The 72,089-nt window shown below is 33.3% G+C and overlaps 2 protein-coding genes and 1 pseudogene across 3 annotated transcripts; 2 read left to right on the top strand and 1 right to left on the bottom strand.

Moving 5' to 3' along the window:
* Positions 1 to 36,168: 36,168 nt before the first annotated feature.
* LOC107959938 (putative clathrin assembly protein At2g01600) lies at positions 36,169 to 42,621 on the top strand. Of its 2 annotated transcripts, XM_016896109.2 has the most exons (15): positions 36,169 to 36,536; positions 36,634 to 36,703; positions 36,818 to 36,915; positions 37,518 to 37,656; positions 37,800 to 37,927; positions 38,022 to 38,114; positions 38,229 to 38,279; positions 39,684 to 39,749; positions 39,863 to 39,928; positions 40,108 to 40,188; positions 40,287 to 40,367; positions 41,050 to 41,217; positions 41,297 to 41,378; positions 41,501 to 41,622; positions 42,090 to 42,621. In XM_016896109.2, exons 1-15 carry the CDS (start codon positions 36,447 to 36,449, stop codon positions 42,441 to 42,443), a joined length of 1,689 nt encoding a protein of 562 aa, XP_016751598.2. In that variant the 5' UTR covers positions 36,169 to 36,446; the 3' UTR covers positions 42,444 to 42,621. The 2 variants fall into 2 exon arrangements, with proteins under 2 accessions (XP_016751598.2, XP_016751599.2); XM_016896110.2 differs by lacking the exon at positions 38,022 to 38,114.
* Positions 42,622 to 45,910: 3,289 nt separating this feature from the next.
* Positions 45,911 to 50,108, top strand: LOC107959939 (putative receptor-like protein kinase At4g00960; annotated as a pseudogene).
* Positions 50,109 to 52,660: 2,552 nt separating this feature from the next.
* LOC107959940 (protein TIFY 6B) lies at positions 52,661 to 55,300 on the bottom strand. The gene is made up of 7 exons (XM_016896111.2): positions 54,968 to 55,300; positions 54,637 to 54,815; positions 54,128 to 54,405; positions 53,930 to 54,029; positions 53,514 to 53,850; positions 53,369 to 53,423; positions 52,661 to 53,017 (listed from the first exon to the last, which is right to left on the bottom strand). The coding sequence occupies exons 1-7, from the start codon at positions 55,038 to 55,040 to the stop codon at positions 52,945 to 52,947; spliced, it is 1,095 nt and encodes a 364-aa protein (XP_016751600.1). The 5' UTR covers positions 55,041 to 55,300; the 3' UTR covers positions 52,661 to 52,944.
* Between the last annotated feature and the right edge of the window lie 16,789 nt (positions 55,301 to 72,089).

The following is a 72,089-nucleotide window of genomic DNA, read 5'->3' as shown; positions in this document are numbered from 1 at the left end:
TTAAATAACTCAAATTAATCCTGGAAAAATATAGGCAAGAACCAAGAAACAAAACAGCCCCTTTTCTTGCCTATAGGTGCACGCACCACCACTCGCAATGGCCAAAATTGGGGTTGAATTTTAAAACGGTTTGAGATCTCATTAAAATCTGGAAAAATACCTTTGAAATAATTTAAAATCCCCCAAATTCTAGATCTGGAAATTTAGGTTTTGAATGGACAAGATTAATTAAGAAATTGAAGAGAGAAGAGACCTTACCCAAGCTAATCGAGAGAAACGGCAATGGCACTTTCTTGGCAATGTTCGGGATCGATCTTGGAGTTCAAGATTTCATATTTTGGGTTGATTTTAATGAGGAAAAATTACATCAATATGGTGGAGAATATGTTAACAAATCTTGTGGAAAATAAAAAGAAAAAGAAGAAAAAGATGGTAAAACTAGGTGTAGGTAACAACAACAATGGGAGAAAGAAAGAAAGTTGAAGATAAAAGATGAGAGGAAGAGGGTGAAAGACTTGGGTAGGTAAAATTTCAATTAAAGGCTAAAAAATACAATAAAAATTTATATTTATACTTAGGGTTCAAGGGTATGGATGGCACACACATTAAAAAAAACAAGGGATTTTGCAAAATTTAATTATTTCACAAGGGTAGGGATTCGAACTTGGGACCTCATTTAATTTCCATGCTTTCTCATATCTCTTTTAACCATTAGGCTTTTTACTCATTCTTGAAATAGTTTTTCAATATTTATTTAAAAAAAACAATACATGCCACATATTAGGTTTAAGGCAAAATTTGCAAAATAATAAAAATGGTGAGAGAGAAGGGATTTGAACTTGGGTTTCAAGGAACATTTCACTAGCACTTAACCAACAAATCAATACCCCATTTATTTCCTAAAAATGCATAGATAATTTTAAAAAAATTAAGGCATTATCACTCTCTCTCGATTCACAAACCCGATTCTACTAACCCCCGATTTTTAGGATGTTACATGAACACTTAAGAATCATATTATAAACATGAATTAAATCTATTTAGAACACTTAAATAACCGTAATTTATTGTCAACTTTAGACTTCAATGACTACAAAATGGATAAGAGTTTGATGGATTTGTTAAGGGTAAGCAACGATTGTGGAAATGGAGTACAAATTTTTCTAAATTTTGCATTTCAAAATGCAAGCCAAGAGAATATGATCGTTTTCCCGTGTAAGAAGTGTGGTAACATCAATTGACATATTCGTGAAGTTGTCTATGAACATCTAGTTGTTGATGGCTATATTCGGGACTATAAAAAATAGATTTTCCATGGAGAGTGTACACCTCGTAGAACCTCTTTAATGATTAATCTGGCTTGTCCTCATAGAGAGGATGACATGGAAGGCATGTTGAGGGATGCATTTAATATGCACAGTCATGGTTTCTAATCATTTCCACCTAAAATTATTGCATCTGATGATTGTGATATTGGTGGAAATGTTTTTATAGAAACGGGAAGAAGTGCACCCGATGAAGAGCCAAATAGAGAAGCAACAAAGTTCTACAAGTTACTTAATGAAATGAAAGAAGAACTTTATGAGGGATCAAAATTTTTGCAATGTCAAAGAAAGAAAAAGAAGTGTTCTGCACGATGTTGAAGAATATAAAGGTCCCAGATGCATATGTATCAAATATATCTCGATGTGTGAGTCTTAAAGATCGAAGACTATATTCCCTAAAATCACATGATTATTACATCTTGATGCAAGATTTACTGCCAGTTGCTTTACGTTGTTGTATGTCAAAAAAGGTGATGTCTTGTATAATTGAACTATCCAATATAATGAAAGCTATTTGTGGCAAAATTTTGATTGTTGAAGAACTTGAGAAAGTACAAGATCGATCTGCCTTGACGTTATGAAACTTGGAAAAAAATCTTTCCACCTTCATTCTTCACTATTATGGTGCACTTGTTAATCCATCTCCCTCATAAAGCAAAACTTAGTGGACCGAGTTTCTATTGGTGGATGTATCCTATAGAGAGATGATAATTTATTTGAAAAGTTTTCATTCATTCATGAATATACCTTTAATTACAACTTTTGATAATGTTGTATATCGTGTTTTAGGTTCCTATGCAAATTGAAGTCTTATTGTCATAATAAGCGTTATCGAGAAAGATCAATTGCTGAAGGTTACTTAGTAGAGAAGTGTATGACTTTCTGCTCTAGATATTTAGAAGATGTTGAAACAAGACTGAATAGACCAAGTAGAAATGTTGGGCTCACTAATCATAACTTAGCTAAAACTTATCTATTTCAAAGTTATGGACAACCAATAAATAAAGTTGAAATTGCACACTTAGATGATAGATCCTAGGTACAAGCACATCGATATGTTCTTTTTCACCAAGATTCAATTGAACTATTCCGCAAGTAAGTTTTAGAATTTGATAAATATTCATCATTTTCATTTGTTTATTTTCTAACCAAGTAATCCACTTTTTAACATAGTGAGTTCAAACAAGTCTTGAGATCTCGTTCACGCTTCCGAAGATTACAACATCGAGAGATTCATAATTTATTCACAGAATCTTTTCATGAATGGTTAGGGCAGACGGTATGCAACTGAAGCTTTCAATGACAAATAATAATGTTTTCGTATAACATTATAATTAATTAATTTGCTTTCAATTCAATAGGTTTTTAGTGGAAAGGACGTCAATGAAGAAGTTAAATGGCTTTCCCAAGGTCCGAATAGAGTAGCAAAAAGATTTAATGCCTTCCTCATTAATAGGTTCAAGTTTCATACAAAATCTCCTGAAAGATTGAGGAGGACTCAAAATTGTGGAATAATTGTTAATTCTTCAATTACAAGTTATGTTAGTGCTAGGGACAGTAATCCTGTTGAGGGAAATGTGGAGTATTACGGGCTTCTTACGAGCATTATTGAGTTGGATTACTATGGCAAACAGAAGGTTGTCTTATTTGTAAATATTGCTCGCGGAATTAAAAAAGATCAATTTGGTTTTACAATGGTGAACTTCTCTCGATTAATTCACACAAACAACAACTGATAGACGAGCCATATGTATTTTCTTCTCAAGTAAAACAAGTTTTTTACTTGAAAGATCTAACTGATGAGGGCTGGTACGTTGTACTCTGTAACACCCCTAGAGATTTGTTTGACATGGGCAATGGAAGTAGAGATAACATCGACGAAAGATCAGAAATTTTGCATTTTCCAAAACAAAACTTAAATGAAACTATCCCTAGTACTAGTACACAATTTCAATGGGTTCGCCAGGATGTGGATGGAGATATTTACGAATCATGATGTAGTAAGATTTTACGTTTTTTTAATTATATGTAATATTATAATTTAAATCTTAATTTTTGTTAAATATTTCAACTATTTTATATGTACTATTATTGTTGTAATTAATTATTAATATTTCAACTATTTTATGTGTATTGCAGATAATATGCCTAGAAAAAGATTACGAGATCTAACTATTATTCAAAATCCTCCAAATTCGAAAGAAACAAATAGTGATCAACATAATGCTATTGGATCTTCGAATGTTCCGAATACAATTGACGAACCTATAGAAATTCAAAGTAATGTTAACTTTAATTTATATGTATGTTGCCTTTTATTATTGATTTTTCTTTTCAAATTCTTATACTATAATATACCATTTTTTTGCTGAAAATGGTTGGAAGCGCAAAACTTGAGGACATACGCTATTAAAGGATTTATACGATCTAAATTCTGTGGAGCATGTCAAAGTATCTAAAAACAGTCATGGTCGGCCTATTGGATTAGAAGCTCAACTTTTAGCAGGATACTTGGGCATTATAGCACAAAATGTCAATCTGTTGCCAATCAACTATGAGTCATGGCATCATATGCCTAATAGTAACAAAAATCAAGCGCTCAATAATATTAAAGGTAATAATGTGAATGTAATTTATAATACTTTGGTTTAATTTTCATTTGTATTTACTTTCTAAACTTGTGTTATTTGCAGGAAAGATTTACTTTAGAGGTCTCGGATAATTATGTGAAGAAAGCATTAGCAAAGAAATGGAGAGACCATAAAAGTACTTTAAAGAATGAATATTTTAAGAAAAATATAAGCCTCGAAGAGAAATTGCGAAATGTCCCGCCGGGAATGCTGAGGTACCAATGGGAAGATGCAGTTAGATTTTGGAATTCAAAGAAAAGAGAAATATCACGTACTTCCAAACTCTTATAATTATTTCGGCTTATAGTACTTACTATATACGTAATAATAATTTCATAATGTAGGATTGTGAGCAAGTTGGAACTACAAGTAGGCAAAAACAAAAATTCACGCACACAATTGGGTAAAAAAGTTTTGCTTGTGTAGCTTATGAAGAGGTATTTTGAATTTATTAATTGTGTGAAATATTAATTACTTTCTACTAAATAATATTTTTCCTACTATATTGTAGGAACTGTAGTATGGTCAAAAAGTTGGACGCCTTTAGCTTTTTGACATTACACAAAGAAAGAAAGAAAGATCTCCAATAACTACTGAAGCTACAGAAATTATGGTATATTTACTTAATAAAATTTGAATTATTTTAAATATTTATCATGTGTAATTATAATGGTTTAATTTGTCGTTTGTAATGCAAATAATGCCAAGTTATGTTGCATTTGTTTGATTATATATTTCGTTTCTAACTCCTTAATTGATTTATTAGGAGAACTAAAGGATAAAAGGGCGGAGTATGAAGCGATGGTATGAAGCGATGGCTTCAAGTGATAATTCTGTTAATCTGGACGACATTGATAACCAAATTATTATTGAAGTTTTGGGTCCTGAAAGGTATGGTCAGGTTCGATTTCAAAGATCTTTTGTTAGTCCAACCCAATATTTTGGATCCAGCTCGCAGTAATACATGCCTTCAGCGAATTAGGCTCAAGTTGAAGTTCAGAAGTTAAAAGACTAGATGGCTCAGATGCAAGCGAGCACAGTTGAGCAAATTACTCAATTTAAAGCGGAGGCAACATTGAGAGAAGCAGAGGCTCAAAGAAAATATGATGAACTCCAACTACAACTTAAAGCGGAGGCAGCAACGAGGGAATGTAACACCCTGAATAATTTATTTCTATTTCTGTAAATATCTAACACAAATATGTATCTGCTTCAATGGTTAAATGTTCTGGGTGTGTGTGAGAGGTCTGGGATTCAAGTACCACTTTTAGCAAATTTTGTTATTTTTGAATCCAAATCTTACCCTTGTGGAGTGGGCTTACATAAAATTATCTGTTAATTCATATCAGAATGAGTTTGCTAGTTCGAGTGGTAAGGAGGTTGGTGTGCTGGAGGTCTTGTGTTCGAATCCATGCGCGAGCGTGGGAATTATTTTTACTCAATTTTGTGATAGAGTTTCGATAGAGTTGGAATTCTTAGTAGTGGGTGTAACAACCCAATTTAGGGCCTAGTCGGAACAATGGTCTCAAGACCACAAATTTGAAGATAGAAAAAAAATTATTTTTATTATTTTTATTAGATTATGGTACACTTATATTAGTGCATGAAAAATTTGGTGAGTTAATTTTAATGTTTTCAAGCCCAATTGCGAAAAAGGACTAAATCGCATAAAAGGAAAAAGTAACATTTTAGTACCCAATGGTGCCAAGTAGCTAGAGAATTGAAATTAGGAGTATTTAAAGGGTAATTAGACCCTTGTGCATTGGCTTGGCCGGCCATGGGGAGACAAATTGGAGAGAAGGTCAAAATTAGGTGAGGGTGAGGTCATCAATTTTGACTAGTTTTATATTAAACCAAACAAACGCTATTTCTTCTTTATTTTCTTCTCTTTCACCAATTTTTACCAACATAGGGGCTGTTTTTGAAAGCTTCAAAAATTTCAGCAACATTAAGCCTCTCAAGTAAGTGATTTTGAAATTTTATATTAATGATTTTTACATTTTTGGACTCCTTAAAGCATAGGCTTTCTAATGAGAGGTCTATTTTGCAACATGGTGGAAAGTTTAGGATTTTGCCATGAAAATATTTGTAATGTTTTCTGAGTTTTTGTGGAGGAATATGAGTCTTAGTTGTGTTATAAACAACTTTTGTGAAAGGTGATAGCATGAAAACACCTAAAAGGATTATTTTGCATAAGTTGCAAAATAAGTGGTTAGTGTGTGAAATAGTGAGAATTTTGGATTGCTCTAGTAGTAAAAAGAGTTTAGCTAGGCTTGAAAAATGAAGAAATTCGATAAAAAATTAATTTTTGGGCATAGGGGTAAAATGGTTATTTTGCCAAGGCCTAGGGGCAAAATGGTCATTTTACCAAAGTTATGAATTTATGAATGCTTAATTGTGTTTAGTGACTAAATGGATGTCTATTGTTAAAATCGAGCCTAGACCGAGGCAAAGCCAAGCAATCCAATTAAGTCGTCTAGTCAAGCACTTTTGTAATCCGAGGTAAGTTGTATGTAAATAATACAACTACACTATTAATACTTGTATTCATATTGTCATTGAATTGATATTGTACGAATTGTTAAGTTATAATTGATAATGCCTTATAATATTTGAGATAGTAGAAATATCTAGTTGAAACCTTAGGATATGAACTGGATATTCGTGCCAAGACATTGGGTGATTTGTGCGCCAGTGTAAGACATGTCTGGGACATGGCATCGGCATCCAGACGAGGGCTAGTGTAAGACATGTCTGGGACATGCTTCAGCCATATTATGAGTGCCAGAGTAAGACATTTCTAGGACATGCATTATCCTCGACAGAGGTAGCCAGTGTAAGACGTGTCTGGGACACGCATCGGCTAAGAGTTGTGCTAGTGTAAGACATGTCTGGCACATGCATCAACACGCATATATGAGAGCCAGTGTAAGACCATGTCTGGGACATGGCATCGGTAATTTATCCCATGTTGAAGGTTCATATAATATCCAGTAGTATTCCAAGCGGTTTAATAGTGAAAGTTATAGTTCAATTCTGATAAAAAGAAAAGATGATCATATTGTGAGTGTTACAGGTACTTATATGATAAGCATAAGTAACGAGCTTAATTTAGAAAATGATATTCGAGTAGATGATAATGAGTAAGTTAAGTTATGTTTACTTTTGACCTATAAGCAGGATGGCAAATGTGAGATTGTTGTTGTATATTTATTTATATGAAACTTACTAAGCTTTATGCTTACTCTCTTTTCTTTCCCTCTTCTTTCAGTATCGCCAGGCTAGCTTAAGGGTCCCGTAAAGTCAGAGATATCGATCACACTATTAGTCGCAGCACTCGGTATAGTTTGATTTATATTTTTGAAGGTGGCATGAATAGGGCTAGACTAGGATGTTGTATTAAGAGAATTATTCATGTATTTTGGCTCAAGTCAAAAGCCCTTCACTTTGTATCAAGCCTGGAATAATAGCTATTATTCATTTGATGAATGCATATAATGTTCTTTCTATGGATGAATTGGTGTCCATTGTGATGAAATTTGTTTATTAACATGATCTTGTGTAGGTTGTGCAACATGGGTGACAAAATGGCTTGGGAAAGAGCCTAATTTGTCCACACGGGTAAGACACACAGGCGTGTGTCTAGGCCGTGTGTGACACACGGCTCACACCCATGGGTGTGTGTTATGACCATGCGTCCCTTGCACTTAAAACATTAAAGTCACTTTAGTACACGGGCAGGTCACACGGGCGTGTGCCCATGCCGTGTCATAAAGTCAGTAGGCATGCTAGTGGTACACAGGCAAGAGACACGGCCGTGTGTCTCGACCATGTGAAGGATACAGTTATAGGGCATGGGTGTGTGCTTGGGCCGTGTAGTTTTGGCAAAATGCCCAAGTTTTCAGACACGGGTTTAGGACATGGGCATGTCCCTAGCACACGGTCGTGTGTACTGTATCCACACGGGCGTGTGGAGTCTTGATGCCTGAAATTTTCTAAGTTTTTCATGAGTTCTCGGATGGGTTCCGAATACCCCGGATAAATGTTTTGGTCCTTATAAGCCTGTATATGAGACAAATTGCTTGTGAAAAGAGAAGTTTTTAAATTGTTTGAAATTTCATGGCTCAGTTTTATACAGTTGGTCGAGTTTAAACCAAGTAGCACCACGAACCCTATCCTAACGTCGAATACGGGTGAGGGGTGTTACAGTGGATGGTTATGATTGTGGGTGTAATGTGATTTGGGTAAAACTCATCTTTTTCCCAAAAATCTCTTCCTTTGGAATCTAACATCTCTCTATTCCTTTCTCTGTGTTTTTTTTCCTTTTCATTTTCTTCTTTTTTTTCCTTATTTTGGGAAAATTTTTTTCCTAATTTCGGTGTTTCGATTCAAGGTGTTCATACGTTGGTAAGTAAGGGTAGTATGTTTTGCTAGAATAGGGAGTTTTCTTTAAATCCATTTAATGTATCCTCGAATTTTTCTATTGGAATTAAAATTGTATTTTCACAGCAGCGAATCGTGTAGAATGAGACTTTCCTTTCGTGGAATCGTAGTTGGAGTCGTTCTGGTAATCGAGTAAGCATTGAATACTTGAATTTTTCCATTGTTTATTTCGAGGAAGTTCAGTTTAATATCAATTTAAGCGATTAGTTTAGGGTTCAAATGGTCAATTTTAGGTGTTGGTGGTCTCGAAAGTGTTTTTGCATCGAAACAGTACCAGGTCTGTTCCCAAATCGCGAAAAACAAAGCCGAAACTGCTTACTGTCGATGCCACACGGGCATGTGGCCGACCGCGTGGGTGGTCGTGTGTGAGACACTGTTGTGTGGTCTACGAAGGCATGGTCGTGCATGAGACACGACTATGTGATGGTGTGAGTGTGTAACACTCCTAACCTGTATTCGTCGTTGGAACAGGGTTTTGGAGCATTACTGGAACTTTCAAAACATTTTACAAATAATTTCTGTAAATTACTATTCACTAACCGAGATCATTCAAAACTTCCCTTAATTGGACCTTCGATGTCTAGTTCAAGCATTAGAATCAAGTCGGGACTTACTCGAAAACTCATAAAATTTTTTGTGACATTTCAAAAATTTTCCAAAGTTGCAAGGCTCAAACGCCCGTGTGGTCAGGCCGTGTACTACACACACCTGTGTCCCTAACTCGTGTAACTCTTTGACTTTTAAGGCATAAAGAAATTGAAGTTACACGGCCTAGTCACACGCTAGTGTGCTAGGCCGTATGATTAATTTAATTTTTGAAACTTAGGTGCAGTTTCACACAGTCGTGTAACACGCTCGTGCTCAAGGCTGTGTCAATCACACGCCTGTGTCTCTACCCGTGCGCCCAAATCTATGCATTCTATTTCTCATTTTTTATATGCAAAGGACACACGACCTAACCACATGCCCATGTTACTAGGCCGTGTGTCACACACAATCTAGAGATACGCCCGTGGGGACAAAATAAGGCCATTTCCTAGCATTTGTCACCCAAAACTCACCATTTTCCTACACCAAAACATACAAGCACATTCCAACCATTTCAAGCACTCAAATTAAGAGGTTTCTATCATTCAACATGACATATCATCACATGCATACATGTTTACAATCTTACCTTGGATTCACTAGTCATTAACATCATTTGATCACATGTACTTAAAATAACACATATGAATATATAACATAGTAACCTACTTAGTCATACCGGAAATAAGCCATTACTAGCCATTCCAATGGCTAGGTTACAAAACATCATTATTAATCTAGTAATGGTCAAGTTGTCCTATACATGCCATTATACCAAAATGATTTTACTAAGTATACCCAAAATAACTAGTTGATAGTGTGACGATGCTCCAATGGTCTCCAACCTTTACAAGCTTCCGAGCACTATAAAACAGGGGAAAAATAATATGGAGTAAGCATTACATGCTTACTAAGTTTGTATAATAGAAACTAAACTTACCAATCTCGTTTATTAAATCTAAGCATATAATAACAAATTTTCCATCCATTTGGCTAAATTGCCTAAACACATGCATCCAATCAAACATGTTAGTCACCAAAATTCTTCATATAAATCAGGTAACATAGATGAGCTCAAGATGTAATAGTCCTTTTAGGTCATTATCATTTCATCTTAAAATTCTCATGCCATGTTAAGAGTTTTATGTTCGTTGAATCATTGAAATCCCAATGGATGCTCAAGTAGTACACTCCAGGTGTACAATTTCATAATTTTTCAATTCTTATTCAAGGGTACCCATTAGGGCACTTAATCAAAATACACACTCTCGAGCCACATTTCGTATAATAGGATTACCAGTTCAGGCTAAATCCTTTATATAACGTATGCTCATAAAAGTTCAATTAGGATTACCAGTCCAGGCTAAACCCTAATCATAACATATGCTCGAGAGGTATTATATCAGGATTACTCATCGAGGCTAAATCCTTTCTATAACAAGGTCAATAAGATTACTCGTTTGAGCTAAATCCTGTCCACAACAAATGCAGGGCCTTATTCATTTTAGGAAAGCACATATATTCATTAGAATTTTAATATTCAATCGGGACTTAACCCTTTTTTCACCATATCAAACAAGTATAAATTCTCTCATTATAGCATTCAAGTAATGTACATCAATATAAATCACATTCCATACAATACAACATTCAATTAAACATATTACATGCCAGATTAAGTTACACGAACTTACCTCGACACTTGTTCGTGTTAGAAATCTACTAATCCGAAACCTTTTCTTTTCCTCGATCTAACCTCGAATTAGTGTTCTCCAGATCTATATAAATGAATTTAATCATCAATTTCACACATTTCATATTTAAATGGACTCAATTTACGTCCTAATTAAAATTACCATTTTGTCCCTAACTTTTTCATAAATTTCAATTTTGTCCTTAGGCCCAAAAATGAAACTTGTGCAATTTACTCCCTATTTCAAGCATAACCAAAATCTCATTATGAATTTTACATCACATGTATTCATAACATTTTAGAATTTTTCATCAAATTTTACAACTTTACATTTTAGTCCCTAAATCATGTTTTCATCAAAAATCACTTTGTAAAAATTGTCTATCTATCAACAACCTTTCATTTTCTGCCATAAATTTCTAATTTTTAGCATATACATCCTTGACCCATTTTTCATACTTTGATAACTTTTCAAATTAATCCCTCAAATAGAGAGATTAAGCTATCCCGATTTCAAAAATATCAAAAGTACTAATAACGGGACAAGAAAACTTACCCAATTAGGCCTTGAAAGTTTCTACTCTCTCTCCTAAGGTTTCCATAGAATTTTAGGTTGAAGATGATGAAAATAAGATGATATTCCTTTCTATCATCTTTTAATTAATTAATTATACTCCCAATGTAGTCCCTACTCTTTTCTAATTTTTCCATGGATGAGTCATCAAAAAAATCTGCATACTTCTTTAATGGTCTAATTACGATATAAGGACCTCTAGTTTTGAATTCCATAGCTATTTAATTCTTAATAGCTAATAGAATTCAATTTTTGCATTTTATGCAATTTAGTCCTTCTCATAATTAAACACTTAATCAATAAAATTTTCGTGTCAAAATTTTCACACGATATGTCTATTATAATACAGACCATCTAATAAAATAAAAATAAATTTTATTTTTGGGTCGGATTTGTGGTCCCGAAACCACTATTCCGATTTCACTGAAAAATAGATTGTTACAACTCTCCCCCCTTAAAGATTTTCGTCTTTGAAAATCTTACTAGTAAAAAGGTTCGGGTATTACTTCTTCATAGCATCCTTCGGCTCCCAGGTAGCCTCTTCTATACCTGTCATTGCCAAAGAACTTTTACTAAAGCTACCTTTTATTTATTAACTAATTCATTTCCCGAGCAAAGATTTTGATTGGTTCTTCACCATATGTCATATCAGGCTGAATCTCTACCTCTATCGGTGAAATAACATGTGAAGGATCGGATCGATAATGTCGTGGCATAAACACATGAAAAATATTATGAATTCGATCAAGTTCTGGTGGCAAAGCTAACCGATATGCAACCAGCCCGATTCTTTCTGTAATTTCATATGGTCCAATGAACCGTGGACTCAATTTTCCTTTGCGATCAAATCGGAGAACTTTTTTCCAAGACGACACTTTCAAGAATACTTTGTCACTGACTTGAAATTCTATTTCTTTTCGCTTCAAATCAGCGTAGGACTTTTGATAATCAGAGGCTGCTCTCAAATTGTCCCGAATTACTTTCACTTTTTCCTTGGTTTCTCAGACCAAGTCAACTCCATGTAACTTTTTTCTCACTGAGTTCAGTCTAATACAATGGAGTTCTACATTTACAGCCATACAAGGCTTCATACAGTGCCATTTTAATACTTGACCGATAACTGTTATTATAAGCAAATTCAACCAAAGGCAAATACCTTTCCCAGTTACCTTCAAACTCAAGTATACAACATCGTAGCATATCTTAAAGATCTGTATTACCCATTCAGATTCACCATCTGTCTGGGAATGAAATGCAGTGCTAAAGTGTAACTGAGTACCCAGGGCTTCCTGTAATTTGTTCTAAAATTATGACGTAAACCGAGGGTCTTTATCTGAAATTATGAAGACAGGCACTCCATGCAATTTGACAATCTCATAAACATATAATTCAGCCAATCTGTCCAAGGAAAAATCCATATGTACTGGAATAAATTGTGCAGACTTTTTCAACCGATCAATAATTACCCCAATGGCATATTTCTTTTTTGGAGATGGGGGTAACCCCGATACAAAGTCCATAGTAATTCTTTCCTATTTCCATTTTGGTATCGTAACTGACTGTAATAATCCAGAAGGCAACTGATGTTCAGCTTTTACTTGCTGACATATCAAACATTTGGATACAAACTCAGAAATATCTCATTTCATTCCCGACCACCAGTACATCTTTTTCAGATCATTATACATTTTATTACTACTAGGATGCATAGACATGTTACATTATGAGCTTCATTCAAAATCTTCTGTACTAGTTCAGAACTTTTTGGTACACATACTCTACCACTAAATAACAAACAACCATCAGTCCCGATCTGAAATTCTGAGTCAGGAGCCGATTCACTTTGTACCCGTTTTGCTTGCAACTTACTATCATTTTTTTTAGTTTCAGAGATCTGTTGCAAAAATATTGGACTAGCTTTTAACTCAGCTATGATCGAACCATCTTCAGACAACGAAAATCGGGTGTTCATTGCTTGCAAAGTATATAAGGATTTTCTTCTCAAAGTATATACCATTACATTGGCTTTTCCTGGATGGTAGTCAATAACAAGATCATAATCTTTCAATAACTCAAGCCATCTGCACTGTCTCAAATACAAATCTTTCTGTGACATCAAATATTTCAAACTTTTATGATCGGTAAATATGTGACATTTTTCACAAAATAAGTAACGCTATGGCTACCAATTCAAGATCGTGTGTCGAATAGTTCTTTTCATGTGGCTTTAGCTGTCTTGAAGCATAGGCTACTACTTTAACTTCTTGCATCAAAACACAGCCTGATCCATTCAATGATGCATCACTATAAACTATAAATTCCTTACCCAATTTTGGCTAAACTAACACTCGGGCTTCTGTTAATAAAGCTTTTAATCTATCAAAACTCTGCTAGCATTTATCAGTCCATTCAAATTTTACATCTTTCTATAGTAACTGAGTCATCAAAGAAGCAATCATTGAAAAACTTTTTACAAACCTCCGATAATAACTAGTTAGCCCCAGAAAACTTTGGACTTCAGACACATCTTCGGTGGCTTCCAATTAACAATGGCTGAAATTTTATTTAGGTCTATCCTGACACCTTCAACAGATACTATATGCCAGAGAAAATTAACTTCCTGTAGCTAAAATTCACATTTACTGAATTTGGCATACAATTGTTTCTCTCGTAAAGTTTGCAACACTATTCTCAAATGCTCAGCATGCTTATTTTCATTCCAAGAGTAAACCAAAATATCATCTATAAATACCACCACAAACTTGTCTAAATACGGGCTAAAAATTCTATTCATCAGATCCATAAACACTGCAGATGCATCTGTCAAGCCGAATGGCTTCACAAGAAACTCGTAGTGTCTATACTTGGTTCTAAAAGCTATCTTTCGCACATCCGATTCTTTTACCCATAGTTGATAGTAACCAGAACAGAGATTAATCTTTGAAAATATAGTGGCACACAATAATTGGTCAAACAAGTCATCAATTTGAGGCAATGGATACTTGTTCTTTATTGTAACTTTGTTAAGCTGTCTATAATCAATTCACAGCCTCAACGGTCCATCTTTCTTATTTACGAATAAAACTGGCGCACCCCAAGGTGAGAAACTAGGTCGAGCAAAACCTCTGTCAATCAATTCTTGCAACTGTTCTTTCAGCTCTTTCAATTTAGTAGGAGCCATTCTGTAAGGTGCTAAAGATATAGGTGTTGTTCCCAGAACAAGATCTATAGAGAATTCCACTTCTTTATCCGGTGGTAAACTAGATAATTCTTCTGGGAATACATCAGGAAATTCACATACAACCGGCACTAATTGAATCTTTAACTCAGACACTTTAGTATCCAACACATATGCAAGATAAGCGTAATAACCTTTTGACATATTTCTGTGCTGATATTACTGAAATCACATTAGGTAATCCATCTAGTTTTTTAGATTCAGCATGAAGTAATTCACCACTCTCACATTTCAGTACAATACATTTCTGTTTATAACTCACCACTGCATCATATCGGGTTAACCAATCCATTCCTAAGATCACATCAAATTCATCAAATGGAAATAACATCAAGTTAGTTGGAAAGCAATAACCTTTTACCATCAACGGACAGTTCTTATAGACTTTATCCACCATAACACACTGGCCTAGGGGGTTTGAAACTTTAACCATAAATTCAATGAATTCAACAGGTAAATTTTTAACAGTCACTCAATTCGTACATATGTATGAATGTGTGGAACCAGGATCAATCAATGCAGTAATATCAGTATCAAGTAGAGAAAATGTACTAGTAATGACGTCTGGTACAGATGCGTCTTCTCTTGCACAAATAGCATATGCCTTATAGGTGTTCGTGCCTCGGATCTAACTGTAGTATCCTTGGCAGTACCTCAACTACCACCAACATTTTCAGGATGACGGGGTGGTCTGCCCCTCGAGACAGGATTGCTAGGCTTTGGATCTGGTTCTATCTCTTTTTCAACTCTTTCTGAACAGTCTCTGAAAAAATGGTCAAGTGAACTATATCCAAAACAAGGTCCACTTCTAGACCGGCATTCCCTATGATAAATTTGTTACAATGTTTACATTTCGGTCTGAGATTACCAACACTACCCACACTGGTTACAGATGGAGATGAAGACCTCGGGTTAGAACGTTGAGAGCCATATTCTCTTCCAGAATATCCCGTAGAGGTGGCAACACGATCATAATACTTCTTTAATTTCTTAAAAGTAAATATTTGTGACTTACTCATGATTCTTTTGCCAGAAATTCGAGCCTCTCTTTCAGCTTGTCTCTTCTCCTTACTTAATTCCTCAGCTTTGTGTGCTCGACCAGCTAACACCATAAATTTCGTTATTTCGAGAATCCTGATCAATAGCTTAATATATTCATTTAGGCCCTCTTCAAAGCATTTACAAATTTCAGCCTTGGTTAGAACCCATTCCTTGGCAAAATTGCTCAACCGAACAAATTTTTGTTCATATTTGGATACAGTCACGTTTCCGTATTTGAGTTCTAAAAATTCTTTCTTTTTCTGGTCCATAAATCTCTGACTAACATATTTCTTTCTGAATTCAGCCTGAAAGAATTCCCATGTAACATTCTCTCTCGGTACCACTGAAGTTATGGTATTCCACCAATGATAAGTTGTATCCTTCAGTAGAGATATTTCACATTTTGAACATTCAGCAGGTGTACAAGATAATTCGTCAAAAACTCGAATAGTATTTTCTAGCCAAAACTCAGCCTTTTTCGGATCATCATTTGTGGTAACTCTAAATTCTTCTGCCCCATGCTTATGAATTTTAACTATCGGAGGCTTACCAATTCTAACAGGTTTAGTACCTTGTGGTACCTCAAGAACCAGTTGAGGAGTAGGTGGGGGAGGTCGTTGTACAGTAGGGTTTGTTCTCAGATACTGTGTAAACCATTCATTCATCATTTGACAGAAGGCTTGTTTTGCCTCCTCACTTCGGCCCTCAGACACGGGCCTTCACGGGCCTTTCACTACCAGACGTAGATGCAACTCTTCGAACTGAAGTTGAAGCATTGCTCTCAGCTTTCTCGATTTCAACTCTAGCTCAGTTGGATGACATTGCTATATGGAAAACACATTTAAAATGATCAGGAGTCATTACACTATCACAATTTATATAATGGCATGTATAGCTAAACTCGTGTTTGCTACATCAAATTCGAGAATCAACTAAATTGTAACTCTGATACCACTAAATGTAACACCCCTAATCCGTATTCGTCATTGGAACAGGGTTTCAGTGCATTACCAAAACTTTCAGAATATTTTACAAATAATTTATATAAATTACTATTTACTAACGGAGGTCATTTAAAACATCCTTTAATTAGACCCTCAAGGTCCAATTCGAGCATTAGAATCAAGTCGGGACTTAATCAAAAACTCATAAAAAATTTTGCGACAATTCAAAAAATTTTCAGAGTTGCAGGGCTTACACGCCCATGTGGTCAGGTCGTGTACTACACACACCCATGTCCCTAACCCATGTAACTCTCTGACTTTTAAGGCATAAAGGAATTGAAGTCACACAGTCAAGTCACACGCCCGTGTGTTAGGTCATGTGGCGAATTTAATTTTCAAAATTTAGATGCAGTTTTCACATGACCGTGTAATACACACGTGTCCAAGGCCGTGTCAACCACACGGTTGAGGCACACGCCTAACTCTCTGCCCTTGTGCCCAATTCTAAGGATTTTGTTTCTCATTTTTTTTATGTAGGGCACACACGGCCTAACCACACGCTCATGTTACCAGGCTGTATGTCATACACGGTCTAGACACAAGCCCGTGTGTCTGCCCATTTGGACAAAATAAGGTCATTTCCTAGCATCATTTGTCACCCAAAATTCACCATCTTCCTGCACCAAAACATACAAACACATTCCAATCATTTCAAGCACTCAAATTAAGAGATTTCCATCATTCAACATGACATATCATCACATGCATATATGTTTACAATCTTACCTTGGATTTACTAGGCATTAACATCATTTGATCACATGTACTTAACATAACACAAATGAATATATAACATAGTAACCTACTTAGTTATACCAAAATAAGCCTTTACTAGCCATTCCAATGGCTAGGTTAAAAAACTTCATTATCAAGCTACTAATGGTCAAGTTGTCCTATACATGCCATTATACCAAAATGATTTTACTAAGTATACCCAAAATAACTAGTTGATAGTGTGACGATGCTCTGATGATCTCCAACCTTCACGAGCTTCCGAGCACTATAAAACAGGGGAAAAATAAAATGAAATAAGCATTACATGCTTAGTAAGTTCGTATAACGGAAACTAAACGGAGTAAGCAGTTAGGGGATAAGCCTCTCGGTTTGCGGTTCTGTTAGATTGAGAGTGGCAGTACTTTAGATTTTGGACTGAATAGAGATGAAGTTCTGTGTTTTTGAGGTTAGATCTGTGTGTCGAATGATTCTGATATGAGGCAATCAATTTTGAGGGAGGCGCAGAGTAACCCTTATGCTATGCATCACGGTGGTAATAAAATGCATCAAGATCTTTGTGAGCTACATCGGTGGTCGGGTTTGAAATGAGAGGTTACAAATATCGTTACTCATTTTCTGACATGCCAGCAAGTTAAGGCTGGACATCAGTTGCTTTCGGGTTTACTCCAACCCGTTAAGATTCCCTTATGAAAATGAGAACAATTGACAATGGACCTCGTTAGTGGGTTGCCCTTGACACCCTCTAAAAAAGATTCTATTTAGGTTATCGTGGATTGTTTGCCAAAGTCTGTTCATTTTATTTTGGATCAGACGGACTACTCTCTGCAAAAGTTAGCAAAGCTCTATATCTCAGAGATTGTAGTACTATATAGGGTTCCTATTCTGATTATTTCTGATAGAGATCCTCGCTTCACTTCTCAGTTCTGGAAGAAATTAAATGAAGCTCTGGGTTTGAGATTGGACTTTAGTACTGTATTCCATCCTCAGACTGATGGTCAATCTGAGAGGTTGATTCAGATACTGGAGGATATGCTTCGGAGTTGTGTAATAGATTTCTGAGGTACAATCTGTCGCTAGCTGAGTTTGCCTACAATAACAGTTTTTAGTCTAGCATCCAGATGGCACCTAACGAGGATTTGTTTAGTCATAAGTGTCGTACTCCGCTATGTTGGATTGAGTTGGGTGAGCGTCGAGTTTTGGGTCCTGAGTTGATTTCTGATACCGAAGATAAGGTTAGACTGATTCAGAATCGTCTAAAGGCAACTTTTGATAGACAGTAGTCTTATGCGGATTTGAAGAGGAGAGATATTGAATGCTCTGTGGATGACTTTGTTTTTCTTAAGGTTTCTCCATAGAAGAAAGTTCTGAGGTTCGATTGTAAGGGCAAGTTAAACCCTAGATTTATTAGGTCGTATCGGATTCTAAAGCGTGTGGGACTGGTTGCTTATCAGTTAGAGTTACCTCCAAAATTGGACCGTATCCACGATGTCTTTCATGTCTCAATGTTGAGTTAGTATCGATCTGATCCATCTCACGTTGTTACTATTAAGTCGATTGAGATTAGATTGGATTTGACTTTTGAGAAGGAGTCGATTCAGATTTTGGATCGTGATGTTAAGGTTCTGAGAAGGAAGTCTATTCCATTAGTAAAGGTTCTGTGGTGGAATAGTGGCACTAAGGAAGCCATGTGGGAACTTGAGGACTCGATGCATCAATAGTATCCTCATCTGTTCTGATCAAGTAAATTTCGAGGTCAAAATTTCTTTTAAGGGGTAGAGTTGTAACACCCTGAATAATTTATTTCTTTTTCTGTAAATATCTGACACAAATATGTATCTGCTTCAATGGTTAAGTGTTCTAGGTGTGTGTGGGAGGTCTAAGGCTCAAGTCCCATTTTTAGAAAATTTTGTTATTTTTGAATCCAAATCTTACCCTTGTGGAGTAGGCTTTCATAAAATTGTCTGTTAATTCATATCAGAATGAGCCTGTTGGTTCCAGTGGTAAGGGGGTTGGTGTGCTGGAGGTCCTATGTTCGAATCCCTACGTGAGCGTGGGTATTATTTTTGCGCGGTTTTATAATAGAGTTTCGATGGAATTGGAATTCTGAGTAGTGGGTGGTTATGATTGTAGATGTAATGGGATTTGGGTTAAACTCGTATTTTTCTCAAAAATCTCTTCCTTTGGAATATGACGTCTCTCTTTTCCTTTCTCTGTATTTTATTTTTTCCTTTTTATTTTCCTCTTTCTTTTTCCTTATTTTGGTAAAATTCTTTCCTAATTTTGGTGTTTCGATTCAAGGTGTCAGTACGTTGGTAAGTAAGGGTAGTATGTTTTGCTCAAGTAGGGAGTTTTCTTTAAATCTATTTAATGTATTCTCGAATCTTTCCGTTTGAATTAAAATTGTGTTTTGACAGTAGTGAATCATGTGGAACAAGACTTTCCTCTCGTGGAATCGTAGTTGGAGTCATTAGGGGAATCAGGTAAGCATTGAATACTTGAATTTTTCCATTATTTATTTCGAAGAAGTTCAATTTAATATCGATTTAAGCGATTAATTCAGGGTTTAATTGTCAATTTTAGGTGTTGGTGGTCTTAGGTGTGTTTTTGCATTGAAACGGTACCAGGTTTGTTCTCAAATCATGAAAAATGAAGCCGAAATTACTTACTTTCGATGTCACACGGGCGTGTGGCTGGCCGTGTGGGTGGCCGTGTGCGAGAGACGACCGTGTGGTCCACAAAGGCATGGTCGTGCGTGAGACACGGCAACATGGGCAAGGCTAGAATGGGCATGTAGGCCCACAAAGGCGTGTGGATTTTGGGCCAGGCCGTGTGGGCCACACGTGCAAGGATAATCTGGGCGAGTAGGCCACATGGCATGTGGGCCCATAATTCTAAAATTTTTCCTAGGGTGGCACGAGTCATTCCAATAGACCGTGGGCCTACCGTAGGGTTGATAAGGGCTAAATAAACCCTAGATTATGTGACCTGTAATTCTGATAATATGCTCTGAGTCGGACACTGCTATGCATTTATGATTAGTCTGCTATATGTATATTTGATATCTATACACAAACATGATAAGCATGTTATATCTGTATCTATATTTGTATTCTATATCAATTTTTGGGTTGGGATTGTATACATGGAGGAAGTGTTCTGTATGGCGACCTTCGCCTATATTCTAGCAGCTTGTCTGCACTTTATCTGATATGTTTCGTAATGGCATGATAGGGTGTGTAGGGATGAGAGGGTGTTTTTAACCCTACATGGTGTGATGGGATGGCCAGAGTGGTGTGTAGAAGATGAGGGTAGGATTCTGTATATCTGATCTGCTTATATGTTTCTGTTATCTGTATCTAAAATAGACATGAGCCGAATCTATAACTGACTGTATATGAGATTTCAGTATGTTTGCATGTCTATTTCTGTTGGGTTACACACTAAGTTTACGAAAACTCACATCTATTTATCTGTTCTATTCAGGTAATCCACAGACTTAGGCAGATTGGAGCGGCGGAGTCTCACAGTGACCACTCGTCTATGGACCGACTTTACAATTATGGTTTTAGTTAAAATTAAAGATTGTTTTAGGAGTGTTGTAAAAATTGGACTCTTCAGACTTTTGGTTTAATTTTGGATTTGAGTTTTCAATTTAAACATTTCTATTTGAGAAGAATAGCATAAAACATGGTTTCATCAAAACAAGGTTTTCTAAGAACACAAACAAGATTTTCTAATTAAATGTTTTATGACTTCCGTTGTAACTTACGTTTTGGAAAATAAATAAGTTAAGCAAATGCTTTCAAATATAGATATAAACGAATATGAGTTTTGAAACTTGAATGGTTTGATGAAACGACTCCGTTTTTAAAATCCTATCTTGTGACATCTTCGGATTCGGCTATAACGTCTAGGCCGAATTTGGGGTGTTACAGGAAAGTAAAGGTAGCAGCAAGGGCATTAGAGGCAACAAGAAAATATGATAAACTCCAGCTACAGCTTCAAAATATGATGAAGATGTTTCAGCATAATCAATCGCTGAATCCACAATCTTAGACTTTTGTTTTCTTATTATAAGAATATCTTAACAATATAACTTTTGAATATATTTTGTTATTTCATTTATTAATTTAGATCATATACATATTTCTTTCATGATAGTATCATTTAGATTTGAAGTTATTGGTTGGATTTGAAACTGCAGGAAAATATGTTGAAAATTCAGGTTCTATATGAAATAAAAAAAAATTGGTAAAATCTGTTAATGTTAGCGGCGCTTTTCCCACAAACGCAGTTAAAGAACATGATCTTTAGCGGCACTTTTACCACAATCGCCACTAAAGAATATGATCTTTAGCGGCATTCTTACTACAAATACCACTAAAGAACATGATCTTTTGCAGCGATTCTTGTAACACCCCTCACCCGTATTCAATGCTAGAATAGGGTTACAGAAGTTAACGAACTATAAAATAATTAAAACATTACTTAGCATACATTTCCACAATTCATGCTATCATCATTTAATCTCAATCAATTTGTCCCTAATACGAGCCTATTAGGCCCTAAACATGCTTTGGGTGTGGTTCGGGACTAAACTAATAAGTTAAGAAACTTTCACAAAACTTTGAAATTTTTTCTCAAAACAGGGGATACACGCCCTTGTGGCCAGGCCGTGTGAGACACCAGACATGCCCGTGTCATAGGCTGTGTGGACATTTGAAATGGGAGTACATGGCCATGTCTCAGCCCGTGTCATACCTCGTGTTCTAACAAGTGAACTTACTAACTTAGGTCACACGGCCAGCCACACACCCGTGTGTCTAGCCTGTGTGCCTTTCGAAGTGGCCACACACACCCGTGTGCCATGCCGTGCCAAACTTGTAGGGCATACTGGCTTATACCACATGGCCAAGTCATACTCCCGTGTGTAATGCCATTTGGAGCATATTGGCTTAATTTCAAATTCAAATTAGGGGACACACAGCCGTGTACTTAGCCATGTGTCACACACGGCTGAGAGACACGCCCGTGTCTTTGCCTGTGTGGACAAAAATTGGCTATTTTCCAAGCTAATTTGCCATCCAAATTTGTCTGTACCAACACAACCCATGTAATAGCCAATTTTTAGGTCAAATCAAAATAGTGGTTTTTGGACCACAAATCTAAAGTCAAAATATTTATTTTATTATTTTATTAAGGTTTACAGCAAGATATAATTATTTGGTGAAATTTTCGTTAAGAAATTTTACCATTTAAATGCTTAATTCGGTAAAAAGGACTAAATCGCGTAACGCGTAAAAGTTAAGTACTATTGTTTAAAGGTATTAAATTGCTATGGTTTATTAATATGAGAGTCCCTGCATGTCAATTAGACCTTAAATGATATAGTGAAAGTTTTTGGCTTGGTATTTTTGAAATTATTAAAGTTCATGAAGGCTATTTTGGTAAAATGTTAATTAAGGTTAATAATAATAAAACAAAAACCAAAATTCTCATTTACATAATCTTCATTGTCGAAAATTGAGAAGAACAGAATAGGAAACTTAGGTTTTCATTTGGCCAAGCTTGAATCTTCAATTAAGGTACAGTTTTTGTCCCATTTTTAATGATTTCTACGTTTTTTTAGCTCGTTGCAGCTTAATCTAGCTGACCCGTACCTTTGCTTTTAAGACTGTTAAAGATTTTGATATATTCCATTGTTGAATACTAAGGTATTTTGAAGTTTCTTGTTAGATTATTGATGCTTGTTAATAGATATACAAGTTTTATAAAGTGATTTTTGACAAAAATGAGAATTAGGGATTAAATTGTAAAAGATAAAAATTTTGTGGTTGGAAATATGAATAAAATGAAAATATGCGCTGCTATGAGATTAAATGAAATTTGGCTATACATGGGTTAAGGGTAAATTGCATAAATTTGTCATTTTGTGTATAAAGGACTAAATTGCAAAGTAGTCGAAAGTATAGGGAAAATGTGTAATTTGCCAAATATGTGTGAATTGAATTAAATGGTTACTAAAAATGTTGAATTTGATCATATTTAGACCAAGATAAGCCAATTTCGGGTTTAGATCGGGGGAAGGAAAAGATTAACGAGTAGCCATCTCGAAATAAACCTGAGTAGGCTACACGGTCACACACACATGAGCGTGTGCTAGGCTATATGGTCAAGTCAGTTTCGAGCACAGGCTAGACACACGAGCGTGTGACTGGCAGTGTGGCCAAGTCAATAGCCTCCCTAATTTTCACACTGCCTAGCACACGAGCATGTCATGTGGCCATGTCAGTATGTATGCCCTGTTTTGCCACGACCTAGACACGGTCGTGTCTAATGCCGTGTGAAGCACACGGCCTGTTCACACAGGCTTGTGATAGTTAAAAATTTGAAAATTTTCTAAATTTTTGAAATTTGTATTATGTTACAATTTAGTCCCGAATGTATGATTAAAGTTTGATATGTTTGATTTAAGTTCATAATGGTTATGAATGAATGTTATTGATTAAATTATGATGTTTCTATATAAATAATTATTTTGATTTGAATTACAAGTCTGGTAATACCTCTTAACCTATTCCAGCGACAGTTACGGATTAGAGGTGTTACATTTTATTAGTATCAGAGCCAAGTTTAGTCGATTCTAGGACTACCGTAGTATATATGAGTCTAGCTATGCATGCCATATATATATATATAACCTGTGATAGTGTGATGACTCCTGACATTTTAAAAGTGTTTTCATATAGCAAATAGATCCAAATCGAGCGATAGTCGACGAAGTAGAGAGTAATGCGCCTGCTCCCGCTCAAGGGACAGCGCCTTCTAAACCTAGACCTGTAGCAAGTAGTCACAAAGGAGAGGCTAAAGAAGCCTTCTTCCAGATGATGAATGAATGGTTCTCTGAGTATGTCCGAACAAATCCGGCTACTCAACAACCTCCACCCCCACCCCCACCCCCACCCGTTCCCCAACGAATACTCATAGCTCCGCAAGGTTTGGAATTTTTGCGACCGAACAGACCATTAGTAGATAGAATCCAAAAGTACGGGGCTCAAGAGTTTAGAGATACAATTGATAATGATCCTAACAAGGCTGAATTATGGCTTGAGAATACCATTCGAGTGTTTGATGAATTATCGTGCACACTGGATGATTGCGTAAAAGGTGTTGTATCACTGCTAAGGGACACAGCATATTAGTGGTGAAACATTGGTGTTGGTACTACCCAAAGAACGAGTGACTTGGGAATTCTTTTAGACGGAATTTTGTAAGAAATACATAAGCCAATGATTCCTGGATCAAAAGCATAAAGAGTTTTTAGAGCTTAAATAGGGTCGTAGGACCGTAATTGAATATGAGAGAGAATTTGTTCGGTTAAGCAAATATGCCTGGGAGTGCGTGGCTACTGAAGACATGATGTGTAAATAGTTTGTAAATGGGTTAAATGAGGATATCAAACTCCTAGTCGGAATTCTAGACTTCAAAGAATTTTTTTCTTGATTGATAGAGCGTGCAAAGCCGAAGAGCTTAGTAAAGAGAAAAGAAAAGTTGATTCTGAGGCTAAAGACTTCAAAAAGAGATCTGTGGGAAATTCACACCAGATAATATCAAAGAAATCCAGAGATTTTCATCCTCGCTCTACTACTACTACAGGAATTTAGATTAGAGAGAGACGCAAGACAATTTAACTCAAAACCTCAAACGACAGCTGTTGCTAGCGTGTGTAGTGTTAAAAATGTTGGGCCTGAGTGCAAACATTGCAATAGGTGACATTATGGTGATTGTAGACTTAAGAGCGGAGCTTGCTTTAAATGCGGATCTTTTGATCACTTTCTCCGGGATTGTCCAGAAAGGTCTATGGCTAAAAAAGATCAACCAGCGAAAATTAGCAACACGACTGCTAGAGGGAGACCACCCCAAAATACTGGGAATGCTAGTGGTAACTGAGGTGCTACTAGAGATACTACAGTGAGATCTAAGGCACGAGCACCTGCCCGAGCTTATGCTAGCCGTACATGTGAGGAGGCATCATCACCAAAAGTTATCATCGATATTTTCTCTCTTTGACACTGAGATAGTTGCGTTGATTGATCCTGGATCAACTCATTCATATATCTGCATGAATTTAGTGTTTAAAAAGAGTATACATGTTGAGTCTACAGAGTTTGTAATTAAAGTATCGAACCCCCTAGGCAAATCTGTTCTAATTGATAAAATTTGTAAAAACTGTCCTTTGATAACTTAGCGTTACAGTTTTTGGGCTGACTTGATTCTTCTACCGTTCGATGAGTTTGATCTGATTTTGGGTAGGATTGGTTGACTATGCATGATGCAGTTGTGAATTGCAGATGAAAGATTATCGGTTGAAATGTCAGAACGGTGAAATTCTTTGGATTGAGTCTGATGATTTGAGTGAATTGCCTACTGTAATATCGTCTTTGATGGCTCAAAAATGTACGAAAAAGGGTTGTGATGCATGTCTTGTATATGTACTGGATACTAAGGTATCGGAGTCAAAATTTGAATATATACCAGTGATTTGCAAGTTTTCAGATGTATTTCCTGAAGAACTACCAGGATTACCGCCAATTAGAGAGGTTGAATTTGGTATTGAATTAATACCAGGAACAACACCTATATCGATAGCTCCATATAGAATGGCACCAATAGAGTTGCAAGAGTTAACAGATAGAGGTTTTGTTAGACCGAGTTTCTCGCCCGGAGGTGCTCTGGTATTATTCGTGAAAAATAAAGACGGGTCGATGAGAATGTGTATTGACTACAGACAGCTAAACAAAGTGACTATAAAGAACAAATATCCTTTACCACGGATCGATGATTTGTTTGATCAGTTGAAAGGGGCTACAGTATTTTCGAAAATTGATCTAAGATCGGGATATTATCAATTGCGAGTTAAAGAGTCTGATGAACTGAAAACAACTTTCAGAACGAGGTACGGACATTATGAATTTCTTTTTATGCCGTTTGGTTTAACTAATGCTCCTACTATTTTTATGGATTTGATGAATCGGATATTTAGACTGTATTTAGACAGATTCGTGGTTATATTCATTGATAACATTCTGATCTATTCACATGATAAGTCTGAACATACTGAGCACTTGAGAATTGTGTTACAAACTTTACGGGATAAATAATTATTTGCAAAGTTCAGCAAATGTGAATTTTGGTATCGAGAGGTTGGATTTTTGGGGCATATAGTTTTAGCTGAAGGTATCCGAGTAGATCCGAGTAAGATTTCTGCTATTGTTGACTGGAAACCTCCGAAAAATGCATCTGAGATCAAAATTTTTCTGGGATTAGCGGGATATTACCTGAAATTCATGAAACAATTTTCGATGATTGCAGTACTGTTAACTCGATTAATTCAAAAAGATGTGAAATTTGAATGGACTGAGAAATGTCAACAGAGTTTCGAACAGTTGAAAGCACTATTAATAGAAGCACCAGTTCGAGTTCAACCTAAATCGGGTAAAGAGTTTGTGATTTACAGTGACGCATCATTAAATGGACTAGGTTATGTATTGATGCAAGACAGAAAAGTTGTAGCTTATGCTTCCCGATAATTGAAACCACACGAGAGGAATTACCCGACACATTTGAATTAGCTGTAATAGTATTCACATTAAAGATTTGGTGACACTATCTATACGGTGAGGAATGCCAAATATTTACAGATCATAAAAGCTTGAAGTATTTAATGTTACAAAGAGATTTGAATTTGTGACAATGAAGATGGCTTGAACTATTGAAAGATTATGAATTTGTAATTGATTATCATCCGAGAAAGGCCAACGTTGTAGACGATGCTTTGAGTCGAAAGTCCTTATTTCCTTTATGGGCAATTAATAGTCAAATGATGATATATGATGATGGATGTATTTTAGCTAAAATGAGAGCTAGACAGGTATTTTTGCAACAAATCTGAGAAGCTCAGAAAGATGACAATGAGTTGCAAGCTAAACAAATTTTATGTGAGTTTAATTCTGATTCTGAATTTCATATTAGAAATGATGGTTACTTCATGTTTCGGAATAGAATTTGTGTACCTAAAAATACCGAACTCATTCAAAAAACTCTACATGAGGTACACAGTAGTCGTTTTTCTGTTCATCTGGGTAGCACCAAAATGTATAACGATCTGAAACAATTGTACTGGTGGTCGGGAATGAAACGAGATATATCGGAGTTTGTATCGAGATGTTTAATCTCTTAACAAGTAAAAGCCGAACATCAAGTACCGTCAGGTTTATTACAGCCAGTGATGATTCTGGAATGGAAATGGGATAGAGTTACAATAGATTTTCTATCGGGATTGCCCATTGGGTTATCATAGATAGACTGACGAAATCTACTCCTTTCATACCGGTACGTATGGATTACTCTTTGGATAGATTAGCTGAATTGTACTTGTCCAAAATTTTACAATTGCATGGTGTACCACTGTCTATTATCTCCGTTAGAGACCCGAGATTTACGTCAAGATTCTGGAAGAAATTACAAGAAGCTCTTGGAACGAAATTGAATTTTAGCACAGCTTTTCATCCCTAGACGGACGGTCAGCCCGAAAGAATTATACAGATACATGAGGATATGTTGCATTGTTGTATTCTCGAGTTTGAAGGTAGTTGGGAGAAATACTTACCTCTGATTGAATCTGCTTATAACAACAGTTTCCAAATGAGTATAAAGATGGCACCATACGAAGCTCTATACGGTCGTAAATGTTGAACACCGTTATACTGGACCGAATTAAGTGAGAAAAAGATTCACGGGGTTGAATTGATTAGAGAAACAGAATAAAAAGTGAAAATGATTCGTGACAGTTTAAAAGCAGATTCAAATCGACAAAAATCATACACGGATTTGAAATGTAAAGAAATAGAGTTTTAGATCGGAGATCGTATATTCTTGAAAGTGTCACCATGGAAGAAAATTCTCCGTTTTAGCCGTAAAGGGTCGTATGAAATTGTTGAAAAAATAGGGCCTGTAACATATCGACTATCATTACTGTCTGAACTTGAAAAGATACATAATGTTTTTCATGTTTTGATGCTACGTCGATATAGATCGGATTCGTCACATGTGATTTCTCCCGTGATGTAGAGATACAGTCTGATTGTCGTATAGCGAAGAACCGATCAGAATTCTGGCTCGAGAAATCAAAGAATTGAGAAATAAACGTATAGAACTTGTAAAGGTTCTTTGGCATAAACACGGGATAGAGGAAGCTATGTGGGAACCCAAGGAAGCTATGCGAAAACAGTACCCTAACCTTTTTATCGGTAAGATTTTTGGGGATGAAAATCCCTAAAGGGGGAGAATTGTAATAGCCCATTTTTAAGTTAAATCAAAACTGTGGTTTTGAGACCATAAACCCTAAGTCAAAATATTTATTTTATTATTTTATTAAGGTTTACAGCATGATAGAATTATTTGGTGAAAGTTCCGTTTAGAAATTTTACCGTTAAAATGCTTAATTTGGTAAAAAGGACTAAATTGCATAACGCGTAAAAGTTGAGTACTATTGTTTAAAGGTATTAAATTGCTATGGTTTATTAATATGAGAGTCCTTGCATGTCAATTAAACCTTAAATGATATGGTGGAAGTTGTTGGCTTGGTATTTTTGAAATTATTAAAGTTCATTAAGGCTATTTTGGTAAAATGTTAATTAAGGTTAATAATAAAAAAAACAAAAACCAAAATTCTCATTTCCATCATCTTCATTGCCGAAAATTGAGAAGAAAGAATAGGAAACTTAGGTTTTCATTCGGCCAGCTGTAATCTTCAATTAAGGTACAGTTTTTGTCCCGTTTTTAATGATTTCTACGTTTTTGAGCTCGTTGCAGCTTAATCTAGCTGACCCGTACCTTCGTTTTTTAAACTATTAAAGATTTTGAGATATGCCATTGTTGAATACTTAGGTATTTTGAAGTTTTTTGTTAGATTATTGATGCTTGTTAATAGATATACAAGTTTTATAAAGTGATTTTTGACAAAAATGAGAATTAGGGATTAAATTATAAAAGATAAAAATGTTGTGGTTGGAAATGTGAATAAAATGAAAATATGGGCTGCTATGAGATTAAATGAAATTCGAATATACATGGGATATGGGTAAATTGCATAAATTTTTCATTTTGTGTATAAAGGACTGCAAAGTAGTCAAAAGTATAGGGGCAAATGTGTAATTTTCCAAATATGTGTGAATTGAATTAAATGGTTACTAAAAATGTTGAATTTGATAATATATAGACCAAGATAAGCCGAGTTCACGTTTAGATCGGGGGAAGGAAAAGATTAACGAGTAGCCGATCGTTGATATCCGAGCAACTTAAGGTAAGTTTGTATAATTAGAATCGAACTTATATTTATAATTGAAATTTCTATCTTAAATATTGTATGAATGTATATATATGAATTATAGAATTGAAATTCCTATTGGTTAGATGCTCAAATTTATTTTCGAGTCCCGTTTGAACCGTAGAAAGTCGTAGGATACAAGACATGTCACTAAGGTTACCGTTTGGTCGAGCTCTGGCATTTGTTGCAGACTCACCACAACTCGTATGGGCTTACCGTTTCAGCTCTTATGAGCTTATCGTTCAACTCTTTGGAGCTTACCGTTTCAGTCTTTAGGGGCTTACCGTTTCAGCTTTACGGAGCCTTCCGTTCAGCTCAATTGAGCTTACCGTTTATCGGCTCAGGAGGAGCATTTTGATAATGGCTCGAAAGAGCGTATATGATGATGAATTGACGCATTTTCAATTTATACACTTAGTGTGTATCACCCGAGTATCCTCGATATTTCCAAAGGTTCAACGGGCATTATACTGATACGAAACATAAAGTACATGTTACATGAATAATATACCTTACATGAATTACATGTTATATGGATTATAAGGTTTACATGGATTATATGTTATAAGAGTACACGAGATTTATGATTAGTATGGATATAATGATACTTGAGTTATATGAATTGAGAGTTGTTTTAGATGTTGTATGAATGTATATGTGGTTGGTTTCATTCTTATGAATTGATGAATAGATGAATATGAGATAACTAACTTGTGATTGGAGATGTGAATAGGCATTATGAACAAATGGGTTGGATTTTAATTTGTTAAAATGCTTATTGTCATTTGGTAAGTTTAATTCTATATTATACATGCTTACTAAGCTTAATGCTTACTCCATTTATTTTTTCGTGTTTTATAGATCTGAAGCTTGCTCGATTCGGTTAAAGTTAGAAATTACTATCACACTATCAAAGCGACTTTTGGTACTTTTGGAACTTATGTAAATGATGTAAATATGGCATGTATAGGCTAGTTTTTAGGTTGAATCATATGGTTACTTAAACTAATGAATGTGATGTGAATTTTGGTATTTGATCAAGCTATGTGATATGGCTTGAGGTTGAAATGGTTGGCTTAGTATGAAAGCTTATATGATATGTCTTTAATATGGTAAATTTGATGAATGGTATTTGACATATATGGTGTTGAATGTTGATAAATTAATATGTTTTGTTGTGAATGATTTGATAAAGATGGAATAGGTATGAATTGGTTATATTTTGCATATGAAATGGTTGTAAAATAATTGTCAATTGTGGTTATGTATGCTTGTGATATTAGGGTGGCAAGATGGCTTTGTAAATAGCCTATTTTTGCCCACACGAGTATGGACACGAGCGTGTGTCTCAACCGCATTGCTCAAAGGCCATTTCGAAATGAACCTGAGCAAGCTACACGGTCACACACACGGCGTGTGCTAGCCATGTGGCCAAGTCAGTTTCAAGCATAGGCTAGACGCATGGGCGTGTGACTGGCCGTGTGGACAAGTCAGTATGTATGCACTGTTTTGCCACGGCTTAGACAGGGGCATGTCTAATTCTGTGTGAAGTACACGGCCTGTTCACACGAGCATGTGATAGTTAAAAAGTTAAAAATTTTCTAAATTTTTGAAATTTGTATTATGTTACAATTTAGTCCTGAATGTATGATTAAAGTTTGATATGTTTGATTTAAGTTCATAATGGTTGTGAACGAATGTTATTGATTAAATTATGATGTTTCTGAATAAATAATTATTCTGATTTGAATTACAAGTCTGATAATACCTCTTAATCTATTCCGGCGACAATTACAGGTTAGGGGTGTTACAACCCAATGGTACAAATTCATAGCATAAATGAACATCTATATTAACCACAATCAAGGCTAAATCATGCCATTTCCAATACTACCAACCAACATGCTTATAAACTCATGATTTACTCATTCAAAACATACCAAATACCAATTACTTCAAACATTAAAATGACCAAACTCAAATATGCATTATTTGGCCTAATTTCTCAAGCATACCAATATTCACAATTCAAACATTTGAACACTTATAACACCTATAGCCATTAAGCATCACACAACCATCAACCAACTCAATTCACAAGACTTAATCATATATATATGTACATGATTCAAACATACCAAATAAACCAAAATAAACCATCACTCATGACTATATATAAATACTAAATCATAAACATTTACAATGCCAATTCATATGGCCAAAATCATTATCAAGTCATAACTAAAATAACCAAAGTCCCTATACATGTCATATACTCTAAATACCAAATTTCATAGATACCAAGAGATAGGTGGAGAGTGTGAAGCGATCTCCGACAATCCCCGAATCAGAGCTAGCTTTGATAACACTATAAAACACGAGAAAAATAAACAAAGTAAGCTATAAAGCTTAGTAAGCTCGTAAGAAATAAATTCAATACAATCTCATAAATATAATTCAATAAGAATATACCAACATATAGCTTACATTAATTAACAAACCTTTCAAATACTCAATTATGAGAGTATACACTTCCTTCACAAGTTTCCTCGATTTGAAACTTATATAATTCATGTATGTACCTGTATCATCTAACATCAATCTCAAACTCATCTACATCTATCGTTTACCCGTTGAACCATTCGGAATAGAGGTTACTAAAGAGTCTCGCAAATTAAGTACCTATACCATGGCCCAAAGCCAAATCAAGGTAACTTATGTCCGAAATACTGATATCATTTCCCAAGGCCAAATCAACCGGTATTCATGGCCTGAAGCCAAATCGGTATAACTCGCACCCGAAGTGCTAATATCATGGCCCAAAGCCAACACATGTATCCCCTAATGACATGTCACTAGTATCCTAAATTATTTTTAAGGTTCAACCAAGATTTTGAATGCCGAATTTCTATCGAGCCAATGTCGAACTTATCCGAAGTCTTGTATTCACAACTTATACAGTATCAAAGCATTTAAAATACATTTATAATGAAATTTATCACATACGAACTTACCTCGGGTTCGAAAACGATGAAATTGGTCGATTAATCGAGTACTTTGTCTTTTCCCCAATCTAATTCCAAATTCCACTTTTCTTAATATATATAATATCAAATTCAGCTCATTTAATTATCCCTCTATTCAATTTAGTCCAAAACACACTTCAAAATACATTTACACATTTGCCCTTTCACGTTTTTCACAATTTAGTCCTTATTTTATAAAATCACAAATTAATGAAATTCAAAATAAACCCATGTTAGCCAAATTGCTATTATGCCCCTAAAAGCCCACATTTTTCAACTTTTCACACATTTAACCACACATTTTCACATTTTCACAAATAAATTCCTATTTTGCATTTTTATTCAAAATCACTTTACAAAATATGTAAATATAGCAACAAGATTTCATATTTCATCATCAAACATCAAAGAACACATATTTTCATCAATGGAAACTTTCAAAATATTTAAAAAAATTTCAAAATAGTCCCTGGGCTAGCTAGAACTAGTTGCAATGATCACAAAAAACATAAAAATCACTAAAAATAGGACAAAAACAGACTTACAATTGAACCTTGAAGTAGCCAAATGTTTCAAACCCTAAAATGGCTTTCTTCCTCCTTCAAATTCAGCAATAAGCATGAAGATGAAGCAAATTTTGGCTTTGTTTTATTTTATTAACCTTTATTTATTAATTTACATTTTTAACCTTGATTAATAACCATCAAAACACTTTAATACATGTCCATATATGTCCAATCATGCTATTAATGGTCTAATTACAACATAAGGACCTTTACTTTAAAGTTCTATAGCTATTAGATACTTTTAGCTAATAGAACTCCACTTTTACACTTTACGCGATTTAGTCCTTTTTACCGAATTAAGCATTCAAACAATAAAATTTTCACAAAACTTTCACACATACATGTTATCATGTTGTAAACACTTAAAATAATATTAAAATAGTTTTTTGACCTCGGATTTGTCATTTTGAACCACTATTCCGACTTGACCAAAAACAGGCTGTTACAATTCTAGCTACAAACGCCACAACATGCTCAACTCTCTTGCAGCGTTTGTAAAAAAAAGTTGCTAAAAATAATGTTCTTAAGCGGTGTTTGTAATAAAAGCACCGCTAAAGATCATATTTTATAGCGGCATTTGTAGGGAAAGCGCTACTAAAGATCATGCTCTATAGCAGCGCTTTCCCACACAAGTGCCACAAAATTTAACGGCATTTTTTGCTGCACTTATAAGCGATGCTATAGGGCTAAAAAACGCTGCTAAAAGCCTGTTTTGCTGTAGTGAAAGCTAATCGTTAATAGAGATTATTGACTTCATTAATAACAATTTTACTAGAGTTAATTGGTGAAAAAAGGCAAATTATATAAAAAAATTATCAGTCGTTAATAAAGATTGGCATAATTATTTTTTTTTCACTACAAATTTTTATATATTTTTTTAAAATTTTTAAATAATTTCTAATATTTTTTTATAATTTTGAAGGCTTTTTTAGTTTTGCATTCATTCAAAATGAATTAGACAACCATTTGTCAATGTTCATTTGAATTTGGACAATTATTTGTCCAGATTTATTTTATATACACATTTTAATTATTTAAAAAAAAGTTTTGCTGATGCGCAATAGCATCTGGTGGCTTCTGTCAAATGTGACAGTGAAGTTAATAGTCAACCAATCAATTGATGATTTTAGTTAACAGAAGGAACCAATTTTTTTTTTTAAACGCTGAGGATTCAATTGGATGCACATTTTTTTAATAAAAACTCAATTGATCTTTTGATTTTTTATTGGTTTTTTGATTGTTAAGCCAAAAAAGAAATAATATAGGTACCTAAATATACTGTGGTGATATATTTAGTTTTTTTGACTTATGTAACTGTATATCTAAATTGTCTTTACAATGTTTTAAAATATAAATTAATAAAATAATATTTTATTCTGATCATAGTTTTAGGTTACAGAAACACAATTCTAAGTTATTTAAAAAAATAGTTATAAACTTCACAAATGACTATCTTTTAAACTTTTTTATATATTTAAATTTCTTATAATTAGATTTTTTTAAAAAATATCAATATAATTTAACTATTCAAGACATAATAGTTAAAATTTAAATTCTAAATATTATTAAAAATATCATATTTGTATTAAATTAATTCTAATTTTAATTTAAATATTAATTTTAACTATTCTAATTTTTCATTAACCAATTTATTAATTTTAATATTTAGTTTAAATTTAAAATTTTCATAGAAAATTTAATTTAAATAATATATTTTTTATTTATCTTTAAAAAACATAGTCAGTTCAAATTTTAAAAGTAAAACGTAATTTAATATTTATCATGAAGATAAATAATATTTAATTAAAATAAAAGTTAAATAATACTATCTTAATATTTATTGTAAAGATAAATAGTATTATTGTAAAACTATATATGATTTAATTATCATAAAATTAAATATTATTTAAATTTTTTGGTGCAATTTAAAAAATAATTGAATCGTTAAGTATGTTATAACAATTTTATGTTTCAATTAAAGCATAAATTATATTTATTTACATAGCATGGTATAGAAAATTTATTTTAATAAAGAATACTTCTATATTATATCAAAATAAAAAAAGGGTAAATTCCAAAATAGTCACTTTTGTTTACTTAAGATTACATTTTAGTCACTTATATTATCGTGTTGTAATATTTTAGTCATTGAGCCTTTAATTGACGTCAAGAGTGTAATGGTAATCTGATGTGGTACTTTAAATCATCATTTCAAACTAAAATTTTAGGTTAAATTCTACGGTTGGTCCTTATATTTTTTCATTTTGAGAAATTTAATTTTTTCCTTTTATATTCTTTTAACTTTCTTTTTTTTTTAATTCGTTTATGCTTCTCCCTCTACTTTCCTCTTTTTTTATTTCTTTTAACATAGTTTTTTCTATATTTTAACAAATGAAAAATATAAAAAAAAATTATGTTAAAAGAAATGAAAAAGGAAGAGAAACAGGGGGAGAAGCTTAAAAGAATAAAAAAAATTAAAAGAATATAAAAGAAAAAAATTAAATTACTTAAAAAATATGGGAATTGATTGTATAAATTAATCTAAAATTTCTATTTGAAATAATAATTTAACGTGTCATATCATCAAAAAACAAAATACCCTTTTGAACAAACAAAAAAGAATAAAAACAAAACTGTTCAATAATTGTGCTTAGTGTAATTCATGCCTGTATCATAAAAAAAATTCTAGATTAGGTCAATAAGATCATAAAAAGTATTTCGATTTATATATCTCTTATTTTATATAATGAATTTATCTGGACCAATACACGATTTTCTTTTAGTTTTTTTGGAATCAAGTATTATATTAGGGCTTACTGTTATAAGTATTGATTCAAACATAAGTTACTAAAATATACGGGATGAAATATACGGGGAGTGAAATAAAAATAAAGGGATTAATGAATAGTCTAGAAAATAGTTAGGAAAGAGGAGAAATTATGCATAGAAAGTTATATTTATAAGCTAGAGTTTAGATGGAAGCGTCCATCAGTACAGCAACTGACAGCCCATCTTCGGATTCTCTCTCTTTCTTTCCCTCTTCCTTTCATTCTATTTCCTCTGCGATAAAAAAAAAGAAAAGAAAGGAAAAGAAAATCCCAAGCAACGCTTAATTATTAGTAATCAAACTGAGAAAGGAAAGTGAAAATCCAAGTGCTGAGGATTATTTTTCTTTTAAGCGGTTAGACGCTACAAATGGGGACTCTTCAAACATGGAGAAAAGCGTATGGCGCTCTTAAAGATTCCACCAAAGTCGGTCTCGCTCATGTCAATAGCGATTACGCGGTAATTCTTTGGGAGATCTCCTTTTTCTTTTCTATATTTAGTATTCGAAATTTTATTGGATTTTGATTCGCTATTTTTGTGAAATGTTTCTAATTAGGATTTGGATGTCGCTATAGTTAAAGCTACCAACCATGTCGAGTGTCCTCCGAAAGAAAGGCATCTTAGAAGTGAGTTCTTTTTGGGTTTTTGGATGTGTAAATTTACAGATCCAATTTGATTTTCCGGGGTTTTCAATTTCTGGGATTTGGGTTGATTTTTTTGGGATTTGGTTTTTGTTGCAGAAATCTTGTTAGCCACATCAGCGATTCGGCCTCGAGCAGATGTTGCTTATTGCATTCATGCGCTTTCCCGCCGTTTGGCCAAGACTCATAATTGGACGGTATTATTTCCTTATCATGACTATGAAATCTTAGGACTTCTGGTCTTTTAATTTGATATCGGGTCAATGTTCAATTGGACGATGATGCTTTTGCTTTAGAATGAGTTGGGGTTTACAATTGCTACGATTAATTGTTTCTGGAGTTTAAGTTAATTGTTTCTTATTGATTTGTTTACCGCCTTGCTTATGTATTTGACTTTTTACTGTTGATAGTATTAACGTGAATATGCAATTATCCGAGGTACTGCTGTGCATCATGTAGTATGTTTTCCCGTAATATTTATGGAAGAGTTCGTTGCAACATCTTTCCACTCAAATCTGTTTCTTGCAGTTGAGCTTCATTATTCTAGTTCTGCATGCATTCTTGGATGGTTGTTTGGAATAGTTTCTGGCAATATTACTACAAGTAGAATTGTTGGTTTTTTTTTTTTTTTTTTATATGGTTCTTTAGTTGCTCAAGTCATTGTGTGCATCATAGTTATCATTTATGATTTGATAAATGAAGTTGTATTGATTTTTTACAATAAATCAGCATCTAGCTCTTGTTTTAATATAGATAGACAAACTTATATTGCAATTTTTCTTTTTCCTTTATTTAATAGGTTGCATTGAAAACACTCATAGTTATCCATAGGGCACTGAGGGAGGGTGACCCGACTTTCAGGGAAGAAATTTTGAACTTTTCGCAACGAGCACGTATACTCCAACTTTCTAATTTCAAGGATGATTCCAGCCCCATCGGTGAGCTTTAAATCTCTCTACTTTTATGCCTATTGGTTATGCATATGTCTGCATATGCTTCTCTATTTGTCTCTTCATGATCAGTAATAACTTCCTATTGATTTGCTTATTCACTCCTACCCCTTTTTGTATATGCTCTTCAGCATGGGATTGCTCTGCCTGGGTACGTACATATGCTTTGTTTTTGGAAGAGAGACTTGAATGCTTTAGGATTCTGAAGTATGACATTGAAGCTGAGCGCCTCCCAAGACCTTCCCAGGGGCAGGATAAGGTTGGAATATTTGTTCTGTAGAATTACACTGGTGTTTGATTTTACCATTGTGGGTTCATGTTCTGCTGCAAATTTTGTTCTCTTAAATGGGCAGGGTTACAGCAGAACGAGGGATTTGGGCAGCGAAGAATTGTTGGAGCAGTTGCCTGCTCTGCAGCAATTGCTTCATCGTCTCATTGGCTGCCGGGTATTATTACATTTTAAGCTTGTAGAATTTTAGTTTTATTTCCTCAATGTGTTTAGATTCTGTTATTTGTTCTTATATCTGGGAAGTTAATAGGCTTCTCTGCTCTCTTTGTAGCCAGAAGGTGCTGCTATAGGAAACTACGTTATACAGTATGCTTTGGCTCTGGTATGTTCAAAATCTCTCCCCTCCCCCTCCCTCCCCCTCCCCCTCTCTCTCCCTCATTATGTGTGTCATTTTATGTAGCCAATCTTATTTCAAATCATCACTAGTGGTGTCTGGAATTTTTTCCTGGCTTTCATGCAGTATTCTTTGTCTTCTTAGATGCTTAGTTTTGCTTTCAGATTCCCATCTAGGTTAGATTATGATTTTCATTCTACTTGATCTATTCATTTTCTCTATCTCATGTCTGGTAATGAATGGTCTCAAAAGAATTCTATTCTGGTCAGACACAAGAAAAGGAATACTAGTTGGTATGGCCCAGCGCACTTGTAATTCACTATCTGTCTTCTATCTTATTGCTGGTCTCCGGTCACTCAACTAATCTACTTGAAAAGTCTTTGTTTGAAGAGTTGAAACTTAATTGTCTAGCAGTTCTTTATACAGTTATCGAACTGGTGTAGTGATTTTGTTATTAAAGGGCACCATATGTATGATTCTTATCTAGTCCCTAGTTCTTGTTTTGAGTTTTCTACTAGTGGAATCTGGAGTTGCTAAATCCAATGGTTAACCATCTCATTAAAGAGTTTCTCATTTTCCATATGGAAGGTGTACAAAGTTCATGGAATTATTTCCCTTATAAATAACTACTAACCAAAAGGGAGAAGAATCCACTGAACAAGCATCTTCTCACATTTCAACCTAGTGTCTCAAACTATTTTAGAGATAAACAGCACAATTTCATAAATTTCCTCTTATAACTTTGACACTGGCTTCCTTTTATTTCAAGTCTAACTGAATCTCTTTAAAATTCCACTGTTTAATTTGGCTGAATTCGTGAAAAGATCATAGCGAAAATCAATGAAATCTTTATAATTTAATTAGTGGACAAATAAATCACATTGAGTCCTTAAAAATGACATTGAGCTGGAACATGATTGCTAATTTTGCTACCTATAGAATCATGTTAACCTACCTACTCAAAAGAAAGGATTTGGGGGGGGGGGGTTTGGAGATGTTTGATTTACAGAAGGTGGATTGCTGTTAAAGTTTAGAAGTTATGCTTCCTGCGTATGAAATGCAACCTAGCACTGATGTTAATAAAAGATGTGATTGCAGGATGGTATAATATAAAAAACTACTTGATTGATTATGTGACATATATGTATGTTCGGAATTTCAGATTTAAGAATAAGATTTTAAAACCCCATTTTGTATGTGTACCTCCTTTTTACTTTTAAAGATTGCATGACAGTTTTCTGTGTTTGTTAGAAAGATTGTCAGAAACCTATTCTTGTACATCTTCCTAAGAACCTCTTTACCCTCTTAGGAATAAGTAAAATGATGAGTATTTGACAATGGAAATATTTTACTTGTGAAACTATGTTAACCTCACAATATTGCAAATTTCAGGTATTAAAGGAGAGCTTCAAAATATATTGTGCTATTAATGATGGAATTATCAATCTTGTTGACAAGGTGACATGGTTTTTCATTGTTTAGAAAGAGTTTCCTCGTTTCATGCTTATGCTTTTCTGTTTTCCCCTCTTTTTTCACATTAGCTCAAGTTGTGGTTTTTTATTTTATTGCAGTTTTTTGAGATGCCAAGACATGAAGCTGTCAAAGCACTTGATGTATACAAGCGAGCTGGTCAGCAGGTGAAGATATAATCTCTTAAAATTTACATTTGTGTCAATTTTTTTGCTAATTAGTTACTTCTCTGATTATTGGATTACATTCTCATTTGGTTAGTAATTGTGGCTGGTTTGATGTCTTGGTGTCAACAGTTAAATATAATGTTGGCTTAGTAAAAATATATTTAATGTCTATGATGCAGGCTAATAGCCTTTCTGATTTCTATGAAGTTTGCAAAGGATTGGAACTTGCTAGGAACTTCCAGTTTCCTGTTCTTCGGGAGGTATGGGTTCTATTGAGATGATTTGTTGTTCGTGTTTTCTCTTCTGTGACTTTTGTGTTCAATCCTTTGATGTTAATTAAACACTATTATTGTTTCAGCCACCGCAATCTTTTCTTGCTACCATGGAAGAGTACATTAGAGAAGCACCACGTGTGGTTTCTGTTCCAACAGAACCTGTGGTTAGTAGTCTTTCGATTCTATTCCAGATAACATGCAAATATACATGCACGTATACATACATACATGCTACAAAGATAAGGAATTCATTAACATTAATGTAAAACTAATTTGCTTTTATACTCTTTCATAAATTTTATATGATTTATGTATATATTGTTTAATCTAATGGCAGTATCTAATGTTTTATTCATGCAGATTATGAATGGTATTTCTTCAACCATTAAATATATATGATAAAGATTGTATTACTCTATAAATATGATAGGGATAGCGGGTTGATTTGAAACTTTATTTGCATGATGTGTATGGGTAAATTGTTAATTCTAACAATTAACTGTGCATGAAGAAAAATGAAGTCTGGGAAATATGAGTAAAGTTGCTAGAGATGGTTTCCAAATATGAAACAGATGAGGAGAATAATGCTATAAGAATTGGTATCAAGCCTTGAGAAACTAAGCTGAGATGGTGAGCAAACATGATTAGTTGCAATTGCTAATGTAATGGCAAAAGTTGATTCATATAACTTGGCTGGGGATTTTAGATCTTAAAATGGAGGACCTTGTAAACTTTTTCCCCTCTTCATTTGCTTGTGTTTAATTAATAATTCTCAATTTGCATTGGAATTTAGCATTATTTTGAATAAATATATGCTATAAAACTAATGGCGTCGTTTTATTACAGCTTCAATTAACATACAGACCTGAGGAAGGTCCTTCTGAAGATACTAAATCATTCAATCATGAACCTGAACCATCTGCGCCTGCTGATGATGTTGCAGTTTCCACTGTCGAGACTGCTCCTCGTCCCCCTCCTGTGCCTCAGACCAACTTGGACACTGACGACTTACTGGTATGTTTCTTTTTTAGTTTGATAATGTATCCTATTTTTCTATTTCGTTCTTTCATTGATTGCATTTTGTTGGGTTCAGGGATTGAATGATGCTGCTCCTAATGCCTCGGCAATTGAGGAAAGTAACGCTTTAGCACTAGCCATTGTTCCAACTGAATCTGGTAAACTATGTTTCTTATTTTGCGCCCCCCCCCCCCAACCTTCCCTTCTTTTGTTGATGGATACTATTCTGATCTTTGGCAGTGTGAGGCTAAGAAGGTACACTTTTTTCTTTATTTTGCAGGTACTGCCTCAGAATTTAATTCTAGTGCCGGCCAACCAAAAGATTTTGATCCTACTGGATGGGAACTTGCCCTTGTCACTACACCAAGCACTGATATTTCTGCACCAACTGAAAGACAATTGGTATGCCCTTTCTGATCACTTCTCATGTATTTCTTTTGCCTGAGACTATGTTGTTTCAACTAAAGTATCCAAGTCCGATACATATTCATACATGACTCTTAAGGATATGACACCTTCAAAGGTCTGTACATTGGACTTGGATGATTGGAGGTGGGGGATATGGACGAAATCTTACCAAATATAAATGTGTACCTGTAGGAAATGGAGATCTGCTAATTCTGGACCTTTTTTTTTTTTTTGGGAACTAGGGCTTCTTACTTCTGGTTTAAATTTCTGGGTAGTTTATCAAGTATCTTTCTTCCAGCAGTTTCAGTTTAGATTTTCATTGCTTGCCCCGTTTGAAAGATATACATGCAACTGAAAGATAAATCTAAGTACCTGAGTGAGGATACATTGAGGATCTTCCTTCTGAGCCCGTTGCAAACAATCTAAATTATCTAAGCGATATTGTTATCAATAATTGTCAGGCTGGTGGATTGGACTCACTCACCCTCAACAGTTTATACGATGAAGCAGCGTATAGAGCTTCTCAGCAGCCTGTATACGGGACTGCAGCACCAAACCCGTTTGAGGTACAAGATCCATTTGCGGTATCAAATAACATTGCAACCCCTACAGTAGTTCAAATGGCAGCAATGGGTCAGCAGCAGAACAACCCTTTTGGTTCATACCAACCCACCTATCCGCAGCCGCATTTGGTGATGAGCCCATCAAATCCTTTTGGTGATGCAGGGTTGGGGGCATTTCCAGCTAACCAAATGGTTCCATTTGCTCAACCACATGCGAATAATCCATTTGGTGGAAGCACAGGCCTATTGTAGTGTTAAATACGAAGAGTTGATGGGTGTGTATTTTGGTTGGGAGATGAGAAGAGTGTGTAGAAAGCACCTGTGTTTTGCACTTGTATGGGCTGTAAAAGCCAGCCTGTGGATATTTAAAGATGTAATAATAATTTGTTGCTGCCACCAATTCATAAATATTATGTTGAAAATTTCTCCAGCTTTCTGCCACTTGCATTGAATCTCGAGTAAATCATGACTTGGCTGCCAACCCAACGGACTTAATTGATCAACTCCCGAGTACTATTTTTCGTCAATTTTCGGCTTCTATTTTTTTTATCATTAATTTACGCCTAAATAGCCTCTTTTTTTATTTTTGAAAGGACACCCTCTTTAACTCTTGAGTGTCTTTTTCTTTTTAAAATAAAGTATCTGAATTTTTTTGTACTTAGTTGGTATTCCATTACTTAGGTTTGTGCCTCTTCAATAACACCATTAGTTTGTATTGAAATGGTATTAATGGCCAATTCTACGATGACATGTAGTGTCTTAATATGACACATGATGAGCATGAATTTTAAAATTTTAAAATCTAATAATTTTTGGACAAGTTAAATGGGCAAACAACATGTTAACCCTTACAAAATTAATGTTGTTAACAAATTGGGATAATGTGTGTAACAAAATAAAAGTTTAGACATCAACTAGATACAAATCCAGGTACTGAGGTACTTTTGAATAAGTTCAAAGGGTAAACTACATAATAACCCTTCAAAATAATATGGTGAGAAGTATCTTTATGCTTTTTAAAAATATGTTTCTTCAAAATAATATGGTGAGAAGTATCTTTATGCTTTTTAAAAATATGTTTCATGGAAGGTTGATTTTTTGGTTTTAGTTTTTGTATTATGCATAAGATATAGATTTTAAGTCATTTTAGTTTGTTTCCTTTTTTTGAATTTTTAACATTTCAGTATTTATCAAACGATAGTTGTTAAATCCATTAAGTTTATTATTTTCAAAATCTTATGCGTAAATATATTATCACATATTTAATTTTATGTCAACTTATTTTTCACATATTACTTATTTAAAAAGCCAGTTTATAGATTTAACGATGGACATTTGTGTCAATATCGAAATTTTGAATTTTTTAAAATAAGGGGACAATGAATGATCAAATTGGAGAAACTAGACTAAATCTACGACTCTATGCATGATACATGATTAATAGTATAATTTAACTATATAGATTTAATTGCTACGATTTGAGTCAAGATTGAAATTTTCAAATTAAGTATGGGGACGAAATTTATCAAGTAAAAAATTACAAGAACTCAAATTAAAGTTGATAAATTAAATCCACAATAGCAAAATTTAATCTATATAAAATTAAAATTTTAGTTTCGAAATATTATAATTTGAAGGAAAAACTGTCATAAATATTCAATATTTAAAATTATATAGTTGTTTTGTTTTTGAAACTAATGGATAAATATTGGGTAAACTAGATGAAGAATCAGTTTACAATTATTTACCCAAAAGCAAAACCCGTAGCCACTCCAGGACTGAGTTCAGTTTGACCCGCCCAACAGTAGGCTTCTCCCAACTAACTGCAAGACCCTTTTTCTTATTCAGATAAAAAATATGTCTCCATTAGCCTTTTCACTTACCAACAACATTAGCAGCATTAAAATTAATCAACAACAGAACAAACTCAAGGAGAAATTATTTCAAAACGGATTTCTAAAATATTGGGTTTTTACATTAGTAATACCTAAAGAAAAAAATAATTACGAAAATAGGATATGTTGTAAATTATTTATCAAAATGGTATATTTTCATTAGTAAATTTAAGTATGGTTAACATGTTAGATCACACCAGCCTCAAAAGTCACCCATCATTTCTTTAAAAATTATTTTTAAAGTAGTGCTACCAATTTGTCAGGTAAAAGTAAAAATTATTTGTATTTTCTTTAAACATGGTACAATATTGAAGAAATACAAAATATAAAATTTAAGTGGTGTCACTTCACCCATTGGCAGAATCGATTCAATTTTTCTTAAAAAAAAAGTAACATGTTGGGATTGTGTGCCAGTGAGCCAAATCACGTTGCCTGATATGGTGACGATACAAAATTTTGTATTTTAAAACTCCTTCCCAACTAATTCTTTAAATCTTTTTTCTCACATGCTAAATTTTTTATTTTACTCCAACTTTATAAAAAGAAATTTGAACAAGTGCGTTAATGTATTATATTTTGTATTTTTTCGATATTGTATAATATTTAAAGAAAACACAAACAATATTTTGTTTTGCTTACAAAATGACAACACCACTTTACAATTAATTTTTTATTTCACCTTGAATAATTAGAAAATGATGAGATGACTTTTGAGACTAATGATAGATGAGATATTGATGCCATCTAAATTTACTATTAAAAACATATCATTCTAGTAAATAATTTACTATACGCGTTATTTTTATAGTAAAATAAAAAAAATATTTACAGTGTAAAATTTAATATTATTAAGTTACATAAAATTGAGAAATCTGTGTATATTTTTGATGATGTTAAAATAAGGGTTTATTATATATTTTTTATATCAACACACACAATGACTCAAACGTCAACTTCCGTTTGAATTTTCAAGTTTCAACCCAACATATGTCAAATTGCTTAACTACCAAAACTCTCTCTTTTCCTTCGCTTACCAGGACAACCTTATTTAATTTTAACAGTTATACCTCAAAAAAATAATTAAACTATTAAATTCCCACTTAATTTAAATAATCAATTAATTTCCATTTTTTTATTCATTGTTAAAATAAATTAACAAATCAATCCAATTAAATAGTGACACGTTGTAGCTTCTAGTTTAATTTAATATTTTTCTCATGAAAATGATTAAAAAAATTATAAAAATATTAATATTTAAAAAGTATAAAATTTGATATAAATTTTAGAAAATTAATTATATATAATATTTATAAGTTTTTATAATTTTAATAAGTTTATATAAATTTTAGTATTTAATAAATTTTTTGATTTGTTTATATATTTTTATTTTTTTCTGATTTTTTAATATTTTTATGAGAAAATTATTAGATTAAATCAAAAGTTTTCATGTGTCACAATCTGATTATCCATCAATTTGTTTTAATGGTCAATGATAAAAATTGTTAATACCGACTTAATTGGGTGTAAATTTAATACATGGAGTTAATTGAATTTTTGGATTTTTAAGAGTTCATGGTATGTAGATTTATTTTATTGATTTCACCTTTAAAATTCTGGATAATAAATATCCCAAATTTTAGAGTTGCTTATATATGAACTCAAAACAAATTTTAAATAATTTGGAATGAAATTGAAAGATAATTATGATTATTATTTACAAGATACAAATCTAAAATTTGATTCATTTCTTTATTCCAGAAACTTAACAATAAACTGGAAATTTAATTTTATAGAAAATAAGACCAAATCCAATTTCAAGAGAAATGCAAATGTGAACTGTCAACCAAATAGTCAACACGCTCAATCAATCCCAAACGTATCTTTGTTTTCCGCCCAAATCATATCCAGGAAAACCATCAAATTTCTCATTAGTATCTCTGAAACCTTCCTCTTTTTCTTCATCCTCCCAACAATTCATTACTTCTTCTCATTCCATTTTCATTTCATGGTCTAGTTTTCAAGACCCTATGTCTAAAGCCAAGAATTTCTTTCAAAATCTAATCAAACCTTTCAGGTCCAACTCAAGCAATGGTAAAATGGGGGGGGGGGGAGCCCAGTTTTTATGTGAAAAGTTTGATCTTTTCTCTACACGATTGATGATTAGTGTGTTATTTGGTGTGTGTTTCAGGTGGGGAAAATGAAGAGGATTTGGAGAAAATAGCTCAAAAAGAACAAAAGAACTTCCTTTTCGAGACTTTAGTTGCTGCTACAAAAGATTTCCACCCTCACCACAAGCTCGGTGAAGGGGGTTTTGGACCTGTTTATAGGGTAAGATCCTAATTATTGTATGGCTAGCTAGAAAATAAAGGAAACCTTTTGTTGAACCTTATTTATTTAATTTTTTCCCCATTGGTTAGAAAATAATTCTTGTTTGAATTTATAGAATGTGATACAATGGATTGTCATACATATTGTTTGCATTGAAGTATATTTGATACAATGGGACAGGCTTCGTTTTTGATAATTTTTCATTTACTTAAGGAAAAATGAAGAGTCTAACATAGCTTGAGATTTCCATTTTTCACTATTAGCTTTGATTTAGAGTGAACCGTTTGTCCTAATAACTCAAGAACCTAATCAAACCATTAAGCTGTTTGTCTTAGCTATTAATGAGGAGGTAAAGCATAGAAAATTTTAATTGAAGTTGCACAAGAAGCTAGAACTGTAGTTAATTCATTAAGCCTGCCTTACTTTTCCAGTAATTCCATCTTAAACCAAGCTTAAAATCATGTTGCTCTCAAGTAGTTTTCAGGTTTCAAAATGCTGATGTTTTTAGTTAATTGAGCTTATCTGTGAGGAACTTATCTGTAATTGATGGCTGTTCTTTAATTTGTAGGGTAAGTTAGATGATGGAAGGGAAATTGCAGTGAAGAAGCTATCTCAATACTCGAATCAGGGGAAAAAGGAATTTGAGAACGAGGCGAAGTTGCTAGCACGTGTACAGCACCGCAATGTTGTGAATCTGTTGGGCTACTGCATACATGGCAACGAAAAGCTTTTTGGTGTATGAGTATGTCGCTAATCAGAGTCTTGACAAGTTTCTCTTCAGTAAGTTACCATAATTTGTTTTTATGCAGGTTTCGGGCTATCAGAATAAATTATAATGGATTAACTCTGATAGTTTTGGCACAATTTAGCTTTCGGTGCTAGAAGGCTATATTGTTTGTTTTCCTTTTGTTTCGTATTTGTTGTTTCTTTTGTTTCATCTCCACCTTTGTGTGTCTGTGGTGCTGTTGTTATTGATGTCGGTTTTTAGAACTCAAAACAGACTAATATGTGTAGAAACTATGAATACTCATTTCGAACAGCTTTGAAAGGATATGGATTGAGCAATAGAGACAAGGCAGAACCTTTGTTCTCTAAAAAGAACTAACCCTTATTTTTATGAGGAGGAGAATTCTGACTAAGAGTGGAAATTACAACTTATGTTGTGCTAACCTTGATGCGTTTATATTTTGAAAAATGTTAAAATTATAGTTTGAAAGGGTCTTGGATTATGAGAAATTAGCAGTTAGGCTGAGTGAGAGCTTTGACTAATGACTGATCTGTCGTTAACTGCATCACTGCCATTCCAGGACTCAAACAAGCCAGAGTAAAAGTTTCTTACCATTGGTTCGTTCCCTTGGTGATATCTAGTATGTATTTAATTGTAATAGTTGAGTCAACTGAGCTCATCGTGAATCATATGAGTTTTACACGAGATGGTGTAACCATCTTTGGCAACATGCATGAGTATTGCTATAAATGATCTTTAGATATTGTGATTCAAGGGATGTTCTACTAGACTCGTTCTTTGAAACTTAACTTCAAGATTGTGCTTGAAACTGATCATCGAATATGAGATTATTTATCATCTAGTCAAAAAACCTTTTTAATGAAAAATTCCAGGTTTTAGTAATAATAATGATGATTAAGATTTTTCCCTCCGTAGAATCGAATAGAAACGTGGAGCTTGACTGGAAGCGAAGGTATGAAATAATTACAGGCATCGCACGAGGTTTGCTTTACCTCCACGAAGACTCACACAATCGTATCATTCATCGGGATATCAAGGCAAGCAATATTTTACTTGATGATAAATGGGTCCCTAAAATTGCTGATTTTGGTATGGCTCGTCTCTTTCCCGAGGGTGAATCAAATGTCAACACCCGTGTAGCTGGTACTAAGTACGTTGTCTCGCATGCATCCTCTTAATTGATAATATGATGAGATCTACATGCTTCTGATTTTGTGGTAATGTCATAAGGTGTCAATTTAATGAAGTTATTTGTATTTTATTGTTTGGAAACAGTGGATATATGGCACCGGAGTATGTCATGCATGGACAACTATCAGCGAAGGCAGATGTGTTCAGTTTCGGAGTTTTGGTTCTGGAGCTGATCAGTGGCCAGAAAAACTCATCCTTCAATTTAAATGTGGATGCTCAAAATCTACTTGATTGGGTAAGAGCTAGATTATGATCTAATCTTTTGTTGCTTCAAGTCTTCATTTTCTTTCCAACTCTCCAAATATATAGAAAAGCTTGAAAAACAAATGCACTTATGTTCAGCCAAGTCCAAGTAACATAGATGGAATCATTCATTTAACTAAGATAACTTTTAGTAATTCGTGACATTCATATTTTTGAATGTTTGCAGCTTGTACGAGATGACATTTTGTGTGCTATTATTAGTCTTTCTGTCTAATGTCATCTGGCATTTATACCTTAGCATAGTTCTTGCTCTGCCTTATTACATATCTGCTGTCCTGTGGACTTTCCACAAAGGCGAAAATCATTATCTGGGGACTGAACATTTTGTGATATCTGACTGGAAATTGCATGATGCCTTACTTTACTTTTATATCCTATTGATTTGGTCTCAGTTAGGACCATACCACTTGCATGAGATGGACTCGGTCAAAAGCACCGAGTCAATACATTATGGGTCCTGGCATGTATGGGAAGTTTCATAGGAATCATGTTACATAATCTTCACATTTAATGGTGAAAATTATTCAAACATTCAAGGATTTGGAAGAAAGGGTTGTAACCGGCACTTGTTTGGTTGTTGATTTTGCAGGCATATAAGCTTTACAAAAAAGGGAAGGGCCTGGAGATTATGGATGCTGCCATAGTGCCATCAGCACCCCCGGAGCAAGTAAGTTTCTGCATCCGAATAGGGTTACTATGTGTGCAAAGTGATCCCAAAACACGACCTGACATGCACCGGGTTGTTATTATGCTGTCAAAGAAACCTGGACATCTAGATGAGCCAATGAGACCTGGAATTGCGGGTAACCGATACAGGAGATCACGCCCTCGCCCTGGATCCTCATCGACTGCAGGAGCTTCCGGTTTTTCAGATTCTCATACTTCTGAATCAACCTTTAATTGTAATACTAATACTGCATCTGCATCTGCTTCAGCAACAACTCTTGCAAGCTCCTCAAAATCTGACCCCCATGGGAAGCGCCCCATGAAGAGTTAGTTTTTTGGACATTTTTGTATATTTAGATTTATTTTTGATACACCGATAATATATGAATATATACAATGTCTACGAACCAAATTATGCCATTTTATTAAAAGTGAAGTTAGGTGGATTTACTTCCAAAACTTTTAATTAAGTGGCATCATCTGGTTCATTGGCATTTTATAGATATATACATCATCCTTGCATCAAATGTAAACTCTTCCTTTTTTGTTTACTAGTATGTAAATGTTAATGGGATTAGTTAGGCTAAAGCATGGATTAGAAATTTGTTAAGATGAAAATCTTTTTTTTTTTTTGGGGGGGGGGGGCGGGGGGAATCATTGTTTTATTAGTAAGAAAATGAAAAATAATTGAAAGATTTTTTTTTTATGTGTGTGTGTTTTAATTCACATTGTTGTAACAGTATACGCTAGTAAGTCCCAATTGTTTTTTTTAAGGATATTATTATTTGTAAAAAATGTAAAAATAATTTTATTATGTTTTGATTTTTTTTTTGCAAGTTAAATGAAAAAGGTAAAAATTTAATATAAATATACAATTAAATAATTTTATTATAAAAAATCTGAAATTATAAAAAAATTATTTTATATAAATTTAATAAGGTTTCAAATATTGCTTTTGTATATAAATATACAATTTTTAACTCCATGAGACGAAATGCATAATTTTTTTTCCTAATTGGTGTGACCTATTAATTGGATTTCAACTCAATTAGGAAAATTATTTTAATGCCTATTTGCATTTAAAATAAATTATACTATTTGAGAGTATTTTAGTCTTTTTTTTAAAAAGTAATAAAAATATGTATATGATAATATTTGAATTCATATCAACTGAGTTAGAAAAGTCTTAAATTTACTACTCAATCAAAATTTCGTTTTAATATTCTTATACATTTTAATTTTATTATTGACACGTTATAAACTCCATCAATTGCATATATTCTTATATGTTACTTTATTTATTTTATTTTATTTTTAAACACACATTTGTGTTCTATATTTATGGTTTCCACACGTATACGCGCGTAAGATATGATTTCTAGTATATAATAATTAAAGTTAGAAAAAAGTTAAAAGTCAAGAAAGTTTGTTATAAACTCAAAAAGTTAAAAAAATATTATTTTTGTGTATATACATTTACAAAATTTGCAAAAATTAAAATTTTATAGCATTATTTTTTTCTAAAATTATATAAAAATATTACTGATGTAAAATCATCATTTTTAAAAAAAAAAACCTTTTTTCTAATATATTTGATCATTTTTGGAAAAAAATAATTTTAAATTATTGAATTTTTTTGAGTAATTATTTGTACACAAACGGAAAACTTTAAACTCTACAAGCAAAGTTAAAATTTTATCATGTGTCATTAAGTTGTATTTAAAAATTTTAAAAATAAATTTAGCCTCCATTGTTTACTTATTTTGTCATATTGGCCCTCAATCTATAAAATTAATCAAATTATTTTCTTTTTTATGAAAAATTTGACTGAACTGTTAAAATTTTAATGACATTGACGTGACAGTTCACGTGACATTTTAGGTATACTTCACTGCTAATATGGTAAAATTTTTAAAAGTTTTTATGAGCTTTTTTTACATATGTTGATTTTTTTTTTAAAAAAGCATTAAAATTTTAAAATTTTTTATGAATATGTGAACTGCGACCTTTCATATTAGTGTTGTTAGTTGAGTCAGTTTTCTGAAAAAAAAAATAAGCAACTTGATTAAATATTAAAAAAAAACCCAAGATAACTAAAAAAAAAGTTAAAATGAGAAAATAAGTAAAGGTGAGTTAATAAATATAGAATATGAGTACTGTCCCGTACCTAATCTGATTGGTCAATCAGTTTTCCTGTCTTCTCAACAAGAATCAATGCACCCAAAATGGTTCTTATTCCACCCTTTCTCAACTTTACCCACAAATTCCTGCCAGCTTCATAACTTCTCCATTCCTCTTTAAATTTCTTAATATTTTCTTTGTTTCCCTCAAGCATTGGTGACACAATTCCATTGAATATATCACTCTATGATTCGAAATCCTCTGATTTTCACGTTGAATGTCCCCAACATTCCATCCCACGTGCCAAAGTTGTCCACTTCAGATGTCTCTGACCACTTTGACAATTACACCCATATTATATAGTCATACTACAAACCAAAGCCAATTCAGTAACTCTGATTGGAAATCTATCTAATCCACATCCTCAATCTTTTTTAGTTGGGTCGTCATAATCAACAATGTAGCATTCATGCAACTTTAAGGTATCACCTCCAACCCCCCCCCCCAATAGCTCTGCTATGCTATCTTCTTGTAATTCCACACATGCAAAGGGAATCCATAAATTTCCACCCCAGTTGCTCTGTATTCATGTCTCTGACTAGAAAGTTGCTTTGCATCAATCTAAAAACACCATTTTTTCTAAGTGATGCCTATGATGATTGAAGCAACGAAGGCAAAACAAGAGGCAATAGTAGCGGAATAGGATCTTTACTTTGATAGAATGAACTAAATGAAACCGATTATGATGATGATGATGTATTTAAATTGAAGTCCATTGCTTGTGATGCTGAAGCCTTGCAATCAACATTAGGCTTAATCCGCATAGGACAAGGGGCTCGCCTTTGAAGCCTGCTAAGTGGGCTTGTAGATACCGGTTCATCTTTGTGAACACAAAATTGGAACCTTGGGAACTCAGTATCAGATTCTGCCATTGTCTCTCCTCTATCTGCTCATCTCTATCACATCCTAAGTGCATCATATTGCTTTATGCAGACCACGTTGCTTTCTGTGATTGTGTGTTGAAATTGAAAGAATTGTGAGAAGATTTATTTGGGAACAGTAGGGAAATAGCTCCGGTGAAATGGGATATTATGTTGTTAGCCTTGTATAAATGGTGATTTTAGGCATCCGTAGATTGAGGGAGCAAAACCAAGCTTTTATGTTTGAGATCGATTCAGAAAAAAAAAAATACAAAATCTTAGATTGAGGGAGCAAAACCAAGCTTTTATGTTTGAGATCGATTCAGAAAAAAAAAATACAAAATCTTACTGTTGTATTATTTTTTTTATAATGTAACAAAAGATTGAATGGGTTACAAAGTAGAAAATAATCCCACACTAATACCAAACAAAAAAAAAAAAAGAAAAATAGGGTACAATTATAGACCCTAAGAAATAAAGTACACAAATATAAAATTCATTCAGTTGAAGGGAATTACATATATAAAACTTAAATTACTTTCCTTTTAATGACACCAAATAAGTAACCATGGCTAAACCCTGAAAGACCAAACCTTGTTGCAGGGTTTGCACAGCCAAGTTCATGCATTTGATCCCTGGGTTGTACAATGTGGAGGTTTCTTGCTTAGATCATATGGTGATGCAGTCATAATCCTACAAACAGAGCACCAGCCAGATAATTAGGCTTTAATTCGAGCATGAGATCGGAACTTGAGCTTTAAACCTATCATCCAACTGTGGTACAAGTGTCTAATATGAATATGTTCAAACTTTTTCTAAGTTTTCCATGTATTTAAAGAATCATGTTCATATATGTTGGACACGAGTACTCTACACATATAGAACATGAGTACTTTAAAAAAGAGTAGAATTCATGCCTCAGCTATCAAACTTGCAATAAACACCAGAGGATTAATATATTTACATCTCATAATCTTGAGACTTTAAGGTTTCTACTAAAATGCCATTAAGCTGCCAATAACTGTTCCTTGTATAAAAACTAACCTCTCCTTGCGCTTCTCCAAAAACCGAGCCAAGGATGCTTTGCGAGCCTGTGGCACTGCAAGCAAATGATTCCGCGTTATTTACCGATAACTTTCAGTGGTGAGTAAGTTCTGAAGAGTGAATTTAGCTTAACCAAAATGCATACCAGTAGGCATAATGCTGGTTGGGGTAACAGGTCCCATGGTATTTGCCAATTTAGGAGACTCCACTAGGCTAATAGGGGTTGTCAGACTTCCTGTGGTCTTGCATACGGTCTTTTCATCAGTACTAGTGGATCCACTCCTGGATTGAACACCAGTGTGAGATGAAACCGATAAAGGGCTTGGGATACCAGAACAAAGTTGTTCATTCGTGAAATGATTCGTGGGAAGATTTTCGAATTGAAGTGGTTTTGAAATTGGTGCCTGGACTTGGACTTTTGGATGTGCCACATTAGAAGTCAAGGAAGATCCATTCCCAGCAAGTAACATGATAGCCTGAGCCTGAATAAGATGCAAAAGAAAATGTAACTTTCTAAGCTTTCCATTAACCAGTAGATACCAGAACGTGAAAGAGAGTCACCTTCTCGGGGGTGATATCATCGTAAACATTCACGGTACCAGCATAAAAGATAGTCAATTGAACAGGTGATCTGGAGTCCCCAAGGCCCCTGACACTTTTCCTAATAAGGATGGCAAAATTACGACCGAAGTTCAGTAACCTGTTGTCAACCTTTTCGATAAAAGCAACTCTACTCGAGCTTAAAATCATTAAACTTACCGTGGTTCGATGCTTCCACCAAAGGAACTGAGGGTGGGAAGAACCGAATGCGGCGGACTCGTAACTGGAATTCCTCCAAGCAATTGTGATTTCATAGCAGTAGTAGTGAAATGATTATTCATAAATGGGTTGGTGGTTGAAACGGGAACTGATTGGTTCGAGACCGGAAACATTTTCATGTCATAAGGCCGTTGAACATGATGTGCATCATGCTGAACAGAAGCAGCTGTGAATGGGAAATGATTGCCTACTCGTTGCCTGTTGTGATTGAAGGATTTCTAGATGGTGAAGACCAACATGGGAAGAGAGAAAGCAGTACCAGTTTAGTATTCACACACAGTAGGAGACATTCTCAATCAATAAATACTAAAAACATGTACATCCGTGTTTCCAGAGTCGTATCTCTATAATCATGTTTTATACAAATACTTAATGTTTAAAAAGGTTCAGAAAAAGTTGATATCTCTGTATCTATGCCTAAAGTAGAAGCAAGGGAAATGAAAGCAAACCTGAAGTTGAGCAGCATCTGGTGGTGAGATATGCATGAAAGCAGGGGATACTATTGAATCATATCCAATTCTTTTAGCGTTATCTACTTGAGCAAAATCAAAACTCATCTGCTGTGGTGGAACAGCTGAAGAAACCTTGTTTGAAATTGGCCATTGAATCCCCAAGCTTTTGGTAAAACCTATCAAATCCCAAACAAAACAACGCCATTACTAAAACTGGAATCTTTAACATGGTTGTCCAAAGAAAGGAAGTTTCTTAAACTAAATGGAGAGTTGATTGAAGAAAAAAGAAGAAAGGTTTAAAGAGGCAAAAAGGGGAGAAAATACACACCAATTTCTTCAACTTCTTCTTTAACCAAAGGGAAGGATTGTTTTGAGTTCAAACCCAGAAAATCTCTCTCCATTTTTTTTTTCCTTTCAATTTATTCTTAATCAAATCAAAATTTGAAGCGAAACCCACCTTAAAAACCATAAACAAGAGGATTTCACTTTCTTAAATCCCTTCTTTTTTTCCTTTTTTTTTTCTTTATTATTAACCACCAAAGAAGGAAAATAACCAAAGGCAAAGCGAAAGGCCAAAGCTTTTATGCGCAAGTTGCAACCACAGAAAAATAAACAGAGGCGAGCAGACAGTGATAGTGTTTTTTTTTTCTTTTTTAAATCTCTTTTTTCCTAACATGCGGGAGTTTTATAAGATAGGATTTTTACAGCGCCGTGACGTATGTTGTACGGCATTCATTTTCTCTCTTCTTTTACTTTTTAACTTTTTTACCCTACCCTATCATTGATTGACTCACACCCAATTGGAAAATTGGGAACTTAAATTCACATGACTCACCTACAAAATCTCTAATAAAAAATACAACATCATCAAAATAAATATAAACTTTCTCTTTGTTAAAAAATTACGAGAGTAATGAATTAGTTATTCCTTTCTCATATATTAAAATATGTGCAAAAATAAAATTAACTAATTAAAATATTACACCAGTTCTCTACTAGCTTCTATTATTATCTATATAAACAGAATTTAACAAAATAATTTATTAAGAGGAGGGATATACTTACACCGATATAAAATATATTGATATAAAATTAAAGTAGTTTTACACATTTCTACGTAGTTTTGTACAATTAATATTTTAATTATTCAACTGTAATATTTCATATTCTATCCATACAAATTATGCTTATCAAATTTGATGTAAATTTTTTAAAAAAATTAAGTCATTCGATAAATATTAATATATATTATTTTAGATTGATGTGATAGATCCGTTTAAAGAGTTTTTTTTACAAAATTAATACAAAACAAAAAACGAAAATGGTATGACAGACAAATTAATTACAAACTACACTGTCAGGCAGCACCACCCAAACTCTGTCACCAATCATTAGCTAATCATATAGTTAGAAAAAAATAATTTTTTTAAATGCTGATGCCTGGCAAATTGGCGGCACCGACAAATATTTATAAAAAATATTTGTATTTCCTCCCAAATATAGTAGAAATGGTATACGAGATAAAAATAATAATCTTTTTGGTGTCGCTTAACACATTGGTAACATCAATGTCTTTTTTCAAAAAAAAAAAAGAAGTTACGGACAAGGAAAAAAAGTCGAAAAGAGAGAGAAGAAAAAGAAGGAAGCTGAAAAAAATGGCTTGGATGGTGAGCCCGTGACCTATTGGTCACGATGAACGGTAGGGTGTCAACCTAGTGCCACTTGACAGGCTAACACCCTGCCGTTCAACGTGACCAATCAATCACGAGCTCACACCCCAAACTATTTTTTTTCTTTTATTTCTTTCCCTTCTTCTATTTATATAAACCGGTCCCTCTCCCCCAATTGAAATTTCAAAAGTAAAGAAGAGAATTTTTTTTTTGTTATTATAGTTTGCTATTTTGAGTTGGAATTTTGGGAGGAAAAATTGTTATAGTTTTAAGGTATGTTTTTATTATTTGTAATAATAATTTATATATTATATATATTTTTATATTTTAATCTATTGTTAATCTTTAGATTTAATATTTAAGATTATATATTTATTTGTAAAAAAGTTGTTTGTGATGGAGTTTTAAGGATAGATTATGATAGTTTTAATGTATGTTTTGCAATTTGTATATTATATGTTTATATTTTATTTTTAATATTTAGATTTAATGTTTAAGATTATATTTTAGTCTGTAAAAAATATGTTAGTATTGGAGTTTTTGGGAGAAAAAAAAGTTGGTTTGTGTTGGAGGTTTTTTTTTTATTGTTTTATTATTTTTTATGCTTATAATTTATATTTTACTAGATTAGTTATGTTTATATATATTTTTAATAAATATCCTCAAATTTCAATTGCAAACTTCCTTGTTAAGGTAATTTATTTTAATAATTTTTTTGTTTAGTTGGTAATTAATATTATTATGTGAAAGTTTTATTTAAATAAAAATTCTAAAATTACTTATGAAAATGAGTTTTGCTAAATATTATTAGGTGGAAGCAATATTGTTTATTCAATTTTGTTTGTGTAGATATTGAGATGTGTTCATTGATTGAAGCAACTGATCACATTGTTATGATGATTAATGTATTGGTAAATAATATTGCTACTTGCTATTCATGAATATTTTATAAATTTGTACGTCATTATTTTTCTAATTGACATATTTAACTAATACGGTAATTTGTTATGGACAGGGTGAGTATCGTATTTGGAGAGCGCATGTCCACAATCCGAGCTACTGGCCAAATGAATGTATTTTCCCCTATTTGGATGTAGCAGGATTTGGAACAACGACATTGATTAGGATGTTTGAGCTTAAGGTTGACTTGATGTAACACCCCTATCCCGTAACCATCGCCGGAATAAGTAAGGGGCATTACCGGACTTGTAACTCATGACAGAACGGAAATTTTTTTTTATTATTTATTTATTTAAGATCATTCATTTGGATAAACACTAAACACAGCCAGGGATAAAATGTAAACTTCTATAAGTAAACATTCAAAAGATGTCATTTTCGCATGGCTTATATACAATAACCAAATTATTCTTTCGCTACTAGTCTATTCTATACATGCCATAAGATAATCCAATCTCATGGCTACCGTAATGGTAGATAGTGTGATGAAGTGCTGACGATCCCCGAGCTAGTAGTCAGAATCCACAACCTACAGACCAAAAACATGAACGAACAGAGTAAGCTTTCGTAAGCTTAGTAAGTTTTAAGCAAAACAATAATTTTGTTGAATCAATGACGTTTTTCACATGTACTTAATCTAGATAAAATCTCATTTGACCCAATATACCTAACTGTTCGATGAAGTTAATCTAGAGCTTCATCTCGAACTATAATATCAATAAACGCATCACTTAACTCTCATATATATATACTTTCGTACAATAGTGACCTAGATGGTCGAATATTTCTAAAGCACATTCTTCATCAACTGAAGATGGATTCACATGGTAAGCACATTCTTCATCAATTTACAACTTTCAATAATCCTTTCCACTTGTTCATAATCACATCCATATTTTCAAGTATTTCAACATGACAAGTACTAAATTACTGTAGGCACCTAAAGAACCAAACATATTCCTTATTACATATACGTAAGTTTACAAAATATAATCCTTCCCTTGTACTGGCACATCTAGCTGAACCCAACCCGTACTCAAATCATAAGGCATTTGGGCAGAATATGCACTAATACATAAGAATATCTCATCCCATACTTCATTATACAAGCATACCATTACCAATTAGATCATTCTCATATTTGAAGTTATAATATTGATCACATTTACATACCTTTTTGATACTAATAATTCACTTTGAAATCAATCCACCGACGAGTAAGTAATACATACCTGAACATCTTTAAATACGTAATACTTATTTGATGGTAACTTACTGCGGATACTCAATATCAAAGTCTTACTTGAATCTTCAGGTCTTCAAAACCCGGATATAGTACGAGCACGAAGCCTACGGACATTAATTCAGAATAATATTCCCGCATAAAGCCTGCTGGATCTTAACCCGGATATAGTACTGGCACAAATGCCCTTCGGGACTTATCACATTTATACACTTTCACATCCATCACATTGGCCATTCGGCCTTATCACATATATACACCTTCACATCCATCACATCGGCCATTAGGTCTTATCTTATATATACACTTTCACATTCATCACATTGGCCATTCGGCCTCATCACATATATACACTTTCACATTCATCACATCGGCCATTAGGTCTTATCACATATATACACTTTCACATTCATCACATTGGCCATTCGGCCTTATCACATATATACACTTTCACATTCATCACATTGGCCATTAGGCCTTGTCACATATACATATCTTGTACATCAATTTCATCATAACAAAATTGACTAGGTATACTAGTCATTTACGGCTTATAGCTTCACTTTAATACGGATTTGGTACTTTGATTACCAATTTTTGATCGATAGCTTATAAGCAACTCAAATAGTTTTATTAAGGTTTACAACATAATCACAAATTCAGCACAAGCTGTTTTTCCTGAGCAACAGTCATTAAATTATTCGTAAATGGAGCTACGAAACTCCAAATGAAGTGCCGTTAATTTTCCCTGAAAATAGACTCATATATATTTTATCCAAACAATTTTCAGAATTTTTAGTTTAGCCAATCAATACCAGATTTTTCTTAAAGTTTCCCCTATTTCACTGTTTGACTATTCTGACCACTCTTCACTACGAATCAAATTTCTCATTGTACAAAATTCAAAATATGTTCTAGTTTATTTCATTTGAAACTAGACTCCCTAAGGCATCTAGCATATAAATTTTGTCTTTTAAAATTTTTTTTACAATTTATAATGATTTTCTAAAAACAGAACAGAGGATTACAGTGTCATTCTGCACTGTCTCACACAACTTTAAATATCTCATTATCGGAAATTCCTTTGCTTACACGGTTTCTTTTATAAGAAACTAGACTCATTAAGCTTTAATTTAATATTTTATTCAGCCTCTAATTCAAGTCCATAAATTTATGGTGATTTTCTAAAGTCACGTTACTGCTGCTGTCCTAAGCAGATTATTTCAAATTACACTTAAATTTCCAAGCTCAAACACTTAAGAACTTACCATTTGAGCTTAGAACATATCATGGCCCATCATATCTTATTAAATCAACTCAATATGTTCTATTATGATTGAATTTACTCAACGTTTAATCACTTAAAACTTACCTCGGAAGTGGTCGACGACTAGATATCCACGGCTATTCGTTTACTTTCTCTTTTCCCTTATCCGACTTTGATCCTCTTTGCTCTTAAGCTTAAGTGAAACAATAGATTGGCTTAGGTACTTAACTAATATTATTCACTTGACAATCACATTTGGCAATCACATATCATTTTCAATATGTATTAATTAATAAAACATGCCATGACTCGATTTCATGCTTATTTATTCTATATCTAATTCACATTTACAAGCAAAGAGTCACTTAATTTATCATTCTTTCTTATACAAGAATTTAATCATATTGCCAAATGTCCTTATGTGTACATGGTACATACATAAGGCATATATATACATAATTCATATTCATTCAACACTTTCACTAAGTGTAGCCCAATATCTTATTCAACAACTAATTCGGATAACACATAAAGAACATCTCAATTTATATTCATTCAAAATCAAGCTAAAACTAAATTTAATTACTCAACTTAATATGCGGCATTTATCTACCAATTCAAATGACAAGTTGAATTCATGGTCGAATGCAACAATCAACCCAATTACATAATCAATTTATCACTTAGGTGCTAATTTGAATAATTCTCATACAACTATTATCAATACACATTAATTTTTGTATAAGCCCCCACATTGCCGATTTTCACAATCAACATAGTCACAAGGGCTCACCCTATCCACTCAAAGTTCAATTCACCAATTAAGCAAATGCTATTAATGCTAAGAATTTTTATTTTTTTTACAATTTATCTTAGTTTGCCGAAAGAAATTATGCCCTAATTCATGAACTTAAACAACATTGGCCAACTTTCCAAGCTCATTTGAGCCATCAAGCACATTTAGTTTGTTCATACTCAACTAGAATCAATTATCCTCCCAAAATCATCAAACATACAAAATATACCCCATTAAGCTCATGACCGATTGCTACATGCTTCATGAACACAAAAATTTTCACATGGGTCTTGTTGCAAGCTTCAAAACCAACCAAAATTCACAAATTTTCAAAGAAAATAACATGAATCTTACCTTATTTGAAGCCTTCTTTTGCCGAATGCCCTAAGCTCAAAGGTTTCTATTTTCTTTCTCAACTCACGGCAAGAAGAAGAAGAAAATGGCCTTGTTATTTTCACCTCAAACATATTTTATTCATTTATTTTATTAACTTTTATTATTTCTATTTTATGAAACCATTTTCTTTAATATAAACAAATATATTATTAACATTATTTACTAACATACAAAGCACAAAATGCCAAAACAAAGTCATCATTACCTTCCACTAACATTAAAAGGGGAAATTTGACATGCAACTCCACTATTTTGCATGCATGAATCAACTAGTCATCACACATTTCCCCATCATACTTTCAAAGTTTACTACTAAGCCCTTTTTAGTGAAATTCACATTTATAACTCTAAGTTAAAACATCAAAAATGTCACACATGAATTAACACATATTATAGGCATCAAAATGAATATTAAATTATTTTTATGTCTTGGTTTTGTGGTCCCGAAACCACTTTCTGACTAGGGTCAAATTAGGGATGTCACACTTGATATCTGCTTTTTCTCCCAATAGTATTATCAACGTTGTACCGTGAGCTTTTTCGGGTGACAAAGCACGATACACAAGATATAGACAAGTGCCTACTATTGCTGTAGTCTTAGACGTTGTACAGGATGCCATTTTTGGCATTATTTGTTGGAAAATATGGACATCACATATATAATAAGGGTAATTATATGTTATTATTTACTATCATGATAGGTTAGCTCAAATTAAATGTGATCTAATTTGGTTAAAATTTTATTAGGCTTTAATTATTAAATAAAGTATCGGTCAAATTTGTGTAGATACTCTAGTAGTTGAGTTCTAATCAAATTCTAATTAATGATGGGCTAATTAGAATTTGATTAGAACTAATATGCCAAGGTTATAATATTAGGGTTATGGTCCCAAAATTATACACAAGATATCTTTTCTAATATCTCATCATTAGGAAGAGAGAGCATAAATTCTCTGAATTTCTTGTGTGCTAATTTGGAAGATCAAATCTCCAAAATCTAGTAAAACTTCAAGGAATTCATGGATTCAGGTATGCTTCCGTATTTAGTTTTATTCTTAATTTGTTCTTAATGATTTGACATGATAGATCCTGATTTATTTAGTTTTATTTTACAAATCTAACAAGTGGCATCTGAGCCTCATCATATCGAATCATTGGAAATTGATTAAAGTTCTTTTTGAATGATTGATTCATGAAATTTCATTGGTTTCATATTTCGGATATATATGTTGATCTTTGAAGATTTATATTAAAGTATTTTTTTTAGATCTTGATTATCTTGAATTCATATTAAAAATTTTAGGGTTTTGTTTTAGCTTTTTTTTTAATTTATGCTTCGATTTGCTGTATGTATATATGCATATATAATTACAAAACATGTGGTTATTATTATTATTATTTTAAAAATCATATAAGGCATTTAAAAAGAATTTCAAAGTATAGCAATTGATTCATATGTATATGTTTCGTCTATATATAAATATATAATATATGCATACCTTGATTAGTTTAATGCATGTTGTTTTGGAAATATATATAAATATATATAATTATCTTTTAATTTGATTGAAAGATGAAATTAAGATAAATATTTTGAAACAAATAAATTCAGATTTTGGCTTTTAATTAAGGATGTCTAATATTTTAAATAAATTAGTTGAAAAAAATGCAGCTAAAGTGACCTCTTTTGTGTAGATTAGTTTATTTGAAATATTAAGATGATTATATGTTTTTGTGATTCATGCGTTTATTGATTGACTCAAAGGTAAGTTAATATTTGACAGAATTTCAAAGAAATCTGTGGTGATAAATGTGTGACAATTATAAGGTATTTTATGTAAGCAATAAGTTAGTCCAAAGATTAATTCATTGTTTGATATAATTTATTGTCAATGTTTGATTGCTACAACAAGAGTACCACTTACTGTTAATATTACTGTCCAAAGACTTGATATTAATGCTGTGTTTGGTATTTTGAGATGAGATTAGCCATTATCTTGAATTTATTATTTACTTATGAATAGTGATTTAAGCTTGTTTTTGTTCTATATTCAGTTATTTCATCTTCTGCTGCCACAATATCTGCTAATATAAATTCTATACCCATACTTAATGAGACTAATTTTAAGGAATGGAAAAGGCACTTATAGTGCTTGGCTGTATGGACATAGACCTTACACTAAGGGAAGAACAACCTGCACCTCTCACTGTAGAAAGCACCCCTGATGTTAAGAGGGATTTTAAGAGGTGGGGTCGTTCAAATCACATAAGTCTAATGATCATGAAACACGTCATTCTAGAAGCCTTTAGGGGCACAAAATCTGAAAAGATTACTCAGCCAAGGGTTTCCTTGATGAAATTGAGAAATGTTTTACTAAAAATGATAAGGTTGAGATGACATCACTTCTGACTTCTTTGATGTCTATGAATATAAGGGTCAAGGAAACGTAAGAAAGTACATTATGGAGATGTTCCAGACTACTTCAAGACTTAAGGCACTTAAGATCAAGCTTTCTGAGGAATTGCTTGTTCTTATCGTTTTGGTATCGCTTCCTGCACAGTTTAATCAATTTAAAATTAGTTATAACTGCTAAAAGGAGAAATGAACCTTAAATGAGCTTATTTCTCATTGTGTGCAAGAGGAAAAAAGGTTGAATCGTGATAAGTCTGAAAGTGTTCATTTGGCCAATGCCCCTAAAGACAAGGGCAAGAAAAGAAAATATCAGAATGAAGTTGCTAAGGGTCCAGCTCAAAAGAAACAATAATAAGCTACAGAGAATTGTTTCTTTTGTACCAAGTCCGGACACGTAAAGAAATATTGTTCCAAATATCATGCTTGGAGTGCAAAGAACGATATAATTCTTAATTTGGTCTGTTCTGAGATTAATTTAGCTTCAGTACCTAGAAACACTTGGTGGATAGATTCTAGTGCTACTACTCATATAAGTGTTTCTATGCAGGGTTGCCTGAGTTACCGAAAGCCAAGTGATGGTGAAAGACACATCTTTGTGGGCGATGGAAAATTGGTAGAAGTGGAAGCGATTGGGCATTTTAGGTTGTTATTAGGAACTGGTTTTTATTTGGATTTAAAAGACACTTTTATTGTACCGTCATTTAGACAGAATTTAGTTTTTGTTTCTTCGTTGGACAAATTTGGATATTATTGTTTATTCGAAAATAATCAATTTAATTCATCTTTAAATTCAAATGTTATTGGAACTGGTTATTTAAATACTTATGACAACCTTTATTTTGTAGAAATTGTTGCATCCTATAATGAAAACTTGCATGTGGAATCACGTGGTATTAAATGCAAATTAAATAAGGAAAATTCAGCATCATTATGGCATAGGCGCTTAGGTCATATCTCAAAAGTTAGAGTTGAACGCCTTGTGTCTGATGGTATTTTAGAGCCCCTTGACTTCACAGACTTTGATGTCTGTGTCGATTACATTAAGGGAAAACAGACCGTAACCAAGAGATTGGGTGCTAACAAATCTTCAGACATCTTAAAATTAATTCATACAGATATTTGTGGGTTATTCCCTACGGCATCCTAGAATGGTCAACAATATTTCATAACATTCATAGACTATTACTCACGTTAAGGGTACCCATATCTCATTCATGAGAAATCTCAGTCTTTGGATGTGTTCAAAGCTTATAAAGCTGAAGTTGAAAATCAACTCAACAAAAGGATTAAAAAAACATCAAATCTGATCGTGGTGGTGAGTACTACGGTAGATATGATGGCTCAAGTGAACAATGTCCAGGCCCATTTGCGAAATTCCTAGAGGAATGCGGTATTGTCCCACAGTACACCATGTTAGGATCACCTAGTATGAATGGTGTAGCTAAAAGATGAAATAGAACTCTTAAGGATATGGTAAGGAGCATGATTGCTCATTCTACCTTACCTGGGTCCCTCTAGAGAGAACCATTAAAAACAACAGCTTACATTCTGAATAGAGTATCTAATAAAGCAATTGCAAAACACCTTATGAGTTTTGGACAGGTCAAAAGCCTAATTTAAAGCACTTTCACATTTAGGGATGTCCAGTTGAGGCAAGGCTTTATAAACCACATGAAAAGAAATTTGACTCCAAAACAGTAAGCAACTATTTTATTGGCTATTCTGAGCGATCTAAGGGCTATAAATTTTATGATCCCATAATAAAAAATATTTTTTAGACTGGAACTGCAACATTTTTTGAGGACGTTGAGTTTGAGGGAGAAATAAGGTTAGAGACATTGCTTTTGAGGAGGAATTGAATTTTAACTTAGTTCCTACTATCACTTTTGACGATGTTTAGGTTCTTATACCTATTATTGATCAAGAAGTGAATCTAGAACCTCTACAAGAAAATATTGAACAACTCATTCAAAATGAGGTAATTGTTCTAGAAGAACAAAATCAACAACCTTAAGAACAAGTGCCATTAAGGAGGTCCAAAAGAGAAAGGAGAAATGCTATTCCAGATGATTATATTGTATTTCTCCAAGAACATGAGGATGATAATGAAATGATAGAAGATGATCCAATCAACTTTCATCAGGCCATGATAAGTTCTAATTGTTAAAAGTAGATTGATGCTATGAAAGATGAATATAAGTCTATGCAAGACAATAAAGTTTGGGAACTTGTCCCATTACTTGAAGGTGCAAAACTAATTGGTTGTAAATGGATATTTAAAACTAAAAGGGATGCAAATGGTAATGTGAAGAGATATAAGGCGCGTCTTGTAGCTAAATGATATACCCAGAAAGAAGGTAATGATTTTATAGAGACTTTCTCTCCAATTTCATCGAAAGACTCTTTTAGGATAATTATGGCGCTTATTTCTCATTTTGATCTTGAGTTACATCAGATGGATGTTAATACTGCGTTTCTTAATAGAGACATTAAAGAAATAATTTATATGGTGCAATCAGAAAATTTTGAGTCAAAGACTCAAAGAATATCATTTCCAAATTGACAAAATCCATCTATGGACTCAAACAACCTTCCCGTCAATGGTACCACAAGTTTTATCAAAAAATTGTTTCGTTCGATTTTAAGATGAATATTGTTAATGATTGTGTGTATCACAAATTCAATGGGAGTAAGTACATATTTCTGGTTCTATATGTTAATGACATGTTGCTTGCCGCTAATGATATAGGCTTATTGTACGAAACCAAGAGGTTTTTATCTAAGCATTTTGAGATAAATGATCTTGGGGACGCCTCTTTTGTTTTAAAAATTAAGATACGTCGAGATTTACCTCGAGGTATTCTTGGATTATCACAAAAGAGCTATATCGATAAAGTACTCTAAATGTTTGGCATGTAGAGTTGTAGACCAGGTGACACCCCTGTCGCAAAAGGAGACAAATTTAGTATTACTCAATGACCTAAAAGTAACCTTGAAATTCAAGAAATGCAAAAGATTCCCTATGCATCAGTTATTAGGAGTTTAATGTATGCTCAAGTTTGTACGCGTCCGGACATTGCGTATATTGTTGGGATGTTAAGCAAATATTTAAGCAACCCTGGTATAGACCATTGGATAGCAGCCAAAAGGGTTATGAGATATATTTAGAGAATAAAAGATTACATGCTTACTTATAAGAGATCAAATCTTTTAGAGGTCATAGGGTATTCTGATTCTAATTTCGCTGGATGCCAAGATAGTAGGAAATTTACATCAAGCTATATTTACCTGTTAGCTGGAGGAGCTATATCTTGGAAAAGTGTCAAATAGACACTTGTAGCTTCATCCACTATGGCAGCAAAGTTTGTAGCATGCTATGAAGCATCAAACCATGGAATATGGTTGCAGAACTTTGTCATAGGACCGCGCATTTTGAAGAATGTAGAAAGACCACTCAAATTATTTTGTGACAATAAGTCAGCAGTGTTGTATTCCAATAACAACAGGAGTTCATCTAAGTCAAAGCATATTGACATAAAGTTCCTAATTGTAAAAGAAAGAGTGCAAAATGGTCAAATATCTATAGAGCACATTGGGACAAACTCCATGATAGCAAATTCGCTCATAAAAGGTTTATCACCCAAGGTCTTTCATGAGCACATTGCTCACATGGGTGTTACATTGTTTGAGGATATCATGATTTAGTGGGAGTTTATATTTTATGTGTTTTCAGACATTTATTATTTGGTTATTTTCTGATCAGAAATGAAGTATTCAGTTTATTCACTCTATTTATTGTTTTGAAATTGACCTCACTTAAGTTTAAAGAGGACTAGTTGAAAATAGACATGTTTAGATCATATTGCATGTAATTTCCATGCTACACATCCATACTTGATCTATGTCATTTGGTTGTGTTAATATACGTTATCATAGATGGATTTAGTTACGATATATGTAACGAAAGTCGCATTGGTTCTATGTTAACAAAATTAATGGATAAGATTGTTTGAGATACCTTTTGGGTATGATAGTAAAATTTTGAGCTCATAAGGATATATAATAACATGTAATTATAGAGTAATTAGTATATATATGTGGTCCAAGTAGGAGATTGTTGGAAAATATGGACATTACATATATAATAAGGGTAATTACATGATATTATTTACTATTATGATAGGTTAGCCCAAATTAAAAGTGATTTAATTTGGTTAGAATTTTATTGGTATTTAATTATTAAATAAAGTATAGGTCAAATATGTGTAGATACTCTAGTAATTGAGTTCTAATCAAATTTTAATTAATGATGGGCTAATTAGAATTTGATTAGAAATAATATGCCAAGGTTATAAATATTAGGGTTATGGTACCCAAATTATACACAAGATATCTTTTCTAATATCCCATCATTAGGGAAAAGAAAGCAGATATTCTCTGAATTTCTTGTGTGCTAGTTTGGAAGATCAAATCCCCAAAATCCGGTAAAACTTCAAGGAATTCATGGATTCAGGTACGCTTCTGCATTTAGTTTTATTCTTGATTTATTCTTGATGATTTGACATGATAGATCTTGATTTATTCAGTTTTATTTTAGATTTATTTTACAAATCTAACATTATTGAGTCACCAACAATATGTTTTTCTACTTGTAAATAGGTTAAAAAAATTAAAACATCGGTAAAATGAAAATGTTATCTAACAATTTTTTTTTCAGATGGTGTACTTGTCCAAGAATCGAGAAGTCGAAACCCTAGTTGTGTACAAACAAATGATTAAAGCATACACTGAGGAGAAGGTAATTTTTTTCAAAATAAAATTATATTCATGTCATGTAATTATTTTTGTTATGTTATTGTACTCATGTCACTATAATTATGATATTAATTGTGCAGTTCGTATGGATGCTATATGTTGCGTTAGACGTTGTAGGTGTAATTCCTTACTTAACATACCACCATTCATATGTCTAGTGTATTAATGCACCCGTGTTGAATTTTTCAACCGTTGAATGGTACAATGATGATCAATATCTACAGCAATTCGAGAGTAAGCAAGATGTTTTGGACATTCCATTCAACTTCGATAATGTCCTTGAAATTAATAAGAAGGGAAAATATGCAAAGAAATGGACATTGGAGTATAAAAGATGTATTGTAATGTGGAACGCCTGGATGGATATGAGGCCTCGATTGGACTCTTGTATGGGGGGATTTCACGCCTCTGGTCCACTCCCAGCATTGCTACATGAAAAATGGGTTGTCGTATTTGTTTAGTGGCTAGTTGATGGTAGTCTTTAGATACATGTACTGATGAGAACATTAGCAAAGTGGATCGATTCAATCTCATCTTTGTCTAAAATATCTTCCTCCTGCTCCCGAGTTCGAGCCTGAGCCAAAACCTACAAGGACAAACACAATTGAAAAGTAGTTCTTATCATTCGAAGTTGAACAATAATTATTTTACGCCAGAGTTCCAAGGCTACACCTATCATTCGGAGATGCTTGATTCCAATTTTGATTACCAATAACCAAGATCATCAATAATGGTTGATATGTTTAGCTCTGCACCGTAGTTCTCCACACCTTCTAGTCAAATCTTTGAGACATATAATTTTTTGAGTTACTTTGATACACCCCAAATTTTGTCGATGGATGATGGGAATGTATGTAATACCCTGAAAATTTTTATAGTAAGATATTATCCTTGATATAGTAAAATAAGGAAATAAAGTGACATAAAGGGAAATTTTGAGTTATGTCAATATTAAGAAGTATATTATGATATATTAATTCAAGAAAGGACTAAATTGTAAAAGTGAGAAAAGTTTTGTTGCACAAAAGTAAATACTCAAAATTTAAGGGGTTAAGTGTAAATATGAAAAAGTTGAAGGACCAATAGTGTAAATATTTTAAGAGTGGAATGATCTAGAAACTAAGGAAAATGGATGAATTAGGACCAAATTGAATAGGTGAAGAACTATGAGGGACTAAATTGTAATTTTACCAAAATTAAATGATGACTCAAGGATGGAATTTTAAAAGATAATAAAAGGCAAAATGGTCAATTGGAAGAGAGAGAAATCTAGAAAGTAATGATGATGTTGATGATATTTTATGATTATTTAATTAGATATATATTATTTTAATGATATATTTTATTATTATTTTATTATTAATTATTTAGTATAAAAGGAAGGAAAGATGAAGAATTTTCATCATCTTTCCATGCATGCAGCCAACGTTAGAAGAGAAGGAAAGAAAGAAATTTTCTTTTCTTTACAATTTGGTCCTTCCACCAAAAATTCACCATTTCCACCTAGAAATCAAAAGAATTTCCATTGCTACTAAGAGAGAGAAATGTTAAGGAGACCATGGGGAGTTAGAATATCAAGTTGGATTCAAGAAATAGAAGCTGGAGGAGAGAGAAAATCAAGTTAAAGATTAGTATCAATAGAACAAGGTAAGTATATCAAGATTTCAATATGTTTTTAAGTTTGTTATTATTGACAAAACATGGAAATAATGTTATAGTAGAGTTTTCTTACATAAGGTCTTATGTTCTTGATATGTTAGTGAAGAGAAAATAAGAGAAAGTGATGAGAAATGGTGTAGAAAAAGAAAATAAGGATGTTATAACATGGTAATTAATATCTTGTACTAAAACAGTTTTGGACAGCAGCAGTAGTCTAAGTTTGAAAAATCATCAAAAATTATAGAAATATAATTATAGGATGAATAAAATATGAAATTAAATATTATTAAGTCTAGTTTCTTATAGAAGAAATTATGTAAGCAATGGAATTTTAAATCATGAGATATGATGAATTTTGTGAGACAAGGTCAGAATGATTTCGGGTTTCCCTGTTCTGAATTTGTAAAATCATAAAAAAATGGATAAAAATAATTAGGGGCTTAAATTTATATTTTTAGAATCCTGAATGAGTATTTTTAAATATAAATAAACATGAACATCATTCGAATTCTTTACGAGGAGATAATTAATTTTTAGTGAAGAAGGGTCAGAACTGTCAGACAGCAGAACAGGGGTAACTTTAAAGAATAAACTGTACTTATTGGCTAAACCAAAAATTCTGAAAATTTTATGGTAAGAAGATATATGAGTCTAGTTTCAGGTAAAATTAGCAGATCTTATTTTGGAGTTCGATAGCTCCAGATATAAATAATTTAGTGACTATGATACAGATGGACAGCTTGAATATTCATAAAAGTAAATAATAAAAATGATGGATAATGTTAATTACAAGTGTGTTATCTACATTAAGGATGTGGAATGGAGAGGAGGAGGAGGAAAAATATGTATGAATATTCATCTAGCATGGCTAATTTGCATATTTTAGGCTCAGGGACTAAATTGAATAAAAGTAAAACTTTATGGGCAATTTTGTAAAAATGTCAGAAATGACCAAATTGCATGAAATGCATTATTTTATTATTTAAATTACAAAATTGAATGAAATTATTAATTTAGTTCAAGATCAGGGGAAAACATGTTTTAGGGATTAAATTGAAAAGTGTTGAAATTACGGAAAATTCTGATATTTTATAGAATTCATGGACTGTTATCAATATATATGAGAATAATAGCTAGAAATAAGGATTAAATTGCAAGAATTTTATTTTCCTGACCCTAAGGATGAAATTGTCATTAATTAAAAGTTTAGGGGCAAAATGGTAATTTTACCTAGAGCATTAATTAAATGCATTAGAATATGAAATGAATGAAAATGATGATCAAATTTATTTATAAAGATCCGGACGACTCAAATATGAGACTTGATCGTGGAAAAGAAAAGATATCGGATTAATGAAATTATAAACACAAACAAGCAATGAAATAAGTTGGTGTAACTTGAATTGTATTTTAAATACTTGAAATATGTGGTTATGTGATGAAAATATGATTTGAATGTTCAATTCATGATATTTGATGAAATATTGATAATACTTGATATAAATTGAAAATAAATCCCGATTGAATGAAAGGAAAATTCGATGGATCTCTGAAAAGGAATTGACGGTAAAAAGGATCTAGCCCGGACGGGTGATCCTATCCTGATATAGCCCTCCCGAAGAATACGTGTAAATAGATTTAGCCCGGACGGGTAATCCAAATTAGGGTCTGAATTTAGCCTGGACTGGTAATTCAGATCCAAGCTCATTAGAGTAATTGTCGTTGCAGGGGATTTAGCCTGGACTGGTAATCCCGACAATACTCTATGAGATTATATTATAGGGGATTTAGCTTGGACTGGTAATCCCACTGTAAGGATGAGGTTCGCGGGAGTGTGCTCTCTGATATGAAATGTGTAAGACCATGGTTGAAAGATACCATGGCAACCTGATATGAAATGTGTAAGACCATGGTTGAAAGATACCATGGCAGCCTGATATGAAACGTGTAAGACCATGGTTGAAAGATACCAGGCACCTGATATGAAACGTGTAAGACCATGGTTGAAAGATACCATGGCAGCCTGATATGAAACGTGTAAGACCATGGTTGAAAGATACCATGGCAACATAACGGGAAATAAATAAGACCATGGTTGAAAGATACCATGGCAGCGTGACATGAAATGAATAAGACCATGGTTGAAAGATACCATGGCAACATGACAGAAAATGAGTAAGACCATAGTTGAAAGACACTATGGCATCATGTCAAAGATAAATAAGACCGTG

The sequence above is a fragment of the Gossypium hirsutum genome, chromosome A05 (genome assembly GCF_007990345.1).
Source record: "Gossypium hirsutum isolate 1008001.06 chromosome A05, Gossypium_hirsutum_v2.1, whole genome shotgun sequence".
Lineage (NCBI taxonomy): Eukaryota > Viridiplantae > Streptophyta > Magnoliopsida > Malvales > Malvaceae > Gossypium > Gossypium hirsutum.
This window is presented reverse-complemented; position numbering and strand designations above follow the sequence as displayed.

Bases quoted from the DNA above. Each gene is read 5' to 3' on its own strand.
- LOC107959940 (XM_016896111.2), bottom strand. From the start codon at position 55,040: ATGGAGAGAGATTTTCTGGGTTTGAACTCAAAACAATCCTTCCCTTTG. The intron at 53,851-53,929 runs GTGACTCTCTTT...CATCTTATTCAG, and splicing joins ATGATATCACCCCCGAGAAG to GCTCAGGCTATCATGTTACT. The intron at 53,018-53,368 runs GTTAGTTTTTAT...CTCTGTTTGTAG, and splicing joins TTGGAGAAGCGCAAGGAGAG to GATTATGACTGCATCACCAT.
- LOC107959938 (XM_016896109.2), top strand. From the start codon at position 36,447: ATGGGGACTCTTCAAACATGGAGAAAAGCGTATGGCGCTCTTAAAGAT. The intron at 36,916-37,517 runs GTATTATTTCCT...TTTATTTAATAG, and splicing joins CCAAGACTCATAATTGGACG to GTTGCATTGAAAACACTCAT. The intron at 38,280-39,683 runs GTATGTTCAAAA...TGCAAATTTCAG, and splicing joins TACAGTATGCTTTGGCTCTG to GTATTAAAGGAGAGCTTCAA.